Here is a 70,158-nt window from a genome sequence, read left to right as displayed (position 1 = left end):
CACAACTACCTCACAAACCGGCCACAGTACGTGAGAACACAGGACTGTGTGTCTGACGTGCTCCTCTGCAGCACGGGAGCGCCGCAGGGAACTGTGCTGGCTCCCTTCCTGTTCACCCTCTACACCTCGGACTACAAATACAATTCCACAACCTGTCACCTGCAGAAGTTCTCTGATGACTCTGCGATTGTCGGCCTCATCACTGACGATGACGATCGGGAGTACAGAGGGGTTACGCAGGGGTTCGTGGACTGGTGTCAGCAGAACCGCCTCCAAATCAACGCTGGGAAATCCAAAGAGCTGGTGGTGGATTTCCGCAAGCGTCGGCACTCTCCACCTGCACCAGTGAATATCCAGGGAACAGACGTTGAGAGGGTCTCAACTTACAAGTACCTGGGTGTTCATCTGAACAATAAACTGGACTGGAGCGACAACACAGACGCTCTCTATAGGAAGGGTCAGAGCAGACTCTTCCTACTCAGGCGGCTGAGGTCCTTTGGCGTTCGGGGAACACTCCTCAGGAACTTCTATGACTCGGTGGTTTCATCAGTCATCTTCTATGGAGTGGTCTCCTGGGCAGGAGGCATCTCGGGCCGAGACAAAAAGAGACTGGACAAACTGGTGAGGAGGGCCAGCTCTGTCCTGGGCTGCTCCCTGGACTCTGTGGACTCAGTGGGGGGCAGAAGGATGACGGCAAAACTGTCATCAATGCTGGACAAACCAGCCCACCCATTCAATGACACTCTGAGAACACTTTACAGCTCCTTCAGTGATAGACTTTTACACCCTCGCTGTACCAAAGAGAGATTTCGCCGCTCCTTCCTGCCTACTGCTGTCAGACTTTTTAACAAGAACATTGGGTCAGGCCTACAAACAGGAGGGCATTTGTGCAATTGTGCAGTTCTAGAATGCAATATACACTACTACTGTACTTTCAGCCAAGGGTGTACTTTAACATCGACCAATGATGTATTTTGTTTACCATTACAGTATTCTTATTACAATACTTCTATCACTGTAGTATTTCTACCACTGCAGGATGTTCACTATTACAGTACTTTTATCATTGCAGTACTTTTATAATTACGGTATTTCCTATCATTGTGCTACTTTTACTATTACAATACTTCATCATTGCAGTATTTTTCCATCGTTGCAGTACTTCTACCATTATAGTACTTTTATCATTGCAGTATATTTTATCATTGCAGTACTTTTACCATTACAGTACTTTTATCATTGCAGTATTTTCTATCATTGCAGTACTTTCCTGTCATTTCAGTACTCTCACCATTACAGTACTTTTATCAGTGTAATATCTTTATCATTGCAGTATTTTCAATCATTCAGTAGTTTTCATCATTACAGTGTTTCCCCCTCTGTATAATGGACAGGCATTAGGAGTGTTTCCTTACACTTAGATACGTTTATACTGTGTATATTTGCATGCTTTTTATGAATGTCTGCTGCTAATGTTACACATTAACGGCTACATTACGCCGCCGACTCTGTGTGATCTATATCTTTGCTGCTGTAACACTTCAAATTTCCCCATTGTGGGACTAATAAAGGACATCTTTATCTTTATCTTTATCTTTAAAATTCTGCAAACTGTGACATGAGTGGATTTTTTCTCCTTCTTTTGAATGAAATAAAATGAGCAAAATGTTGACCTCAGAAGCTGGGACACCTCACATTTGGATTCATTCATCAAGGAGGGACGAGCAGCCTACCTTCTATGAACGTCTGTTCGTGCGAGTCAGTGATACTGAGCAGGTCGCCTCCGCGGCGGACACAGTCATCATGCGCCTCCTGCCACGTCTTGGTGGACTTGCGGTTGATCAGGTAGCAGAAGTCGTTGGAAGGGTTGTCTTGCCACCAGCCGCACTTTGCACTCCAGCCTGCAAGCGAGACTCAAGTCACTTTGGGACAAACTCACAACGAGACCACATGTCAACTGCAGGGTGGGACGCCCACTTGGTATTGATGTTGACGGCTGAAGAACCGGTCGAGTCTTGGCTGGAAGGACACAAGAGGGATCAAATATGAGAGCATGCATGAGAGTGCAAAGTGGGCTGTCGTGACTTTCGCACCTTTTTTGCAGAGGGATGGCAGATTGGCGGAGCAATCCACATTCCAAACCTTCCCAGCCCAGAGATGATATCCGCATTCACCTGAACCCACTGACGCGCCGCGACCGCACAGGATGTCAGCCTGCAACAACATGTCCGGACGTGACTTGAGCGTGTTTGGTGCTGCAGTCGCTGGTGATGGCTTCCCACCGCATTTCCTCCCAAATTTTTCCTCACATAATTTTTTTCACACAATAGAAATTGTTGCAACATTCCAACTTTTGTCCAGCAAAAACACAACATTGAGTTTCACACTGAAACTTTTCAAATGGTTTCTTTTTATTCTGTAAAATGTTTCCTCGTGAAATAAATTTAGTGTACTGCTTACCTTTTCCATGTAAATTCTAATCCTCAAAGAGGTTTTTCTCTTCTCGTAACATGATGACCATTCTTATCAAAGCATTTCCTCCTAATTCAATAAAACTGCTCGAGTTTTGTCCTCACTTTTAACTTTTGCCGTTAAATACGACAGCTTCAACTGACAGCTTTTGCTGTAAACGTGTCACTTACTGTACTTGTTCCGTCACTCCACATCCAAGATTCGGTCGTGATCTTCTTGAATCCCAACCAACTACCAAGACATGTACGGCGTAAATCTTGAGGAAAGCAGAACAAGCACTTCAGCACAAGAACGGCATCCAAACTTGTCCGATGTTGTGAGGCATTGCGGCATCGTCAGTTGGTCTTGTTTCTTACCCCACAAGAATTTGCCATCTTCCTCTGAGTGGACGCTGGGCAGATGGCCTTTCTGTTTTACTTAGGATGCTTCGGCTGCCTGCCAAGCCATCGTCGTCGCCTCGTAGTGATAGCAAGAGTCCTTGTAACTGAACTCTCCAGGGTCGCAGTAGGAAGCTGAAACCCAAAAGAAACTGATTAGAAACCAACAACGGAGCCAAGACCACCTATCCCAACGGTGCTTGAGCCCAGGAGCCTCCGGCACCCAAAGGTCGATCAGAATTTTGAAAATTATAATTAAAAAAGCCACGAAATTGATTTTTCTGTCAATCACACAATGGCATCACACAACAGTACATGTTGCCATCGAAGTCTTTAGCGCCCAAATTTTCAACCCGTTTTCCTGCTATGAATTTGGAATTAAACGGCATCCATTTTAATGGTCCAATTTCCATTCCTGTTTTCAGTTGCATCACCAAATGGTACCATTTCTCTAACGTCTAAGTTATAATTAAATTGACATCAGAATTTTCTTTTTATGTAATCAGGGGTCTCCGTTTGTCCCAATGAAAAAACAAATCTAATATTTGACCCTTTAGATGCATATCTGACGTCACACCAATGGACAAGATAACGCGGCATGGAAATATTGTTGGAAATTATTGTCGTTTTTAAGTTGTAAAGTGGCGTATCTAATTCTTGGACGTTTGCCTTCCCATATAAATCGAGACCCGCGCCTATCCCATTTCGGAAATTGGTCACTCTGAATAATCACGGGCAAGGCTGAAAAGGAAAAAAAACACGCCAGACAAGATATTCATTTGGACCACGCTTATCCTTCTGCGTATTCCCATTGGGTGCGTGAGCCACTTTTCCATATCGCCCCTTATGGCTCGGTCAATTTGTTTTTGTTTTCTATTTATTTTTTCCAAAATACTTTATTCATTTGGCATGCCACTTTTACTTGCCATTTTTCTCATTCTTTAGTCCGTACACAATTCAACATAATGTCACTTTGTAGAGCAAGACACTTGACCCTTTTTGTGCCGGTCAGTCCGCTGCCCTCCGGCCGCCATCTGTGGACCGTTCCGGCCTCGACCCACCAGCGTTATTCAGAAATATTGTTGGCCCCCGCCCTCCCCACAAAAAAGAGGAGCGATGCTAACGGCAGAGCTTTATTTAAAGATCATTGAATGGATGTATGGATGTTTGTGTCAGAAGAGCTGTGAAACAGCAGCGTGCCTGTATTTCCTGATTTTGACAACACGGAACCAGCGCCACCCACCTGCTACTGGGGCATACCATCACAAGATGGGGCGGTGGTGGGGGTCAAGACCACAATCGCTTTAACAATCATAAGTTGGCTAATTTACTATTCAAATCCGCTTACTTGATAAGGTGCTCATTATGGTGGTAAGTGTTTTGTCAAACGGTTTGACTTCCCCTCTGATGTTTGTTTGTGTCCTGGCTCCTCCTCCTCCTTATTCGTCTCCTTTCTTCTTCTCCACGAGCGTGCCCAATGCAGGAAAGTACGCGCAGTTTGTTTTATCGGGATTGTGGTGTTTTGCCTTGGCCTCGCTGCAAAACGGGCCAGGCAGCGGATGGGGCGCTCGCTCGCTGGGCGGCAACTCAGACGTGCGAGAGCGTGAGTAGAGCTTCTTGGTTATGGGGAGGGGGGACTCAATTTGGTGGTCGGGGGTGGGTCAAGGCGGCCCTAAACAGGTCGGTGCGGGTGTATTTATAAAAAAAAAATAAAAATAGTGTCACTGCAACTCACTCTCCACTCGACGGTACTCGAAACCTTTGTCTTTGCCGAAACACGGCTGTCCTTCCGCGCAGTCTGCAGGAAGACGACGTGATTGCGCTTTTCTTCTTTCAACGTCAACATGACGACTGACTTACCACCAAGTGAGCGCTCGCACATGTACACCAACGAGGATCCGCACGAGCCGCGTCTCCACTTGCCAGGCTGGTTGGGTTTGTACTCACCTTGGTTGACGTACGCGCAGGACTCAACATCGGCGCTGTCAAGAGAAGCCATGAAAAGTGAGACACATCTTGGAGTTTTTTGGGACAAATTGAAGGTTTTTCCCTCTTTTCTGATGACAACTTTTTTTTCCTCGTCACGTGCGCTCTCTCACAATTTTAAAACATGCTCCAATATCTCAAGATGTGTCGTGCCTCACAATCAAAGGACGCAAAGACGTGACTGTCTTACCTTCTGTGATGACCATCGGCCCAGTTGGAGTGGGTCGCCGTCACACGGGCGTCGGACCAAGTCAGCTTCTTTGTCACCGCGTCATACTGACACCAGACCGCGTCGCATTTCTGCAAAGACCAATCCCGGTTGTCAATCGAGTACTTGTAGAAAAGCGACCGCCGCTTGCGCTTCCGTCTCACCAGATTGGAGAGTCCGATCCAGAACGGGTCCACGCCCATTTGCTCCTTCACGAAGGCTTCCTCGTGTGACGAGGCGATGGAGACCAGGTCGCCGCCCTCCCAGACGCAGTCGTAACGGGCCCCCAGCCAACCGTTGGGGGTCGCCATCTTGTAGCAGCTGGAGCCAAAACGGAGCCACCCGTCCTGACATGTTGACTCCTGAGCATCTAAGGACACATTTTGGGATCATTCTGACACAACAGCACATTTGCCTTGGTCATTTTTCATCATTTTGTGAGAACAGCAAATTCAGCTAACAAGCAGTCAAGGATGCAGTCGCCTTTTTTAAAAAAATTTTTTACAAACAGCTACAACATCAATCTTGCTGTTTTAGTTTGCCTTTTGCACTGAATGGGACGCCAGGCGGTGTACAAGAAAGATTTTGTTTGCATTTTCACGTTCGAGGCGCATCTTCATTTCTAATTCGTATGCATCAGCATTTCATGATAGTCGTGCAGTTGCAGACCAAAAAAAAGCAAAAGCTTCATCTTATTATTTATATTTTGACTGATTCAATTCTAGCAGACAATTTCGTTTTTGACCTGACATGAAGTCTTTGAAAGACTCGCTGAAACAGGTAAAAATGAACCTGAAAGGAAATTGTCTGCTTTAAATGAATCAGTCAAAATATAAGCAAAAGCTTCAATTGTGCTCCCATTTTAGTATCTTCAACGTTTTTGCACTTCCTTTGTACGAGTGACATGCATGTTTTGGGTCATTTTTTTATTTTTTATTGTGGTCGTTGTTTCGGCATCTTGTGAATTGCTATCATGATGTTTTAGTACTCGAAATGGAAAAAAAAAAAAAAAAAAAAACAGACGGTCAGATTTCACACTGCCAGGATTTTAAAAAATGTGTGTGTTTTCTTTTTTTTAAACAGGTGACGACAAAGACAAGTTATTCGATGAGAACATCCGCACTGCCACAATGACAAAAACAAATCCTTTTTTGCTGCCCATGACAAAGATCAATGGAATTTTACGCTAATTAAAACTGTGTTTCTGTTACTACTTGCTCTGCGGCAATTGACCTTTTTTTATTGACCTCATTTTTGCTCGTTTTCTTAAAATCCTAAATGGTATTCAAATGCACTGAATAGCCATTCTTGACAGTGACAACGACATTAAACTTTGTTTAAAACTGCCAAACTATTGAATGTTAAAACTCAAGAAATGTGCCGTTTGATCACTGACCAAAATTTGTGCGGATGAAATGAATCTCGCGACCCGACGCCTGCGTTTTGTGTCGTTGAAACAGGAAAAGTGGGAAAGTTGCAGCGCGTGGAGCAACTTTCCAAGCCCGTTGCTCGCTGCATTTTCGGGACGAGTCACGGAAGCCAAGAAGGTATACTGACGGCCGAGGAGGGAGACGACATCAAGAAGTCGCTGGATTTTCTTGTCTGCTATCAAAATGCAGCAGAAAGAGATGGAGGAGGGAGTTGAAGCGGTGAAGATCCAAAACGCTGAGAAAGATTTTGCGGCGCAGGGAGTAGGAGATGGAGCAACACTCCAGGATCAATGATTTGACCGTGACCGTGACCGGACTCCGAATCAAACCCCCATCATACGCCCGTGCGGTGACCCGACGAGTTCCATGGGATGGCAGCTGCACTCAGCAGCAGGTGGCTGCGTTTCTTCTGCCTAAAGGTGTTGAATTGGATGTTGACAACAGAGGGCCATGTAACCCACAGAAGCGCAAAAAAGACTATCCCAGCAATCTTTGGGCAGTAGGCGGGGCTAACACCATGAACGGGTTGCCAGCCAATCGCAGGGCACACATAGACGAACAACCATCCGCACTCACACTCATACCTCGGGGCAATTTCGAGTGTTCAATCGACCTGCTGTGCATGTTTTTTGGAATGTGGGAGGAAAGCGGAGTACCCAGAGGAAACCCACGCAGGCACAGGGAGAACATGCAAACTCCACACAGGAAGGCCGCAGCCGGGATCGAACCGACGCCCGATGCTGTCTCTCACTGTGAGGCCATTGTGCCGCCCCGACAGAGAGAACAATATGTACAAAAATGTCCAGTGTGTTGGTACTTTGTGGGCGCCAGTTAATAAAGACGTCAAGTTATTCGGCCACGACACAACACAAAGTGAGGCCATGCACGTAATGTGTAAATGTTGATTTGTTGTCAATCTGTCATCATGGATTCAGCTGAAGACATAATTGGCGGATTGATTTCTCAAAAGAATGTCAAAAGCATTGGCCCAGTGACGTTTCTTTGTGGTGATTGGCGAATGCAACACGTTATGGACCAAAAAAAGCAGAGAACTCATTAAGTACCGTAAACCACCAGACACATTTGCTCAGTTCAAAGCACTTTCTCTTTTTCACATATTCGCAAGTTTGTGCCTTTGATGGGCTTCAAGACATGTACTGACCGAAACGTTGCGGGTCAGCAGGGAAATAATTGTGTTCTTTCCCTCTCAAAATCGGGTTAAAAAAATCCAAATGATTTCAAGACCACACTAAACGAGAAGACGACCGCTCCGGTACCACCAATGTCAATCAAGCTACTAACAACTGGTAGTTTTTGGAGAACCCAAACAGAGCTATCAAGGGAATATGAATGTGCTCACCTGCAAAAAAGACCCACGCAGCGTTCAAGGCGAGGACGAGCGCCAGGAGAGTGGCTTGCGGCGTCCGCATCGCCCGCGACGTGCCAGATTTCACGCAGAGTGCGTGGCCGTCGGGGACGCAGGCAAAAGTTCAGCTCAAACCAAGTAATGGACTGACTAATGCCCATTTGTTGTTTTGCCGCTCAACCTCCCTCCACTTGACGTAACAAAGCGTATGCTTAATTCCTAAGTCAACGTGCACGCCTTTGACGTGGCGAAGGGGCCGTAACGTCAATTGGCCGCTTTGTACAGTTGTTTTTGATATATTATATATTTCTTCACAGCTGGCGCTGCAACAATGCACTTTCCATACGGTGTAATATCAATGAGCAGGATAATCAAACGCACATTAAAACACATATTCAGTACATACACGAAGAACAGCAGAGCAGCGACAGTCTCATGTTGAGTCGCATGCTAAAGAATCAAAAAGAAAAAAAAAATTCTAAATCTTCAGACGACTTTGAAAAGTGAACAGGAGGGGGGGGGGCTTGCCGAACATTGAATGGAAGGTCATTCCAGAGGGTTGGCGGGAGGTAGCGTTCCTTCCACTCACGCCCTATCACACAGGTGTCAAACTCAAGGCCCGGGGGGCCAGATCTGGCCCGTGACCTCATTTAATGTGGCCCGCGAAGGGCAAATCACGTGCGTCAACTTCCCGTTTCTAGCACATTTTCTTCACTTTTAACAAGCTCGAGATATGAGATATTGCCATTTATTTGTCACCAATCCTCCTTTTTAAAATAAATGGCTTTCCATCAATTTGTTGTGTGTACGTGATAACGTAAGGTGATTGTACATTTCTATGGGTTCGCAGTCGTAACGGCCCTCTGAGGCAAACCAGAACTATGTCGTGGCCCATCCACAAAAATGAGTTTGCCACCCCTGCCCTATCAGGTCTCACTGTCATTACCCACGTGAGCATTGAAGTCCCCCAGCAGAACGAGGGAGTCTCCAGGGGGAGCGCTCCCCAGCACACCCTCTAAAGTAGTTGTGGGCAAACTATGGCCCGGGGGCCACATGTGGCCCGTTAAACGTTTTAATCTGGCCCGCCGAACTTGAGAAAAATTAAATGAATAAACCTTGTTAATGTTTTATTTTCTAAATACCGTGGTTTTTTTAAAGGCATATATATTGTTGTAATTCTTTTGTTCACTTTCTTTTAAAATTAAATGTATTTTTTTTAACCGATCAGATGAGGTTCCCAAAACACTCCATCCATCTGCTCCTGGTCCGGCCCCTCTGTCAAATTTTAGAACCCATTGTGGCCCGCCAATCAAAACGTTTGCCCACCCCTGCTCTAAAGACTCCAAAAAGGGTGGGTACTTTGAACTGCTGTTTGCTGCATAAGCACAAACAAGTGCTGACCTTAAGGCGGAGGGAGGCTACCCTCTCGTCCACCGGGGTGAACCGCAACGTACAGGCGTTTTCGATTCAATTTTTTTAAAAATGTATAGTTTATTCAACTACTTTCATTTGTTTCAACTCAGAAGTACACATTTAACATTTAATTAAATCTATTTTAGCAATCCCTGACTCCTTTTCTGCTACGCAAACTTAGCAACATGTGAAAAAAAACAGCACCATGAAAAATGAATGTTGTGCTAGTATAAAATAAATGATCTGAGAAGTAACCTATTTTCTGTGGTGCATTCTAAGCAACAGATTACAGCATATTTGACAAATAAACAGCTCCTTAGGAAATAACAGTTAGACGACCAACGTTTCTTTATGTCACATTCCTTCAACATGATTTGTCTGTTGGCCGCCTTGTTTTTGTTTTTTTTTTCTTGTAAAGTATATTTTCAGCATCAGCAACTTGTTAAGGAAAAACAGGACCTTAAACTTAAACTCTTGGGTTAAAGTTAAGTTGGAACGATATAGGCTATATACGGTATGTAAAAAAAAAAAATTAAAATATTTTTTATATTTATTTTATACATGAAATTTATTTTTCTGTCGTGCATCTTCAGCAGTCGAGGATACATAAAAAAGACAATTATCTTCCTTAATAGTGTGTTATTTGAAACATCGTTCTTTTTCAAAAGGGAGTAATTGTAACACAAACTCATCCAAATACAGCGTGTATCATCTTGGGTGCTTGACTGTATTTTCAGTATCGGCAGAAAATAAACATTTTATCCCTGAAATATTTTTTTTAAACCACTGTACTTTGTGTTCAAATAAAGATGTTTTGGAGTGTATTTTACAACTCAAAATATTTTAAAATAAATAAATCAAATCCAAAAAACAAAACAGGTATAGTGGCGTTTGGGCACTAATTTCCATCCTCCGCAACTTCTTTCAGACTTTTCTGCTTAAATCACCAGTCGTGTGACTTTCGAGCACCCGTGTCTGAATAACGTCGCATTTCATGTCCCACTCGGCAATGATGTCAAGTGCCGTAACGGTCAGCTGGCGCAGTGGGGGTTGCTGACAAAGACCTTGCTAATTTGACAAATCAGGAATTGCACTATTGGTGAAACGTTCCACTCCTTTTCCCATTGAAGTGATGTCGGCGTAAATGTGTCACCAGTTAGCATCGTGTGACACTCGCGACATACTGTTCAAGTTGTAGTCCACGACACGCTTTCCATCTGGTGCATACTTAATAAGGAAAAAAATACTTCCAAACGCTAGATGTCAAGTTTGGTGGAGCTTCTTCCACTTCAGGTATATGTTTCGTTGTGGCGCTTCGCAATGTTGCGACGCTTTCGGAGCATATGATGCACACTGGGTTTGAATCGACAGCAGCCAGAACGAAACTAAATTTCTCCGTCCATTCATTTAAAACAACACGCATCGACCTTGCTAACTGTGCCACAATTATTGACCACGACCTTGCTAACTGTGCCACAATTATTGACCAATCAGGAGTCGGACACTGTCACGTCATGGTGCTGAATTTGTGTTTGCGACTGTGTTGCAACTTTACGGTAACTGAGTGTCACAATTGTCTCGCGAGATTGTTCATGCGAGTGAGGGGAGTTGTTCGACAAGAGCCTCTTTGTCATCATTTACAGACACGAGGGCTGATTCTGATTGGCTCTTTACTGTCCAATCGCGTTTTACAACAGTACGCCGTCCAGGACTCAAACACAAACTGTCATGATCCGTCCTGTCATGCCGTGTCTCCTTGTTGTTGTTTTTCCAGCTGAGTGGGCGTTTCCCTCCAGCCACTCACCTCCTCGATTCATGCCGCCCTAGCGGAACAGACGCGCCCACCGGTCGCGCACCAGACTCACATCAACGCCATGATTACCGGTCTACATAAGCCGAGGGAACGGACTCCTCGGCGTCGGAATATTGCTTCATCGCTCACGATTCATGATCCCACGCCTCGATCTCGTACCTTGTCCTCGCTCTGCATTTGCAGTAGACGCTTTATGTTCTCTCGTTTTTGTCAAGCTAAGGCTACTCTCGTTTTGGTTCTCGTTTGCTCCTTTGGCTACCTCTTGACCTTCAGCGGTAAGCAATTTATGTTCTTCGTTCCTTGCCTTTTGCAAGCACTTTCTGTTCCGCCGTCAGTTCTTTCTTTCCTGGCGCGACCTTTCCGCCAGCGTGTTTCGTTCACTAGTTGTCGGCACTCTGAATGTATTGATTGGAAGATATATCCTATTTGTAATAATAAATACCCTTGATAAATCACATCTTGCTGTGTCTGCGATTTTGGAGTCCACTTCGCAACTCCCAGCGTTCGCTGGGAGGCGCGCACAACGCAGTCGATTGAAGGGTCTTCTGGATTCGAACGGCTGTTCTTTTTTGTTTTCAAAAATTGTTTTTTTTGTTTTTTTTTTCAAATATTGTCTGGTTCAACAATATTGTCCCTTTAGTTCTAGATGCTTCTATAAACGTTTTTTATTTTTAATAATCAAACATCAGCAGGGCAGCAGCAGACCCGAGTGCATCGCTGGCTTAACTGCTTCTTCGCTCGCTTTGACTCGCCCCAACCATCACACCCCCGCACTTCATGCCTCAACTCCCACCCACTCACCGTCGAGGAACACGATGTGAGGCGCGCGCTCCTGGCCATTAACCCCAGGAAAACTACCAGACCCGATGGAATACCAGGCAAGGTCCTCAGAGCATGTGCCCACCAACTGTCACATGTTTTCTGCAGGGTCTTCGACCGCTCCCTGGCTCAAGCAGTCATCCCCTCCTGCTTGAAAACTTCCACCATTATTCCCGTCCCCAAAAATTCAACCACAATCCACCTGAACGACTACCGTCCTGTTGCTCTCACGCCAGTCATCATGAAGTGCTTTGAGAGACTGGTTCTCCAGCACATCAGAAACTGCCTTCCTCCCACCCTGGACCTCTACCAGTTTGCATACCGGGCTAACAGATCCACTGAGGACGCCATCGACACTGCTCTGCATGTCGTGCTGGGCCACCTGGAACAACAGCAGAGCTATGCCAGGATGCTCTTTGTGGACTACAGCTCGGCATTCAACACAATCGTCCCGGACATCCTCGTCGCCAAACTGGACATTCTCAGCCTCCCCGCCCTCACACGCACCTGGATTAAGGACTTCCTGACCAACAGACCCCAGACTGTGATGCTCGGCCCCTACACGTCCTCCACCCGTACGCTGAGCACCGGTTCCCCTCAAGGATGCGTGCTGAGGCCTCTCCTATACGCTCTCCTCACCGACAACTGCAGCCCTAGCCACGGTAACAACACCATCGTCAAGTTTGCTGACGACACGACAGTGGTCGGTCTGATCTCGGAAGGCGACGGGACAGCCTAAAGAGACGAGGTCCAGAGACTGACGGCTTGGTGCGAGGACAACAGACTGCAACTCAACATTGCAAAAACAAAGGAGATCGTCATCGACTTCAGGAGGAACAAGACGGTGCCGCCCCTCCTCTGCATCAAAGGAGTGTGTGTGGAGAGGGTCCACACGTTCAAGTTCCTGGGAGCGCAGATCTCCGATGACCTTTCTTGAGCACACAACACCACAGCAGTGGTAAAGAAGGTCCACCAGCGTCTGCACTTCCTGAGAGTCCTCAGGAAATTCAACCTGGACAGGAAGCCGCTGCTGGCCTTCTCCCACTCGTCCATCGAGAGCCTGCTGACATCCTGTGTCTCCACCTGGTACGGCGGCTGCACTGAGGCGGACAGAGTGAGGCTCCAGAGGACGGTCAAAACAGCGCAAAGGATTATTGGCTGCTCTCCCCCCTCCCTGTCGGACATCTATACCACCCGGTGCCTCAGCAGGGCTCTCAATATCGTCAAAGACGATACTCACACCTGTTCGACGTGATGCCCTCTGGCAGGCGCTACAGGTGCATCAAATCAAGGACTAATAGACTGAGAAACAGTTTCTTTCCAAGAGCCATCTCCATTCTAAACTCTCACACACACACACACAACCACCCTTACCTTGCAGAACAGCAACGTGATGTGTTTTTATATATCCTATCCAGTATTAGTTTCCATTGCACTAACTATTCTCTTATTTATCTAATTTATAGATTTATCTGAATTATTGTTGTGTTGCACTGGAGAGGGGAGCTCTCTAATCTCGTTGCACACTTGAGTACAATGACAATAAAGGGATTTCTGATTCTGATTTCTGATTCAGCGTAGGGCCAGCAAGAAGGCCTTACTGTCATCAAGTTGTGATCTGATTGGGTACTGCAACTGTCTATCAAATCTGAAATCTCATTGACTTTGACAGAAGAGATGCCCGCACGATTGTATCCGAAGGCCTCGGAAAGAATAGTGCGTGCTACTGCTACTGTGAAACCTGCCTGGCAACATGAGCTAGCGGAATTCTGATTGGAAAAAAATTTCACCTAAAAATACAACACAAGGATATAATATGACATCAATGTGAAGAATATGATCAATTTTTTTCTTAATGTTACGCCAGCAGGGAAGGCCTTGATGGCTCGCCACTGAAATCAAGTAGAAATTAAAGTAGAAACATGAGCCAAGACTCAAAAACATGACACAATCTATCTAATGGAGATACACATGGAAGCAGACACGACGATGACCACATCGGACTGAAGCATAAATACTTTTATAACGTTACAATTCTTTTTTTTTGTTTTTTGTGAAAACTACAAAGCACTGACGGGAAAGTGAACGAGTTCCTCCAAAGTTGGCACCTGGAAGTAGAAGAAAAAAATATAGAGTTAATGATAGTGTCGCGGGGATTTCTGCGACAACACAATCCAGGAAAACATGTGTGAGATAGCGTGGGAACACGGCACAGTGACGGGTGACGTCGGCGTTACCGTCTTGCCCGGCCCGACGCTGAGGTCGTTGATCCTGTAGAAGTTCACTTGTCCGCTGGAGTCCCCGACCAAGATGCAGTCGGAGCCCCTGGCGAACAGCATGGACGTCAACTTAGTGCCCCGTGCGGCCGGCGCCACGATCACGGGGTCCAGCCTGAGAGAAAAAATTTTAACATACATCAAGACCACTGAAAAATCAAACGAAAATAAGATCAAACGGCTCACTCGCTGAGACAAAATGGAGGAGGGAACGTTGTCTGCAGAGCGAGCACCATCACTTTGTAACGTTACATAACTATATGGCTTCAATCAGAAAGTCTTTTGTCATAAATACTGAGTGTTATTCTTCGCGTAAGTTCATTTCATCACCTGAGACGAAACTCAAATAGAAACGCAAAAACATGAATGCAGTCCAAACAAGACTTATGTAGAAACACTGCACACGCGAATCAAATAGAAACATGACTCTGGAAACACCGAAGGACTCAAGTCGTAACATGAAACATCGACTTAGTAAGTTGAATCATGACTTACGTACAAAATAAAACTTGACTTGTTATATGACTAAACATAGTTGTCAAAATTAGGTCGGTGCATATTGAAAGTGTGCATGAGAGAGCGAGCGAGAGAGAGAGATGACAGCATGCCACACATGAGACCCGTCTCCATGACGATGCATTTGCTTTTGTCCGAGACGCAATCAGAATCAAAATAACTCCAAACTTTTGATTAATTTTTTTATCCCCATGAGCGCTAGTTGTCACTTTGCACGTCGAGGTGCCATACGGCTGTCACAAATCCGCCTGCGCCATATTTTACATTTTAAATGATCACAAAAAGCTTACAAAGATGAAAACGGAGGATATTTTGTAAACAAATATTATCGTTCGTTTTAGTTAGTTTTGTGAGCCGACTATGTTGTTCTCTTTTTCTTTTTTTTAATTATAATTTTCGTTATTTTGTTTGTTTTCATTTACGATAATAACCTTGGACTCAACCAACGCCATGAAACACACAACTAACCTTACCTTTTAGAACTGCAACACAATGTGTTTTATATATTATTTATTCAATTTCATATGTATTTTTATTTAATTATTCAATCTTTAATTCATTTAATTGATATATTTAATTATATTATTAGTTTTATTGCACTGAAGAGGGGAGCTCTCCGATCTCGTTCTACACTGAGTACAATGACAATAAAGCGCATTCAGATTCTGATTCTGAAAGTTATGCAAGTGGAAATCTGACTCAAGAAGACATAAAAGTATGTCATGTAGACTCACAAGGAAGCGTTCAGGTCCCAAATCTCCAGCTGTTTGCTTTTGACGGCGGAAAACACAGAAGGCCAGAGCGGGGACCACCTGACGGACAGCACGGGACTCTGGATGGTGATGAAGCCCATTGCCGGCGTCAGGCAGTCCTCCTTCCACAGCTGGACGGTCCAGTCGGCAGAGCCACTCAGGAAGACGTCGTGGCTGAACGGGGACCATTCCACTTGGTTGACGGGGCACTGCAGCGACACGAGAAGGAACTGAGACGTCGCGTAACCGTCGTCGGCGACGTGGTGATGAAGATGATGGTGACGGGTGCTTGACTTACAAGGTGTTTCTGATAAAGGGCCAGGTAATGATGATGGTTGGACAAGGAGCACTTGTGGATGACGCCCTCTGACGTGCCGGCCAAGTAGATACTGGGATCCTAAAGACAGGATTTATGACATTTTGTCATCAGATCAAAAAGCATGACGGGATAAAATTTCAACGTACTGTGGGATGAAAATCCAAGCAAAGACCAGGCGTAGCCGTGGAAACCAGAATGCCCTCTCTCTTGGTTTTGTTGCCTTCGGCCTTCTTGATGCCGTCTTGGATTCGCCTGAGCTCTAGCATGCCTGATGATTGACGGGGAAAAATGTGTGTGAACAGTGACAAATAGAGATCCTGTCTGCCAGTTCAAATCATCAATACTTGCTTCAAGCTAATTATTTCCACTGCTTTGACATTTACTGTCAAACTAACATAAAACAAAAACAATTAAAACATTGTGTATTTTAAAACAAGCCCATAATTTGCCTTGATAATACACAATGCGAAACACCGGAAGTGTGCCAACATTTAGCGTTGGTGTTACGGTGTTATAATGTCTGGCCCAGTGCTTCTCAAATAGTGGGGCGGGCGCCCCCTGGGGGCGCGATGTGAAGCTGTGGGGCGTGTGACCATGGGGAACATGCTTTTTTTCCCCCTCCATATTACAATAACGTGTAATTGCACATCCACTCCAGTAGATGGCAGTGGCGCTCTTCTTGCCCATTGCACGCAGCGAGTATTAACTCGACGGAGTAGGGGTTTTTTTCGCAACGAAAATGCTATTATTTATAGTTGTGGCGGAGAGTGGGTGGTGGTGGTGGTGGGGGCGCGAATTGTTTTCTTCATGCTCAGGGGGCGGGGCGTAACAGAAAATAATCGAGAAGCACTGGTATAACCCAACAGATACTGTATCACAAATGGAGCTGCAACACATGAATACAAACAATACAAAACTTATATGGATTCTTTATCCTCTATGAAGAGAATATAAGATTACTGCAGCTGACTTGTGAAACTATTCTTTGTGCGTGTATGTCTGCATTATACTGCCCCCTGATGGCCAAGGCGTTTAGGAACACAACATGGGGCCCCATCAAATACAATTACAATGTGTTTAAAAAGTGTGGATGAATCAGCTTATAACGCAAAAGGGGTAAACGGTTTTTTTTTAAATTGAATTTGGTCATGCTTTATTGCAGATTAGCAGCTATTTAGCATTGTCTCCTACCTACACCCTCCAGGCCATGGCTGCACAGCAGCCACTTGAGGACATGTCCATCCTCCGACACAGACATGACAGATTCAACCATGTCCTCCTCGGAAAGGGACATCTCCTGCCTGGCCCAGGTGACGTGCCACACGGGGTGAACGTGCCTCCTTCTGGAATTCCTACACAGGAGCAAAGAAGTTGCCAAATGGATGTTTTGAGATTGTCACAAGTGTTGGTAATTATCCAATTTCATTTAATTTTCTACAAAAATGTCACTGTGCGGTAGAAACTGGCGTTGGTGACAAGCCTCACATGCTGCTGGCGAGGAAGGTGCAGCTTTCTCGATTGTGCACGCTGAAGATGGCGACCGTGCCGTCGTGCATCCCCACCGCTAACTTGTCGGGGTTGGTGGAGGAGAAATCCAGCGATGTGATGCCGCAGTGACAGTGGTAGAGACGCTCTGGCCACTGCACACAGAACAACGGATTGGAATCAGTCATCCTGGGTTGAGTGCAATCTTGTAAATGTCTATGTGAAGACTTCAGAATCAGAATCCGAATCAGAAATCCCTTTATTGTCATTGTACAGTGTGCAACGAGATTAGAGAGCTCCCCTGTCCAGTGCAATACAACAATAATCAAATATATAAATTAGATTAGGGAAAAAAAAGTCTAAAGTAGAAGCACAACTTGAAAAATGACACAAGGAGGGAAAAAAACTCAAGTAGAAAGAAGAGTCAAATAGAAACAAAAACATATGACTCTTGAAACATGACTCAGATAGAAACATGATTCTACTAACATGACTCAAGATTCAAATAGAAACATGACTCAAGCAAAACAAGACTCACATAGAAACACAACTCAAGGGGATGCATGAGACTAGAAAAGACTCTGGTAGGAACTTCGAAACACTGAGTCGAAATGTGACTCCAGAAATGTGACTTAGCTAGAAAAATGACGACTCAGGAAGAAACATAACTCTAGAAAAATGAATCAAGAATAAAAACAACATGAAAAATAACCCAAGTAAAACAAGAAACATGACTTCAAGTCAAAAACAACTCTGAAAAAAAATCAATCAAGTAGAAATAAGAAAGATGATTCAGGTAAAAAAATGAAACAAAAAAAAAAGAAACAAAATGAAAGCCCAAACATGACTCTAGAATCATAACTCAAGTCGAACGACTCCAGAAACGGGACTGAATCAGAAACACGACTCAAGCAAAAATATGAAACAAGACTCACAGAAACATAAAACATACCTTGTGTTTTGGAAATATGAATCAAGTACCCAAGTAGAAACACAACCAAAGTAGAAATATGACTCAATTTAAACATTATTTAAGATTTGAGAGTATACAAACATAAGTGATGCAGAAACCTGATTGGAGTAGAAACATGCCTGAGCAAGGCATCACAAAATGGAATATGAATGACATACGCTCAGGTTCTTTATGGACCAGCAGCAGATCAGGCCTTTTTTCCCAGGGCTGAAGGCACCATAGCCCACTGCCAGCAGATCCTGACACGGCGAGAACACACACACACACACAATGAACCGCGGTATAGCTGGGCATAAAGTGAAGTTTTCATGGATGTGTCTACAAAACCAGTACCAAAAGATGGAGAATCAAAACAGATTTGTCAGCAGAAATCTTACAAACCCCAATTCCAATAAAGTCAGGATGTTGTGCAAAATGTAAAGTAAAAAAAACAATTTAATGCACTTCAAAGACAAGATATTGAATGTTCAAACTGTTCAGTGGCGGGCCGTGCATTTCACACGTTGGCCTTCAGTGAAGTCCTACTTAGTCCGACTTGAAGAAATACTCCTCATAATACCATCATTTATGACACAATGGCTGGAGAAATAACAAACAGAAACACATTTTTGCGAGTGTTGGACGACCTAGCTTCTCTTGAAAAGTCAGACTTGAAAATGGTCTGGACTGCTGGCATGTTCAACTGTGGAATGTTCCAAATAGCTATTCATCAGTTTGAACATTAAATATCTTGTCTTTGTAGTGTATTTGATTAAATACATGTTAGGTGTGAAAGGATTTGCATATCATTGCATTCTGTTTTTATTTCCATTTTACACAATGTCCAAACTTCATTTGTAGTTCCTGACGTCTTTCCTACCTGGTTCTGTTTGTTCCAAGCCATGCAGGTGATGTTCCATCCTTTGGTGAGCTCGCAACTGAAGGTCCAAAGAAGTTCCAGAGATGGACTGGCCTCTTTCTCTTCCTTCTCTTCTTCTTCTTCTACCTTTTCCTCCTCCTCCTCCTCTTTAACCTGCTCCTCCTCCTTTACCTCCTGCACCTCGGCCCCCATCTCACCAACTTCCTCCTCCTTCTCCTCCTCTTCCTCGTTGAGCTTCTCAGAGTTAGGCATGGTGACGGAGGGGAGTTCTGAAAACAATGTTGACTGGTCATTAATCTGAAACAAACATCTCCATTCGTCGGGGACGCCAGAAAGCGTGCGCCACCTTTTATCTCGGGGAGGTTTCTGTACGCGGCCAGCTTGGGTTGAAAGATATTGGCGACGAGGCAGCGTTCCATGATGAGCAAGTTGCGCTTGAACGTGTCCGACTGTAAGATCAGTTGAAGCTCTGGCTCGTCGCTCAGATCGCCTCCTTGGAGCTTGATAGCGAACAGGGAGCTACCGGTACTGGCTGAGCACACGTGAGACAAAATCAACAGAAGCTTCTTTCACTTAGTGTCCATTCATTCATTCACCTGTGCCTTTTGTATGGAGCCCAACACAGCGATATTGTTGTGCCGTGTTAAATCACAGGTGTCAAACTCAAGGCCCAGGGACCGGATCTGGCCAGCGACCTCATTTCATGTGGCCTGTTTCGGGAACAATTTCTTCATTTTTATCAACATTGAGCGCTGAGATATTGCAATTTATTTTTTACCTATCATCCCCTTTTAAAATTAATTGAAAGATTGCTGAACAAATAATTACTTACCGGCTTCTGATTTCAAAACTGACTTTCCATCAATTTGTAACATACGGTGATCATACATTTATATGGTTTGACAGTCATAACGGCACTCGGAGGGAAACCAGAACGACGATGTGGCCAGTCCACAAAAAGCAGTTTGACACCCCTGATCTAGATACTGAATGACGGCCATGAAATGAAGCAGAAACATGACTAAAGAAGAAACAGAATTCAAGTTGGACGTGAAAATTAAATTAATTCATTTTGTGGGTCAGTGACAATGAAAATAAAACAAGCTGTTTTATTTATTTATTTATTTATTTATTCCTTCATTTATTTATTTATTTATTTTTTTACCGGTGCCAACTGTGCTGATACTACTGAAGCTTCCCATCCGCTTCGGAACTTTGGTAATGCCCAGCGTGCTTTCCGCACTGCCGGCCTGCTCCGCTTTCAAAGCTTCGTTTTGGAACGAGTCATAAATTTCCCAGATGGTGGCGATGGTGCCTGTCAAAGAATTCCATCTTGAACAAACTGAGCGGACAGCAGATCTCGTGTCGATCTTACCTTGATCGTGCATGACAATCTTTTCGCTCTGGACTTTTTTGTGTTTGGCCGCGCCGACAAATGTCTGCATGGCTCGCTCGACGTACTTGTCGTTGCCCAATCTGTTGTTGCACAGCTCAATATAGAGGACGTTACTCTCTCTGAAAATACATACAACATTACACGTTGATATAGCAGTGCTTCTCAACTAGTGGAGTGCCCCCCCGCCCTTGGAGGGGGGGGGGTGCAGTGCGATGAGGAGCCTTGACCCTGGGAAACATGCTTTTTTTCCCATTGTACTACAATAAAGTGTAATTGCACATCCACTCCAGTAGTTGGCAGTGGCGCTCTCCTTGCCCATTGTGTGTCAGACAATGAATGGATGAATGAATGAATAATTAGTGGCAGAGTATCAAGCGGTAGAACTTTGCAGCCATGTGAAAATGAAAATGGCGGAATAGTCACATGGACAAAAATCTTTTTCTCAAGGGTGGAGCTGGCCAGAGAGTGAAAAGTGGTGGACATGGCCACCACATAGTACTCCTTTAAAAGAACTCAACCTCAAGTGACATTAGACGGGTGTAAGACTGACAATATTTTTCAGGTCAAAGTCCTTTGCTTACTTAATGGCCTGAGCATTTTCAGCCTCCTCGGACATGCAAGTGCTGGGCACATCCAGAAGAGTGATGGTGTCCGTCTCAGTCAGGTAGATGTTCAACACCTCATCCAAAGGAATCTCCTCCACTGTCTGTTGACTCCCAGCTTGTCTCGCGGAATCTAGGAAGGGAGCAAAGAACGTAACATGCAGATATAGACACGTTTGCCATCCGGGGAAGGCGTCAAATTGGGAGGAACTAGCAACCGAGTGACTGGCTGGTGTCCAACTTGCTAAAGCCCATGTCACTTTGAGAGGCCAAAGAGGCTCTGGTCGACATGCTGGGCAGGCTGCTGCTCCACCGACATGACCTGGAAAGCAAGAAAATATGTTACGCATGAGCACAGATGATATATATTTTTTAGTTCAAAATACTGGCATTATAGAATGTTTATTTCATGAAATAAAATGTGACCATTTTCATAGGATAGCAGCCTTTTTTTCCCATTGAATCAAATAATGTGGTGGTAGATTTGGATTTGATGAAATATTTTAAATATTTGCTATTCTGTGGAATCATGTAACCTTGTTTTTTATTTCATGTAATAAAGGTTTTTCATTTCCCCAAATAATGTGATGTTAGCTGTATTTATTTTCTCAAATAATTATGCAGTAAACTTGTATTTCCTTGTATGATCAAGTCGAAAATCTTTTATTTCCTCAAGTAATTATGTAATGCAACTTTTTAAGTTTTCTCAAATTATGCCATAGTAATTTATATAATAATTTGGTCGTATATTATTTTCCTCAATTATGTAAAAGTACTTTTACTTTTTCAAATTACACCATGATAGTTTTTTATTTCCACAAATGAATTAGTATAACTTTTGCCTTGAAATATCAAAGTTATTCTACTTTTTAGTAGCTCAAATGAAAAGTGATATTTTTAATGACATTAAATAAAGATGATTTATATTTCCTCAAATAACAATGTTATAGTAATTTTTTTTCTATTAATTTGACTGTAGACTTTTATTTGGTCAAATGATAAAGCAAACTTTTTCATTTCTTTAAAACATTACATGGGAGTATATTTTCCTCTCAAATAATATGAATAATATAATTGCAATTTTTTTTTATTCAATCAGAAAGACTATTCTATTCGAATTAGCAGGCAAGTGAGACCCCTTTTTACCCGGAAGAGGGTAAAAGAGAGAATGAGGAGGATTTGGAAGTGTCCCATCTGGAGTAATAGTCATCAAAGAAGGATCTCTGAGGTTTGGAGTGTGGGTCCTTGGGCTCGGGTTCATAAAGGGGTCGAGGTGTGACATCATTGCCATCATCATCCAGCACCTGCAGAGACAAAGACATAAAATGAGCCACTAGCCGGGGAGAAACGTGCTCTGGTGGGCCTCAAACGCATTGTAACTTGTGAGCAACGTTATGCCTGACTCTTGTTTATTGTACTTAGAACAATTGTGAACTTCTTTTTACACTTGTTGGACAATTGAGAATGTTAAAGTTGCGTAATAACAATGTGATAGTAGTTACTTTTTATTTCTTCAAATAAAATGTGATAGTATATTTTAACTGGGCTATTCATGTCAACATACATTAGTTCCTCAAATAATAAACGTGACAGCAGTTTTTGGGGGAGCCAACTGCAACCACGCTAATAAACAAATTGCTACACTAATATAGTTAGTAAAATTGAAAATTGCAGTATTATCGTTTTCAAATGTATTGGACCTCGATAGTGAATGTGTACCTAATAATGAGTCCAATGAAGTTACCCGGATGGCTTTCCTCGGCGCGAAGCTTCGACCCATTTTGCTGTCCGAAAGCATCCTGGAGCCTTTCCGGCTATGGAAACCCGTGAAGCTCCCTGTGTATCTCGAACTGTGGAGGACTCGTTGCATCCCCGAAGTGGATCTTTTCATCGCCCGAGAGGAGCTAGGAGACAAAAAGAAACAGAAACGGCCAGGTTGGCATTAGCATTAGCATTAGCCGCAAGTTTGTTAAGACCAAAACAGATGGTCGCCACTCAAGACTATCTATGTACATACGCGGTTAGTGTTGAACTATTTCGCTTCATCTTTTCGCCTTTTGGTATTTATAACAAACACCTTCAACCTGGATTTCAGATGTCTCGTAACTTGACGCTCAGTATTTTTGCTGCGTTTTTAAAACGCATGTTACTCTTGTTACCATGACAACAAAACGAATGCGCATGCGTACTACGTGCAGCAGAAATACATAATTGTGATTGTTTTTATTTTAATTTTATTTTTTTAGCAAACGCAAAAATTCGCTCTGCTGTGATTGGATACTAATGCTATGATAATAAAACAAATAAATAAATAATACATATTTAATAAATAACGTGTTTCTTTTTTTTCAGCGGGAGACAGACCAAAAGTGTCATTTAAAAAATCATTCTCAAAAGTTATTATGTAGGGGTTGAATCTTTCTTCGATAAATAGTCTAGAGTCCAGATTATATACATAAATATGTGGATAATTTAACATGTTACAATTTATATATGTGTAATATTCCTGGCTGGCAGGATGAATGGACACTCTAAATCGGATGTGTTATATTATATTTTTATTTTGGGATAAGATATTTAAAAATCACATGTAGGTCGAAAACAACTAATATTTTGTCCTTGTATTTTTGTTTGTAGCTGTACAAAAAAACACAGCCACATTCGAGACGTTTACAAAATGGCATTTGCGGTACAAAAGCAATTTTGTCACAATGGTTCGACCTAAAATTGACGAGCCAATCTGTATCGAGCACTTCCGGGTTCTTCACCTTCCTCCCTCACGTGATGTGCGCATCACCACCCCCCTCTATCCTCTTCCAACTATTATCCCCATCCTCCCAGGGATTACACGGTGCCTGCCGTCTGTAAAGACCGTGGAACAGCTGCTATACCCGCACCAATAATCTCGGTCGACTCGGCGTGGAGGTCGAAGACACTTAAACGCCAGCACCATGTCCGCCAGCTCGGCTTTCAACGACGAGAAAGGGGGCTCCTCCAGCGTCGGGGAGCCCGAATATGGCCACGACCCGGCGAGTGGTGGGATTTTCTCCTCGGACTATAAAAGGTACACCTGAGCTCGCTTCGGAGGGAAAACACTGCTGACGTCCATTTTATGCGTCATTTCAATGTCAACATCTGGCCCGAATTGCGCTAGCATCAATTGAATGCCCTCCACCATCTTCGGGTTAGCTGAGTGATTGGTTAGTGGTCGTGATTTGGTTCGCTCGAACGTTGTTCCTGTGCCAATGTGACCTTATGGATTAGTTTAAAAAAATAATAATCAGAAGAAAATATCTTGAATTGCTGTACTATTAAGTGGACGTGTTAAATATGTGACGTAATCAAAGTTTAAAACGCTTCACCAAGCAGGCCTCAACTCCTTTTTATTCAGCACCATCCAGAGTGGACAGCGTCCCCCTTTTCCAAAACACTCATACAGTGAACCTCCCATATTCATGGTTTGGCTTTCGCGATAATTTTTTTTAGAGGGGGGGAGGGTCTGTCCTTCATTGTAATAATGTTTTCATGACGCCACGCACCTCTAAAGTCACCCACAACCGCCTAATTAGAGATCAACACATGTTGTTTGTTCCAGTGCTTATTGAGTTCTTGAATAGATAAATTTGATATCAAACATCAAAACATGTTTTGTCTGATTAAGCAACAACATAGTAGACAGATTGAATGTTAAAATAATCGTTAGTTGCAGCTCTATTTATGGTCAATAAATGTCATAAACTGAGGCGTGAGTACAGTCGGAATGAAATAACTTTTAATTGTCATACAAGTGTAAGGAGAAGTTAAGTACTCTATAATAAAAGCAAAATGAAATGCAAACAAATTCACACTGTCAGACAGGTATTAGCTCAGGAACAGGTCAGTGTTTGTAGCGCAATACTGTTACCTAGTTGCATTTGTACAGCTATGCATTATAATATATATATATATATATATATATATATGTGTATATGTATATATATATGTATATATATATGTATATATATATACATATATATATATATATATATATATATATGTATATATATATGTATGTATGTATGTATGTATATGTTGTCTGGTCATTCCAGCTTTATGTTGGACTGTTGCTCAGTGGATACGTGAGTAGCACATCTGACTCGTGGTTGTTGGGGTTGCAGGTTCAAGCCCGTGCTGGGGCCTTCCTGTTTGTTCATTGAAGGTTCTAAGATGTCCATATGAAGGAGTGTGTGTGTGAATTGGATGGATGATTAAGATGCGCTAATTATTTCTTCCAGTAGAGAAAACTGATTCCCTGTTGAGGTCTGAACTTGAGGTTGTGAAATCTGACCTTAGTCTGTTTGAGTAGTGGTTTGGATCGTGTTGGTGGAATCAAATTCAAAATTAGAGAAATGAAAAATAGTGTAAACATTATATATCTCGTCTTTGGTCAGTATTCAATGGAATTGGTTGAAAAGGATTTGCAAATAATTGTATTCAAATTAAGGTTTGTATATTTTCTGTGGAGTGTCTGGGGGCTCACCAGTTTTGATTCTGATTCTTTTTGTTAGTTTTTTTTTTGTACACATAAACGACATCTTAACATTTTACTAGAAAGCAATGTTCTGTTTGGCCAAACTTTCGGGTGTTTGGGAGCGTTTTCCAGGACAATCGAAAACTGTCTGTGAGGCATTCACTGGTCCAGCGCATTGTATGTTCTGTAGGTAGGTATTCTATTTGTGGGTTTTGTGCAGTGGCGGGCGGTCAAGGCCTTCAAGGCCTTCTCTGCTGGCCTAACATAATCAATAAATCATGATCATATTCTTCACATTGATGTCATATTATATGCTAGTGTTGAATTATTAGCATAGAGTTTTTATCCAATCAGAATTCAGATAGCTCATGTTGCCAGGCAGACTTCATGATACCAGTGGCACGCACTATTCTTTCAGAGGCCTTCAGATATAATCGTGCGGGCGTCTCTTCTGCGTGAGTGTGGGGGCTCATACAGTTGATAGGCAGTTGCGATAGCCAATCAGATCACGAGTTGGTTACAGTGAGCCTTCTCGCTGGCCTTACATTGAAGGTGATGAACGTGTCTTGTGATTGGATACTCACTCGTGAGGGGGCAGCATTATGTGGAATCAACATACCCAACAACAGCCAACAAATAACAATGGCCGAAGGAGGGAAAAGTGTGGATTTAATTGCGGATACACTTGCGACGCCATTTTCAAGATGGTACTTTTGAGAGAAGCTAGGTCGTCCAACACTCACTTAGTACCGTGTAAGTGTGTTTCTGGATATTATTTCTCCAGCCGTGGTGTCATAAATGATGTTATTATGATCGGGATTTATCCTTCACTGAAGGCCTACGTGTGAAGTGCACGGCCCTCCATTGGTTTTGTCAAACCCTTACATCTAACTCAACACATTAACAGCAATGTATTTTGGTTGTGCATACATGATGAGCTTGTCCCTCCGCTTTTGTGTCTGCTGACTCACCTAAAGTTTATGCTATGAGTTCTATACGGCACTAAGCATAAAGGTTGTTATCCGTCTGTGTCTGTGAGTGAGCTGTTGAGAATTATCACCGAGTTTCTCCGTCCAGGACTTGGCAGCGAGACTGGTCAAAGATCTGCCACTTTCAAACCAACGGCAATTCAACGGAAACACGGTCATACCTAAGACAAAGAAGATCTGCAGAGTGCAGTGTTAGCACACTTTAATATTCTGCAAATTTGTTGACATAGGATTCATATTCATTTTGGTGACATCCGACGGCATGTGCCGCAACTCCGACTCCCACGTCACTCACCAGTCCAGGCTCACTCTCACATTTTGTTGTTTAAGCATCTATTTTTATTCAATGTACTTGATTAACCAATAGGAGAATCGCTACAGTCTGTATTCAGTGTACTGGAAAATAATATATTCAATTGGTACAGTCGTAATTAAGGCGCCCGAAAAATGAATTATATCTCCTTTGAAAATTGTGCTTGCAGCGAAAGCTGACTGAGCTTTGGCACATCATCACAGGAGGAATCATTTTTATCTTGGTTGGGGAATTGGGCGAGGCTGCCGAGAACGCTGCTGAGTCACGTTAGATGAAGAAAACGGAATGTTTAAAAAAGAAAAAAAGAAAGATTTGATGGTGAAAATGAATGAGGGGATTCAGGATTTAAAATAAAGCTGTCGATGTTTGAGGGAGGCAGTGCTAAAGTAGTGACGTGTCATTATGCGAGAGCTTCTCCATGCATGCGTGTGTGGGGGTGTGTGTGCGTGTGCGTGGGGGTGGGGGTGTGTGTGTGTGTGTGTGTGTGTGTGCAATGACTGAGCGACAGAGAGAGGCTCTGCAACAGCGAGCACGTGAACAGCGGGGAGGGGTCGCCATGGACTCCACGCCCCTCCGTGACGAGCATCCTTTTTACAGAGCGGCTGATGGCAGCTTGGCCAGACGCAGCGACAACAGCGGCACGAGTCGCAGCAGGAACGCGAAGAATCCCCCCGGCAATCAGATTTGGATTACCGTTGTTCCCGTCGCCACGGAGACGTCTTTCTTTGCAGGAAGTGGAGCACTTCTGGAGAGGCTTGTTGCATCATCCCTGCGTGAGATGTCCACATTGCACCAGAAAATAGGACTTGTGACATTCTAGCCGTTTTGGAAACAACACAAGAGCAGATTCCAGCCTTTTCCCACTTCACTGTTGCCTCTGGGATCCTGCAAAGTTTTCTGAAAAAGAGATGACCACCATGCAGAAGCTCCTGCAGCTGCCTGTGAACGCGGTAAACATGGTGAAGACGGTGCAGAGTCAGGTGCAGGGCCACGAGGAGGACAAGAGCCCGGTGCTGACCCCCGATGGTGGGCAACAGACCTGGTACAGCGCCCTGAGGCCCGACGAGTTGCGCCACCTCCGCTCAGGGAGCAGCGGAGGAGGAGGAGGTGGTGGCGGCGACGGAGGAAGAGACCAGGAGGAACGAGCACCACTGGAGGAAGGTGGTGGTGGTAACGGGAATTCCCAAAGTCAACCTTTGCGGTAGGATGGTCGCTTGAATGCCACATGTGCCGGACTATCAATAAGCTCCAATCAGAGGAAGTGGCAAAGAGTTGTCGATTAATTTGGTCATCAATTAGATGCCGATTGTGGCGCCATTTCAAATAAGTGAATGACTGCAAGGTTCAAAATGATTTTGCTTCTTTGCGGAGCAATTTTGCGAATGAATGATTTACCGTATTTTCCAGATTATAAAACGCTACTTTTTTCCTTGATTTTGAACCATGCGGCTAATACAACGGTGCGGCTTTTCTGTAGATTTTTTTCCCACCAGTAGGGGCGCTCTATAGTTCAGAAAAGACGCTATATAAATCTCGATTTTTTTTTCTCTCTTGGGTCTGTTCTGTTTTAATGAGCAAAGTTGTTGCCGTGTTAAAAGGCACTTTTTGAACAATCTGTTTTTGTACCTTTATGTGCATTCACAGTACAAAATCGTTCTGTGTATGCAGTAAACAACTCATATTTTTTTTTCAACATAAAAACTGGCCTGGTGCGAATTGTATATCGCTTTTTTTCCCTCCCAAAAAAGAGTTGCCGCGGCTTACACGCGGGTGCGCCTTGGAGTCCAACAATTTGTTAATTTTTGTGGAGTTTTTTTTTTCCTGCGAATTAGCTGTTCCAATTTGGATGTACTCAGCCAGACATGTGAAAAGTAGCCTTGATCACCTGAGCACTTAATTGCAAGTGTTAAACACTTTGAGCCATAACATTTTTCCCAGGGGTCTTCAATCCTGTTCCTTAAGGGCCAGTTTCCTGGATGTTTTCCATCCCTCCTTGCTGCAACGCACCTGATTCCAATAATCAGGATCTTTATCCAGCTTCTGCATACGTTGCTGATGAGCTGATTGTTTGAATCAGGTGTCTTGCAGCAGGGAGTGATGGGAAAACCTCCTGGAAAGCAGCCCTTCAGGAACAGGATTTTACAGGATATTTTTTTTTCTTTTAGCTGGTGCTTCTTACAAGTTATTATATGTTTGGACAGTTGAGAGCTGCTCGAGTCATTAAGAATGCGCGCAAATAATCGGTTAGCTTGGACGTCCTGCGTGATAGCCTCAATGCAATTAGCAAACCAATGAAAGCAAGATTTCCGAGCCTCATTTGAGTATATTGTAAATCTAGAAACTTTGAATGTTTCAGCGGTGTCATGCAAATACATTTTCATATTTGCTGGTTTTCGTGCAAAAAAAAACAAAACAAAAACGTCCCAGCATCGCCCTACTGTCGTGCAGACATTCCAGGTGGAGAGTGCCTTTTTCAGGTAACCAGAGACCCAGTGTGCTGCTGTGGTTAAATAATTCAGATCCACAATTCAAAAGGCAAGAGTTGGTGTCGAATTATTGCCAGCGCTTTGGGAAGAAGGAAACCCAACCTGTCATTTTCTTCCCTAAAGTGAGATTCATATTAGCAAAACAAAACTTCTGAAATTGTGTTCGCCCAACAAAAAAATCAGCAGCTTGCTTAAGGACTGCTGTGGGATGGCAGTTCAGTTGCGTAGAAAAGGTCACTAAAAAAAAAAAAAACGCCTGAGCCAATTTCAGTTTTTCGACTTCCATCCGTCGTCATCTTGGCACACGGATTTCGGTTTGAGGTTTTAAAAAGTCAAGGTTTCCAAAACTGCTCATATTTTCTGTCACCGGTCATGATCTAAGCGGACTTATAAGCGAGGCACAATATAAATGGCTGCTTGCGAAGTTGAGTGAACAAACTGTTTCTTCCTTTTTCTTTTTCTTTTTTTTTTCTTTTTCTTGGGGGGGTGAGCAGAGAAGGGAGGGGTGAGCAGCTCCGTACAGCAAAGGAGGGAGGGAGCGAACTGAAGGAGGATGTGCAAACACAGAAACATTTCTGATCTCTATATTCATGTGTATTGTCTTTAAAAAAAAAAAAACGGTGCCAGTGGATACAAGTTAGCCCCAAGGACAACATGGGTAGCCTACAGGTCTATCCTAAAAATATCTTAGCAGTGATAGCACACTGCGATTGGCCAAGAATGAAAACAGAAGAATGTTACTGATTGAACTTAACATGTTCCACATTTCTTAATGGAACGTCGCCATCTTGGTGGATTGCGTTCGGTCCCAGACTGTGGCGCTGTGGGATGACCACTGGTTACACAATCTCAAACCAATATGTCTCTTCAATGATGACAAGCCTCATTTTTTTTCCAGTGATGGAAATGCCGCCCAACACAATCACTCTGCCTCCACCGCAATGTGTTACTCCCTTGGTGCAATAATCAGCAATACATTCCCTCTGTCTTCTCCAGCTGTTTTTTTTTTTTTTTGGGTGTGCAACCACCATACAAAACAATATTCATGTGCCACTGCAGCTATCCTTGTTTGAATTAGAACCTGTTTACCCGAGCAAAACAACGATTATATGAAACCCAATCATGGTTGTAAATTAATTAGTAGGAGCCATTATACAAATGAGCTTGAGCTGTTTGGGTGCTTATGATGGTCATATTTTCCATCCACGGATGCCCGCCATTTGAAAATCATTTTGCTGCACATCTGGTTGCCGTGGAAACTGCTTTATGGAAAGCTCTGAATGAGTCTTGTATCTTTTTCCCCCTTAACACCATAATTCACACCATAACACAGTGAAAAACCACAATATTTAGAAAATAAAACATGAACAAGGTTTATTCATTTCATTTTTTCTCAAGTTTGGCGGGCCGGATTAAAACGTTTAACGGGCCGCATGTGTCCCCCGGGCCGTAGGTTGCCCATGCCTGCCTTATTGGAACACAAACGGTGTTGCGACACAAACAGACAATATAACAATTGTCACAGGCTTGTGTTATTTATCTTTTGCAAAAAATGACCATTAGAAAAACTTAGTTGCGTGTGTGGTTTGGACATTAACCCTTGTTAAATAAAGGAAACTAAACTATACCTCAATAATTATGATTCGAATAAAATGTATTGCGTATTAAATTGAATGAGAATTGAATGTTTGAAAAGAAACCATTCTAACAGATTAAATGCGACTGATTTGTACAGTTCTTAAAATTTAAATACAACTGAACTGAACTTAAAAATAGCATTTGGGGCATTTCATTCAATCTTTAAGTACCAAACTTTGAGAATCACCACGCTAGACAAATCAACGACACTCAATTGCGACAATTTGATTTACGGTCATCATGAGGTGGTGGCAGAGTTTGATCACTCATCATAAAACAAAAAAAGAAAACGCTCATAAATCAGCTCCATAAGGTCAGAGCTTGAGCAAACGTCGCATGGTTTCGCTCTCAGGAGATTCATAGCCGAGTGGCAAAAAAGTTTGGCTGCAATCGCGCCGTGCACTCGCGTTGGGTCTTTCCATCCAAACTGCTGCAATTTTCTTCCCTCTCAGACACGACGACCTGAAGGAGATGCTGGACAGCAACAAAGACTCTCTGAAGCTGGAGGCCATGAAACGTATCGTGGCAGTGAGTAATCATTTTTCTCGATGGGATTTTGCTAAAACGCAGCTTGTTTTTTTTTTTTTAATTGCACAAGGGCACGGAAGACGAGCGGCTTGCTTGGCTGCAGTTAATGTCCTGAAACTTTAAGCGACTCACTAAAAGTCTTTTGGAGCATAAACTGCGGCGGCAAAGATATAGTCGGCTGTTAAATATTCATAACGCTTGCCGCTATCTGCTCGGTCTTGTATCCCCGCTGGAGCGAGTTTGCAAAAGCTTTAGAGCGATACTGGAAAAGTCCAAATTCGCTGCGTGTGAAACCCTGACTTGGTGCTTTTGTGTTTCCCCGCAGATGATCGCTCGAGGTAAAAACGCGTCAGACCTCTTCCCTGCGGTGGTGAAAAATGTGGCTTGTAAAAATATTGAGGTATGCCTCACCCACACGTCCTCCTCCTCTGCGTAACTCGTTTTAGGCTTATCATATTTGCACAGCGTCCTTCTGGTGTGGCTTTATCTCACCTGGAGGAAATAGCAATTTTCTTCTCCTCGCCGTGCCTTCTCATCACCGTGTTGCTTTTCGCTCCGCTTAGCAAGCAACTTAATTGCCTTTTATGTTGCTCGCAGGTGAAGAAGCTGGTCTACGTTTACCTTGTGCGCTACGCCGAGGAGCAGCAAGACCTCGCGCTGCTCTCCATCTCCACCTTCCAGAGAGGCTTGAAGGTACGTACAGAACATGAGGTGGTTTTATTGTTTGTCTGTTTGTGGACTACTTCCTGGTTCTTTGAGGATAGTAGAGTCATAATGATTTTTTTTTGGGGGGGGGATTCTTTCTGTTGATGCCAATGATGCTGGTTAACTTCAAAGTTATTCTAATTTAAAAAAAAATATATCAGGGATTTGCTAACCGGTGTGATCTAAGTCACCACATTAGCTACACGTGCAAAATCAAAGTAAAGCACAAAATATAGTTTTTAAATTCTGAGATTAAAATGATCCATGCATCCGTTCTATGAACTGTAATATTAGAAAAATATTTGACAGATAATGTAAAAATGCTAGATGAAATTGACACTAATATAAGAAAAAAAGTAGTTGAAGAAAAAAAAATCTAAGCCTTAAAATATTTTTGACAAAAATGTTAGATGAAAATATTGGGAAAAAAACATAGTGCATTAGAAAAACCGTACACAAATGGAACAAAACTGAGGAAAATATTAAATTATTTGACAAAAAAATAAAAAGTTTTGATGAAAAATATAAATGTAACAAACTATTATCTATGCAAATATTAGACAGACATACAGTATATGGATGGATAGATAAATATAACAATAGTTGTAAAAAAAATAAAAATATTAAATGCAACTCTACAAATTAAAAACTATACAATTTTCGATTAAAAAATGTAATCATTTTGAAAAAATAAAAAGCAAAAATATTATCCAGAGATGCAATGAACAAATTTCGACTTCACCGCCGTGTTTCTTCTTCTTCCTTTACAGTTTGGCGTATTGCGTTGCACGCGGGTTGGGAGAAGCCGCTTGAAGAAGAAAAATCATTTTTTGCCCAATAATAATAACAATCTCAAATGTGATTTTGCTTTATGTATACATTAAGAAATGTTTTTTGTCGCTGCGCAGTCCTGGTTGTCCATCAACGCTTGCCCACAATGAATTAACCCACCACTGCCTGTTCACTTCTAAAGGATCCCAACCAGCTGATTAGAGCCAGCGCGCTGCGAGTCCTCTCCAGCATCCGAGTCACCATCATTGTTCCCATCATGATGCTGGCCATTAAAGAAGCCGCTTCTGACATGTCGCCGTACGTCCGCAAAACCGCCGCCCACGCCATTCCCAAGCTCTACAGGTGCGCTTCCTCGAAGCGGCCCTCTTTTTGCTCACGAAGCTTGAGTCCAAATTGTGTCTGCCATTGATCCTTGTGTGTCCTCAGTCTGGATCCGGAACAGAAGGACCAGCTGATTGAAGTTATCGAGAAGCTCCTCGCTGACAAAACCACGGTGAGTGATATTTTCTACTCTCAGCAAGCCGAGTGTATTTTTTTTTTTGTTTTTTTATTTCATCTGCGTTTAAGATGTCTTGTTTTGTTGGAGGACCTTGAATGCATATATGTATGGATAATACTATTGATGAGCCCAGTGGCGGGCCGTGCATTTAACACGCAAGCCTTCCGTGAAGTCCTACTTAGTCTGACTTGAATCAATCCCCCTCATAATACAATAATTTATGACACCACGGCCGGACAAATAATATACAGAGACACATTTACACAGTACTGAATGAGTGTTGGATGACCTAGCTTCTCTCGAAAGCATTAAACATCTGCAAAAGGGGCTTGAAAACACGCCTTTGTGACATAAACATGTTGCATCACAGCTGGTGGCAGGCAGCGTGGTCATGGCCTTCGAGGAGGTGTGTCCGGAGCGAATCGACTTGATCCACAAGAACTACAGGAAACTGTGCAACCTCCTGATCGACGTGGAGGAGTGGGGCCAAGTGGTCATCATCAACATGCTGACGCGCTATGCCAGGACGCAGTTCCTCAACCCCAACATCAATGTGAGCTCCTCATCATCTCATTATCTACCATTATGAGTTTTAGCCACACAAGCACTGTATTTTTCCAAAAGGAATAGCTGCTACGTCATCACATTGTTGTACCCCACTCCTTATTTTCCAATATAGTCACACATTAGCGCGTTTAAATCAAGTCTAAATTGTGTTACAGGCACACGCAATGACACATTTTTATTCTTTAGCTTTAGATTCAACATGAGACTATCGTTGTTTCTGCTGTTCTTCTGGTTTCTATTGTATATGTGTTTTAATTTGTGTTGTAATTCCCCGGTAATTTATATTACACTATATGGTAAGCGCTTTGTTACAGCTCCAGCTGGTGTGAAATAAATATTGTATTTTTCACATCGACTCTAATACTGAGTCTGAGTCTGATGTAGTAACAAGACTGGCCTGTGTGAGGCAGTATATTGCCACAGGGAATCCAGGCTGCTTAACATTACAAAGATATAGTAGTAGAGGAAGAAATGGAAGCGGCTATGCTAACTGTTAGCTTATTTGGTGTATACATTGCAGTCGCAAACTCTACTCCTTGGCATTTTATGTATTTTTATTGTAGTGAGTGATACAGGAAACACAAATGTGATTACTCAACACAACCTGCAGCTCCTCTGTTCGTGTCCGGCAGCAGCGCGAGCTTCCGAATTAGCTCTTGTTTCATTTCACGTCCAGTTACGCATGACTCATCCCAAACGATGATTGACCAAACTGTTTTCCTAGCAAATCTATCTGTCCTTGTGATAAATATTTAATACTGTAATTGTGTGGTTTCCAATGAAAAGTATTCCATTTCCCATTGTAAGATACTTGTAATTTCAGAGTTTTGGTGCTGATTACACCTAAAGTTGACATCCTAGAATTGATTATTTCAAATCCATTCTAACTATATTTATAGCCTACCATCTATTAAAGAATTCAAATCCAAACTGCCCCTGGCTCAAACCAACCTTATTTATTTTTCCCTTTTCCATTTTTTTTTTTCAACATAGGAGTCCCTGCTGGAGGAGGGCGGTGGCGGTGACAAGACTTTCTACGGCTCCGATGGAAATGATGACGATGACGAAGATGAGGAGGACAGGGAGAAGAAGGCAGAGGCCGCCTCCCTGGCCAAGAGGAAGCCTTACGTGATGGATCCCGACCACCGGCTGCTGCTGAGGAACACCAAGCCGCTTCTGCAGAGCCGCAACGCAGCTGTTCGTAAACCGCCCACAACCTGCGTCATTAGCGCACACCATTCAATGTGGAGTCGCAGCACATTAACAAGATGTTGGAGTGCCCTCCTGCATCATCACTCTTGGATGAGGATACTTTCTCAAAGGAAATGAAGGCCTTACTGTCATCAACTCGTGATCTGATTGGCTATCGCAACCGTCTATCAACTGTAAACACCCCTCACACACACAGAATAGACGCCCGCACGATTGTATCTGAAGGCCTGGGACGAATTGTGCGTGCCACTGGTATTATGAAATCTGGCTGGCAACGCCAGCTAGCTGAATTCTGATTGGGTAAAAACTCCTAAAAATAGAAAAATAATAATTTCACCAATTACATAACATAACATAACAACATAACTACCATGTGCACCCCAAAATACTTGACTTATTTTTTTTTTTACATCTCAATGGAAATATTGATGACCTGTTCAGAAGGAAATAACCTGACCAAATTCAATGGAACTAAATTGACCACTTTTTCCAACGGCTCTTGCCACTTAACAGAAAAAGAGTAAACAAATTGAATTCCAGAATCGTTTTGGCATTGTGTGTGTGTTTTTCCTCTGACCCCCCAATTTCAGCAGACAGTTTGAGAAGCACCGTTTCAGATGCTCAAGTGTTCCATTCCCATCCGTCTGCTTCAGGTGGTGATGGCCGTGGCTCAGCTCTACTTCCATCTCGCCCCCAAAGCAGAGGTCGGGGTGATCGCCAAGTCTCTGGTGCGTCTTCTGCGGAGTCACAGGTGAGCTTGAACGCGTTCGACAGTAATACCACTTCTCCCCCCCACCCCACCCTTCAACCTGTGTTGCTTTTTTCCCAGTGAAGTCCAGTATGTTGTTCTTCAAAATGTGGCCACAATGACCATTAAAAGGAGGGTGAGTCACACGCAGACAATTTGTGTATCTGTTTATGAATGAGTGTGAAAATCGCAATGTTTCCCCCACCTTTCTCACAGGGGATGTTTGAACCTTACCTGAAGAGTTTCTATATCCGCTCCACAGACCCGACGCAGATAAAAATCCTTAAGGTATTTTTTCAATGATATTATTTCAACCTTCAAAAGTTGTTAAAGGTACTAACGTATGTTATCATTTAACTGTTATATTCTTTACAGTAATCTTTGGTTTTATTTTATTTTTTGCAGCTGGAGGTTCTCACCAATCTTGCCAATGAAACCAACATCTCCACAATTCTCAGAGAGTTTCAGGTACAACTTTTTAACAATGTCAATGTCAATGTCGACAATTAAAAATGCACTAAGCAAGTGGGTGTCTTTTTTTTTTTTTTTGCTCCGCCCCTGGCAGACATACATCAAAAGCGTGGATAAAGACTTTGTGGCCGCCACCATCCAAGCCATTGGCCGCTGCGCCACCAACATCGGAGAAGTGAGGGACACATGCCTGAATGGCCTTGTGCAGTTGCTGTCCAACAGAGACGGTGAGTACAGTACGTTGAAGCCTGACATCCACATAAGCAGTAAGTTCCCCCAGTTGCCATGGAAACAGCATAGCGCACGTGAGTAACACCTTATCGACATGTGTCTTGCGCTCGCAGAATTGGTGGTGGCTGAGTCGGTGGTGGTGATCAAGAAGCTGCTGCAGATGCAGCCCGAGAAGCACAGCGACATCATCAAACACATGGCCAAGCTGACGGACAACATCCAGGTGCCGATGGCACGGGCCAGCATTCTCTGGCTGATTGGCGAATACTGCGAGCACGTGCCTAAGATTGCACCGGACGTCCTGAGGAAGATGGCCAAGTCCTTCACCAACGAGGAGGATATTGTCAAGCTGCAGATACTCAACCTGGCCGCTAAGCTGTATCTCACCAACTCCAAACAGGTACAACAGCTACTGTAGGAAAGGTTAATATTGTGGAATGTCCGTGGTCGCACATGCTTTTTCTTTGGCCTTTTGTTCCTTTTTTGCAATGCCTAAAGAAGAAGAATATATAAAGGAAGTTATATAAAATAAGCATCAGTAAGTTGGGCGTAAGATGTCACTTTTTTCAGTTTTTTTTTTATAGGTCTGGGAAAAAAATTGACCAACTTGATCACAAAAATGGTTGGCTCAAATTTTAGCCATCCACATAGACATTTCCAGCCCCCTTAAGTCCAGATAGTATGTTATCGCCCTCTCTTGGTGGAAAGTTGACACTGCAGCTGGTGACATTTCTTCTAGCTTATTCATTAATACAATTGTTTATATATTATTTATGTAACTCATCCAACCATGACATTTTCAAGTATCGGTACATGGTATCAGCAAGTAATAAAATGCAAGTACTCTCTTGTACTCTTACTCGGTACTCGTACTGGTACATAAATAACTTGTGTATCCACTTTTTGTGTGCCAGATTTTTTTTCTCACGTGAATTATGCGCCGTGGCTCCATAATGTTGCAAAACACTGATGTAGACGATTCCAACGTCATATATTTACACATTGCGAATACTCACCTCATGCCTGCCTGCCACAGACCAAACTATTGACGCAGTACGTCCTCAACCTGGCCAAGTACGACCAGAACTACGACATCCGCGATCGGGCGCGCTTCATCCGCCAGCTCATCGTGCCCACCGAGAAGAGCGGAGCCCTCAGCAAGTACGCCAAGAAACTCTTCCTGGCCCTCAAGCCTGCGCCCATCCTGGAATCTCCGTTTAAAGGTACAGCGGCCGTTTGAGAGCAGTAAGTCTAAAGACCTTTCCTATTTGTCCCTCATCCGCTTTCCTCCCTCTGTAGATCGAGACCACTTTCAGTTGGGCTCGCTGTCCCACCTACTGAACGCCAAAGCCGGCGGCTACCAAGAGTTGCCCGACTGGCCGGAAGCCGCCCCAGATCCCTCCGTGCGCAACGTGGAGGTGAAGGAGTCTGTGCGTGCAGTGGCATTCAGTAACATACAGCGTCACACGGAGTCAGGCTGGGAGCGAGTGTGGCTCCTGCGCCGGAACCAACAACATAACACTCATAAGCGCTGCTGCTCACCTCTTCCGGTGCCACTTATGGACTTGATTCACTCGCTGCAGCAGCTCACTCGCTCCCTCGCCTGCTGTCCTGTCACCCATGTTTGAGCCAATAGCACATCGTCTTTCAAGACGTGATATTTTTTTTCATATACAGTGGAACCTCCAAAAATGAACGATGTTCCCAAACATCCAGATTTTTCAAAACATGTTTTAATTGATAACAAAAATAGCATTGTACAGAATTGTACTGAAAACATACAGTCATAGCGTAATTAAATATAGTGTAAAGAATTTTTGTGCATCATGATTTCAAGCTTCAATTGACATTGCTCCGAGGCATCTTATGTGTACGCCGGCCACTGGGGGGCAGTATAACACATTCATGTTTAAAGGAAACACTAAAGACGGGTTAATAAAAATTAGCAGAGCTGCGCACATGAAGTTGTGGGGGTTTACTCTACAACCAAAACAAAACAATAGATGAAACAAATCGCAACCTTATATTATATGGGCCGTGAAGGGTTTCTCGCAGACCATTAATGGCCCACGGACTACTCTTTGAGGAACTCCGGTATCGCATATGGTTGATAATTTGTGTATGTGACTTCCAGTAATTAATTGTATCGACCAATTCCTATTCAAGCTGTAACATTCACGTCCTGGTTCTTCGATTATCACGACACTTTACCATTATTGGTTCTCTTCAGTGATGACTTAAAAAAAAAAAATCAAACCATCATCATATGTGACATGATAAATGCCATCAACCTTTCCCCTTTTCCTTGGCTTTTTTTCCTGAAAATTGGTTAAATTGTATAAAGTTTGGTTTGTCTGACTTTGGAAGTTCCACAGTACACTCTTTTTATTCAGCTATACGATATTACACTGGTGTATTTCCATCTGATATTGTTGAAAACTTAATATAATTTGTAGTTCAGTTCAAAAAGTGAAACTCATACAGATTCACAACACACCACGTGAGATGTTTCATAATTGTCTTTTTGATCATTTTGATGATAGTAGCTTACTGTGAAAAAAAAAACACAATTCAGCATGTCAAGTAATTTTAATGTTACAAATGAAACGATCAAAATAAGCTGGCAACCATTTCAGGGTATCACCTGCCACCCTCGTCCCTCATGAGGACAAAAAAAATTTTCTAAATTGGCCTTCTGAAAATTATTTCATGCTCGAAATAAAACTTGACTTTTTGAATTCAACTACTGAAATGAATAAACTTTTCTAGCCAATTCAACTTTACTGACATGCACCTGTGCGTAATTTTTTTTTTTCCAAATCCAAAAGTTGAAATATCTCAACCTGTTCATGTGCTATTGGTTCCTCATAAACGATAATTTGTGTGCAAATCGAAACTTGAGCGCCACTTCCTGTTGTCAAAATCAAGGCGCAATCTACACAACAACATCCCCGCTTGATTTTGATTTGAAGTAGCGTCATCAAGTTTTGATCCATTTTGTTATTTTTTGTTTTGTTTTGAAAGAACCATTTTTCCAGATTTCTGTTAACCTGTCGTCTACTTGTGATGCAGATCTCAAGATGAGGGAGGGCGGCGGTTTGTCGTGATTAGTTGTGCGCAATCCATTTCAAAGCGCTCCCCGCCCACCACCACCACATCGTTTAGTTCAACATTTCTCAAAATAGCAACTGTCCGCTCGTGCCAGAATTCTTTAAATGGGGTTTGGTCACGTTATCCAAAAGCGAGGATCTTTTCTGAAAGGTTCTCTCACCTCATCCACAGACAGAGGAAGTCATAACTACTGGCGAGGGAAGAATCGGCCTGCTGGGAGACTGGCGAGAGGTTGGCTTTGAGAGTGCGCTGATTGTTTTGCCTTTTTTTTTTGGTTTGACGGCTTTGTTCCTTTTACGCACTTTTCTCTAACGGTGGAGTGAATCAAATGAAGATTTTTACCTTCTTCTACCTTCAGCTGTACTTAAAGCAGTGCTTCTCAATTATTTTCTGTTAGCCCCTCCCTAGCAAGAAGAAAACAATTCGCCCCCCTCACCCACTCTACGCCACAACTATGAATAATAGTATTTTCGTTGCAAAACAAACCTGCACCGACCAGTTAATACTCGCTGCTCAATAGGCAAGGAGAGTGCCACTGCCACCTACTGGAGTGGATGTGCAATTACACTTTATTGGAAGTACGGCGGGGGGAAAAAAGCATGTTCCGCAGGGTCACACGCGCCCTCCTCAGCATCGCAAGGGGGGGCCCGCCCCCCGCCCCACTATTTCAGAAGCACTGACTTAATATTAGATAAAAGGAAATGCTTATCCAAATCAAACATAGTGCAGGTTGACAAACCTCCTTTAATATTTCCTCCTCTGCATCTTATTTCTTTTGCATGAAATTTGTGACGTGACGTTTGAATTTTTTTTTCCCGACACGAGTGGAGTAATGTGATGTGATTTTGCTGCATAAAAAATGAGTAATGTAACTGTTGAACTAATCACAAAATAATATATTTTTTTTTATTATTTTTTAAAATGCATCAACAAAAAAAATTGTAAAAAAAAACCAACTTTTTTTTTTAATTGTATTTTTTATTTTTTTATTTTTACATAAAATAATAAAAAGTGTGTTATCTTGGAATATAATATAATTTGGGCCTGCCATTGACCGGTATAGAAGCCAAAAAGTACATTCATTTTACTTGGGCGGGAAGTGAATGAGATAATGGAAATATAAATGTGCCGCACCAGTATAATTTAAATTGCCAGAGAAACAAAGCTTGGAAAAAGACAGTTTCATGCAATAGCGTTCCAGTTCCATCGGTCAAATCTATTAGCATTTCCCGAACGATAAGAAATGACTTGGGTGGCGCTTGGGTCAACCCTGCTGATATCTCGTCTCCCTCAGGTTTACTTTTTCCAACTTTATAGGCTCCACTGTTTGCTTTGACGTCAAGCGGAGCCATCAGAGAACATTCGCTTCATTTCTGTCTCCGTGTTTAACTGTTGTCACAGTTTCCAGCTTCAAGATCCAGAAACCTTCCTGTGTTTTGCCTTCTGCTGTTTTTATTTTAATTTAATTTGATTTTTTTTTTTTCTCTCAAATCCCCCCCCCATCTCACTTTCATCCCCCATCTTTCTTTTCTCCCCCCTTACCTCCCTCAGTCTTGCCAGGTATTTTCGCTGCTTGAGCGAGTCACAACGTTGACCAGCGTGAGTCAGTTAGTGCCCTCTCGAAGCATTGTAGCGGCTTCTCGATGCCCTCAGCCCCCGCTTCCCCCCCGCACCTTCGCCTGATGTGGTCGCTGTTCTGTGCTTCTAGCTCTCAGCCCCCCTGAAACACTACGCAGCCCACCCTCGCCCGTCTTCTTCCATCCCCTCTTTCCTCAGTGTCTGCCATTAGAGAAGTGATTTTATTTTCTTGAGAGGCTTTCAGTGTGTTTAGCTAATTGCTACTGGTGAGCAGATTGATCCAAACATCAATTATGGCGATACCAACGATGATATTGATATTCATTGACACGAGTGGAATGAGATGGATGATTGAGTCACTGAGAATTGCAGCGAAATAGCATTTTATAGTCTGAAGATATAACGATAGAAATTCTGTTTTTGATGATGACGATGATGATGTTGTGCAAGGATCATGTTGCTTGCACTTTTACCCACAAGTGAAGTATTGTCATCATTTCATTCCCTGTCAGGTGTCATCTAGGTTGCCTGAAAAAAAATAAATGTTTGACTATTTGTCAAATACGTCAATATTTCATGATAAGATAATAGACCCAAGCTAAAGTTTCTCTATTTTTTTAAGCCTGGTTGCACTGGCATGGAGTAAATTGTATTTATGAATGCACCTACAATGCGGCTCACTCGCCATTAGAATACATTGATTTCTCCGTGGCGTTTTCGTGTTTGGTTTTTTTTGTCTGTACGACATAAATGGCGCTGTGGATGACATACGGTTGTACCAAATAAGTCTGGCAAAAGTGCTAGATTGCACATTTCATCGGTAAGAATGTGATTTTAAATGTAAACTCAAGATTTGTGAGCATCATGTTGTCCGAAGCAGCAACAATGAATTGAAAGCAAAGCCCATCAGGACTAAAATCTCTGCAGAATGTTTACTTAACCTCTGACAGTCATACTTTGCGATGATGACAAAAATATATTCTTAGTTCATTAAATTAAAAGGCTTTCAACGTAAGATGGCCGCCCTCTGGCTTCAGGCACCAGGGGCCTAGTGATAGTTCATTCATGTTTAAATCCTTGGAGGAGGCACAGTTTTGCACTGAGGAATCAAGACAAGAGCCATGTGCAATCAAGTACTCCCCCTTTAGTTCAAAATTGGAACTAAAACTCGATTCACACCAGCCTTTTCAACATTAATCTCTGCACTTAACTTGAAAAAAAAAAAAAAGACAAAAATGGTTTGCCCACTCGAGTTCTCAGTGGCTCAATTGTGAATTCTACTTTGTATTTAACTAATTGTTTCCTGTTTTTTTTTTGTTTTATTTCAACGCCAACAAGTCCAAAAGTGCACTGAAGGGGGGACATATTGTAGACGTATTTTCGTATTTCCTCAACACATAGATTTAAATATTGTTTTTGTATTGATTTTGTAAAGTTGAGATTTCTGTCTGACACACTCTCATTGTAGTTTTCTCATACGGCACGAGGCACTCCCCAAAGACATCACTTCTCATAATGGAACCGCTACTTGGGTTTAAAAAAAAAAAAAGTCATGAAGCCATCACCTGGCGCTTGCATCCATCTTGACAAACACTCTGGGTTGACATTTGGCGCCCGACTTGACGGGCGGGGCAGGCTGGCTTCATCCGTCTGCATCGCGTCCCAGGCCGAGGCTCCCATGGCCGTGCCGCTGTTGCCGTTGTCAGCCCGCGTCGCTCGCTGCTTCCGTCTCGGGTGTAGGGGGGGGATTCTGTCGTTCCAGCCTGACGCTTTTCCCCGCTCTTTTGCTCCGCAGGTGCCCGAGTGGACAAAGTGCAGCAGCCGAGAGAAGAGGAAGGAGAAAAAAGTAGAGAAGCCCTTCTACTCGGATTCGGAGGGCGAGTCCGGGCCGACCGAGTCTGCCGACAGCGGTAAGTTCACTTGCAGTGCAGATAAACCACAAAAACAATTCCCTCTTTTTGAGGTGAAAAAACAAGACTCAAGTTAATCAATCCAATGGCTATTTTGATCATCTGCCAAACTTCATTTGAACTTTCTGATGAAGGTGGACGTTCATTTTCAGGAATAAAAACTTGGTTACATCGTTAAAAATATTTTGCGTGTCCGAGTCAAGCCCGAGACAATAACAAACCTTGTCGATTTCCGATCGCCTCCAAATGTCGCCTGTATTTTCTCAGTCGATGGCAGATCGGTTGGTTTGCTCGATGTCTCTGTGAGGTGATCCATTTGACTGACTTGGACTGCCCCCCCCACGAACAGAGTCATACTCTTCCAGCGGCTCCGACAGCGGAAGCGCGAGCGCCGAAAGCGGCTCAGAGAGCGCCGAAAGCGAAGAAGCTTCCGACTCGGAGGAAGAGGAGGAAAAGAAGCAGAAGAAGAAGAGAGAATTCAAGAAGCCGACACAAGGAAGCGAAAGGTGAGATTGCACTTTTTTTTTTTTGGAGCCTTCATATCTTAAATCCAATTGAACGCCTTGAATATTTGGTCCAGTGAGCCGAGCAGTGAAGACGACGAGAGAAAGCGTGCCAGGGAGCGCAAACAACAGAAGAGCGACTGCGAGTCGGAGACGGACGAAGACGAGGAAAGCGATTCCGAAAGCAGCCAATCCGAATCTGACGACTCGGAGTCAGAGGTGGATGTCAAAAACAAGAAGAAGGTACTGTCACATGTCGGAATATTCAAATGTGCAACCGTTGGTCAAATTTGAATTGGATTTGCTTCATTCCTTCGTTTTATTAGTCAGAGGTTATGTTTCGATATGATTGTAAACCACTGTAACAATACGCCGTAATAGAAAGAAAACTGTTATATAAATATTGATGCAATTAAAATGTATCGCATGTAAAAGTTCCATAAAAATTGGCCCGAAGTAAAAACTAACTAGCTTCTTAAAAGTAAAACATAACTGAACACCTTTCCAGTCCGACTTTTGTTTCAGTAACATAAACATCTTTGCCTTTCTCGCAGGCTGTGCAATCAAAAGCTCCTTCCAAGCCCGTCGCAAAAGAGAGCAAGAAAGAAATGTCACTGCTGGACCTTGACGACTGTGAGGTTTTTCTTTTGTTTTGTTTTTACAACCGTGTACTGTCCATCCGAGTTACATTAGCTGCACAGTATTTCCCAGCCATGTGTGACTAACCCAGTGCTTATTAAATAGTGGGGCGGGCCCACCTTGGGAGGGGGGGGGGGTGCGATACTGAGAGGGGTGCGTGTGACCCTGGGGATCTTGCTTTTTTTCCGCCGTACTACAATAAAGTGTAATTGTACCTCCACTCCAGTAGTGGGCAGTAGCGCTCTCCTTGCTCATTGTGCTCTTTGGTGTTGGTTTGTTTTGCAACAAAAATGCTATTATTTATGGTAGCGGCGGAGAGTGGGTGGTGGTGGGGGGGCAGAACTTGTTTTCTTCTTGCTAGGTGGGTGTAACATGAGAAGCACTCACTAACGGCATGTTTCTTTTGTTTCTCACTCCTCAGTCGAACCGGCCCCTTCGCCTCAAGTGACGCCCGTCAACTCCTTCCTGTCCAGCAGCCTCGTGACCGACCTGGAAGGCTTGTCTTTATCCGACTCGGTTCTCTCGCCCACGGTAAGAGCGCGTTTTCATCCATTTTGTTCCATCTTCTCTAAACCTGATAATAAAATATCAACACAATATGTACAATATGTATGGTAAGTATTTGCACAGTGTGAGGAGGATTTTTGTTTCTTAAGATTTTAAATAAAACAACAAAGATGCAAAAATCCTTGAAAAAAACAATTGAATTAAAATATAAGGTCATAAAAATAATTTTTTGTTCGGTAGGTTATTCAATATCATCATTTGAAAAACTCAAAGTCCCCCCCCCCAACCTAGAATGCTTCGACCCAACTTGTCACGTGCCACCTCTTGTTACCTGCCAGTCACTTGGATAGCGAGGTAAAGGGTACTTGGCTTAGCATTTCACAGGGGGTGCATCACTGAAAAAAGTTGAGGCATGCGCTCGCAGTTTTCCCGGTGCTGGATTATGACCCGCGGAACGGAGCAGCCGTCCACCACCATAACCGGCAAACATTAAGTCCAAGTACCCTTACTAACTAACTCTGATTTGGTCAAATTCCCCTGTAGCGGTTCATCAAATATTGTGAATTTGCCCAAAATGGCAACTTGAAACCAAAACGGCCAACTTCCTGTTCAATTTCGAGCATGGGTCCTTCAGACTGTCATTTTTTTTTAGTATAAAATCCTACAACGTTCCAGTGATTGGTTCATGTGTGCTCCCCTCTTGCCGGCAGGCCACGTCGCCGTCGGGCACGCAAAAGAGCTACGAACTGCTGCACCGCATCACTGGCGAGGGCCTGTCGGTGGAGTACTGCTTCAGCCGCCAGCCGTTCGGGCCCGACGCCAACATGGTGGCCGTGCAGATGCAGTTTGCCAACAGCGCCGCCGCAGACGCCAAGAACCTGCACATGGAGGACGTCAAGCTGCAGTCTGGCATGAGGGTCAAAGAGTTCCCGGATATCGGTCAGTCCAGACACAAAGTTTAACAGAATTGTACTCAAGGAAGGCTACTCTTACTTTAGAAAAATAAGTACGGGAAAAGCCAAAAGTGCCCTCCAAATAATTACCTGAGGAAGTTTTCGGAGAGAAGTAGGAACTTGTGAGTCATTTCTGATGGTTTTTTTTTTTTCTATTTTTGAGAGCATGAACGGTAAATGGACAAATATATAAAATAGCACAAGTAAAATATAAGTCTATATTAGTGATATGCAACGTGTCACTTCCCCACACTGACTTGTTTTGCCACTTCCTGTGCACAGAGCTGCTGCCTGCCGGTGAGACGGCCACCGCCGTGATGGGCATCGACTTCTGTGACTCCACACAAGCGGCAAACTTCCAGTTGTGGTGAGACTAATTGAGCCTGATTTTCTTTCAAGCGAGGGTGTCCAACTCCGGTCCTCGAGGGCACCTATCTGACGTGTTTTAGATGTCGCTCTCCTGCAACAGACCTGACTCAAATGATGAGGATTGTTATCAGGCTTCTCAGCACTCGCTGATGAGCTGATCATTGCAACCGGGTGTATTGGGAGGAGGAAGAAATCTAAAACATGCCGGATAGTGGCCCTCGAGGACCAGAGTTGGACACCCCTGCTTGCAAAACAATGGACAGTTCATTCTGGGAGATGACTTTGGCACAAAAAATGTGATTCATCAAACCTGTGAGTTGATTTGAGATAAGAGTGATCCGAGTTAAGAGCATGGCGTCTGCGTTTTTTTTTTTTCTTTTCCAGCACTCACAGCAGGAAGTTCTTCGTGTCCATCCAGCCGCCGGTTGGGGAGCTGTTGAAACCGGTTTTCATGACCGAGAACGAGTTTAAAAAAGAGCAAGGTGAGTAATGACGACAATGACATCATCACCGTTGGCATTGAATGAACAACAAAAACAAAAGTAACTTGAACGTCGCTCAACTGGCAACATTTGGACAACAACCAATAATTGTCTCTGCATGATTTGAATGGAAAATAATTAGAACACGCCATTCCATTTCGTGACATGTGATGAGCACCTTCTTAGCGATTGTGGCATGAACGTCCTTTCGTAACTAACGTGTTGCTCAACATACTGCTCAATTGTGCGCCGTTCCCAAAAGAGACGCTCTCGCAGCGTCTAGGTGAGTTGCCTTCCAAGTACTGCACTTGCGCCACTCCCACCCGAAGCCCCCACCCAAAACCCCCGCCGAGACCACCTACAGTCGTCCCCGTTTCCATCACGTGCAGCTTCCTTCCACCCCTCGTCAGCAGCAAGTTGCGGCCAGCTTGTCGCCAAAGTGGAACCACAATTATTTTTTTTTTTTTTTTTTGGGCACTCGAATGTTCCCTCACAAAAAAAAAAAATGAGGAGTGACTGATTTGGTTATTAATAGGTTAATTACTGTGGATTTTAAGCAAATTATTAAATTACAAATTCGGGAATAAAATACCCTGAAAAAGATTACAAACTTCTAATTTAATAATAAATTTAAAATACATTTATGTTTTCTGATTTTTAATAGATTATTTATGCAAGTGGGATTTTACTTCAAGTGTTTGGGTGGTTAAAAAAAACATTGAAGGTTTGGGTTAATTAAGTTTCTTTTTAATTTTACTTAATATTAGAATTTAAATATTTTTTTTAAATATTATTCTCTCAAACCTCATATTGATTTCAAATAATTGAGTATAATATTATCTCTTGAATGTCCAATCTTTGGAGGCTTTTTGTGCTTTAACAATTTTCGTAGGATTTTTTGATACCAGATATTTGGTTTTTCAATCTTATTCATTTGAGTAGAATTTCTTGATTAAGTTAGTCATTTATTCTAGTAGAGTTTTGCAGAAGTTTTTCTCACTTTATTTCCCAAAAACCTTTCTACCAAATTCCATATCCATTCCAAACGATACTAAAAAAGTCCACTTTGGGATTTAAAAATCAACTTGGGTGACTGCGAGTTTCTTTTGATATTGATGGTCTGAGAGTAAGAGGAAAATCGTTTCTCAACGCGCACAAACGACATTGTGCGTGAGCTCGAAGGTTCTCGCTGATGTTGCGTTGAACGACACGCTTCGTCTTCGTCTCTGATGAGGGGCTGAAGCCAACACTTGGCGGTGCTCATCACAGGACGCCCACGTGCTGCAATCAAATGACGAGCTGTCACTTCCTGCGTCCTCACACACCCTCCTTCTTTGTCTGCTCATTAGATTGGAAAACCCTTTTGGCCATGTTTGCAAACTGTAGGCGCCAAGAGGCTACTTCTGGTGGCCGAGGAGCAAAAACGTCGTTGCGCCACCAGAAGTAGCCCCGAAAGATGGCCAGCTTGCTCTGTGTGGCGTCTGCTGTTGCACGAGTGAAGCCGATGCTGCGTTGTTGTCCCGAAACAGGTCAGCTGATGGGCATGAACGAGATCACGGAGAAGCTGACGCTCGACGCGAAGTGCCCCAACGAGCACGCCGTCGTCCAGAGGGTGACGGCCGCCGCCAACCTCAGCAGAGTGCCCTGCGGCTCCGACAAGGAGTGCAGGTAAGAAAACAAAGAAAAGTTCCCATTTGAATTGGAAATCAGACAAGATAGAAGACAGCAACCACTCTTGTTTAACTTGATGCCGATGGCGTCACTTGAGAGATGCGGTTTAGCGTTAAGTGTGTATTTTTATCTAGAGTGGACTCCCGCAATTTGCATGCGATACGGCATGCGATCATCCACCTAAAATTGACACTTGTTTAAAAACAAAAGCATGCGTAGTATTTCCTGCCCCCCCCCCCAAAGAAAATTATTATAAAATATATTAAAAAAAAATATATACAAATATTTTTGGATCGCGCATTTGGTGAATCAGGTGGTGCCGCCAAACGAAAACTTTTTAAACATATTGGGATTTTTTTTTTTAACTCCCCAAATATGTGTACCCTCGGGTGCCACAATGCCGGGGTTCACTGTATTTTATAAATATTTATTTATATATATATGGGTATTCATGTATAATTTAGCACCAACAATTTGCATTATGACACATATCAGCATCTTTGTTATAATCCGACGACAGATGGACGATCAATATCAAATTGAGTTCATTTGTCTCTTTGTTAAAATACTGAAAAGCTCCTGCATCGTTTGCTTTAGTGTGAGCCCAAAATGACCATTTCTGTTCTAGTTTTATAAATGTTTATTTACAGTAGACAGCTTTGGGGAACTATTTATTTTCTTGAAGTTTTGTGCACTTTTTGAAAGAACTTTGAAACAAAGAAAAAAAACCCAAGTACAATTGCTTCTCAATTACTGTCATATAAATAGTATCAGTTAAAAAAAAACAAAAAATAAATTTAAATCTAATGAATAACTTAAGGTTTATATTTACTCCGCTCACTGAGAGCGCCACTGCCACCTACTGTTGTGGATGTGCAATTACACTTTATTCCAGTACGAAAAAAATAAAGAATGTTTCTTGGGTTTCCAAATGAAGTTTCTTTTGTGTAAGTGCTTCATTACAATAAATAACGCCACACATTTCCTTCACTCTGCCGCCTTTGTCACTTTCACTTTCACTTCTGTTCCGCTTTGACATCAGTCCTGCTCTTGCCGTTTCCGCTTTTGCGCTTCCCGTGCACAGGTTCGCCGGCAGGACGGCGAGCGGCGGCAGCCTGGTGCTGGTCACTGTGGCTACCGAGGAGGACGGTGGCGCCCGGCTGACGCTCAACTGCGACAAGATGGTGATCGGCACCATGCTGGTCAAAGACATCCTGCTCGCTCTCACGCAGTGACGCGCGCTCTCCCGTCCGTCGGGCTCCCAACAATCTTTGTGGGATTTCCTTTGCAATGTCAATCTCATCTGCTCATGGGAACGGCATGACAGCAACTCACAGCTACTTTATTTTTGGCCGAATTATTCTTTTTCCAAACAATTTGACCAATTTCCACATGAAACAACGTTAAAGAGACATTCTTCAAATTTGGTTATGAAATTGAAAAAAAAAACATAAAAATTTCCTTGTCAGATGCTTTTTTTATATTCGAGGATTTTTTTTAAATTTTTTCTCCAAAATGAAAGAGAAACTTTTTTGTTTGTTATTTTGTAGTTTTAGTTGGGATATTTATTAGTTATTTCTAACAAATTCCATATTAAAAAACATTTGAGAAATATTTTTTTTAATGCAACATTATTTTATTTTTTATTTTTTATTATTTTTACTTTTTAAAATAATTTCTAACAAGTTGCATTTGAATTTCTTTTCACAATTGAGGAAAAAAATCGAATTAAAATGTGGTTATCACGTTAGTAATATTAGTGGTATTATTGATATTTAAGTCATTAATAAATTAATATATAATTTAAAATCGGTGTCTACCAAATTACACATCAATTACCACTTTTTAAATGTATTTTTGATTTTGGCTTTTCTTTTTAAATGTCAATTATTTGTTTATTTTTTTAATGATCTGTACTAAAGCTACACCTGGTAATTCCAAATAATTGAGTATAATAAATGCCACCCTGAACTGGTTTATTTATTTTTGGTTTTTGCGCAAGTTAGTCATTGTCTTTTGTTGTTGTTTTGTAAAATTTCTATCAAATTCCATCACTACCTGCCTTATACACAACATAACAGGAACACCATGCCAGTTTCTTCACAAAAAAAAAAAAAAAACACCTTCACGACTATTATTTATTCTGAAATTGTAGATTTTTTCATTTGAATGTGGCATGACAGTTTGAATCCTTTTATTGCAGTTAAAGCACGACATTACCGGAAATAAACTTTTGAATTCCTGCTGTGGATGCTACACTACAACTGGATGTCCACTGCCCGTGTGTGTGAGTGCGTGTGTGTGTGTGTGTGTGTGTGTGTGTGTGTGTGTGTGTGTGTGTGTGTGTGTGTGTGTATATACAGTATGTAGAATACAAAAAGCTCAGCTTGTAATTTTTACTTCTTTTTTTTTTAAACACTGGACTTGTATTGTTCCATGAAGATTGTTTGTTGTTCTCCCTTTTGGCCTTAATAAAAATGTGAACATGTCACTTTTACCCCACAATTTTGGCTTACAATTATTTATCAAGTAGTTTCTCCATTCATTATCAATGTCAGCGAAGATAAGTCAAATTGTTATTTAAAATGATCCAAATGATTGATGAAAATGCTGTGCATTTCCCTCAAAGTTTTTTTTAAAGAAATAATGCATTGTAGAAAAAAAAGCATTTCACTCATTAATTTTGATGAGTAACGGCTTATAATGTTGGCTTAGATTGTAATAAAAAAATACTAATACAATTTCAATTTTATTTCTCAAACAATGTCTTGAAATTTTGTAGATTGTTCAAAATGTTGACACTACGGAGCCCGCCAGGGGACATCGGGAAAATATTTAAGATTGCGTTATAATGCAATACTTTGCAATATATTGCAATAGTTAATGCAAAAAAAAAAAAGGCGCAATACTATTGCGTTATATTGCAATACTAATTGCATTATAACGCAATACTATTACAATATAACGCAATAGCTTTGCGTTATATTGCAATGATTTTTTTTTTAATTGCAAAATAACGCAAATTATTTGTGATGGAATGAGAGATTCCACTTCCGGGTTGCTTACCCCTAGTAACTTAGCTTAGAAAAAAAGGGATCCTGCTCAAATTTGTGACACTTACTCATTATGATCCTAGAAATACACAGAATAAGTCACTTGATGGTTGGGGTTAATAATTTTGTGATTGGAGGGGGGATACTTATTCTGCCAAAATCTGTATCCCCTTTCGCGGGAGCGCGCACGCATTGACTGAAGGCAGCGCGATGTTACTACGTTTGTTTTCATTGAAAGGCACGAAGGGGCTGCCAGAATCGGTCCCCCCTGGTAACTTTGCTTAGAAAAGAGGAATCCTGCTCAAATTTGCCACACATACACAAAATGATCCAATAAGTACACAAAATAAGTCACTTGATGGTTGGGGTTAATATTTTTGTGATTACTTATTGTGGCAGGTGCTGTCAGAGTCAGTCCACCCTGGTAACCTTCCTACTGCGTAAGTGGTCAGTGAATGCACCTCGAGTCCGACGCAGAACGCGAGTGACTTTATTTATTTTTTTATTCTTTTGCTACTCTTGACGCGGCTATCAGTGGTTATAAAAAAATAAACAAATCAGTCAATTTGAATACAATTACGTGTTCTCTAACAGGATACCACCTATCTGTATTTTGCCACTTAATTTGATCTCGCTGGAATCACTCATCCTCTCCCCTTTCCATCGTGTTTTGATCACTGAAATTCCCTTATGGTAGCTTCATTGATTGCAAAATTTCTTTGGTCTAACTAATGCAAATGCAGGGGATTTCCCCCCGATTTCGGCGCAGTCAAACGCTTACTTTACGTGTTAAATTGTAGCGAATGGTGTGCTGAAAACCACACCGACGAAGACTACCACTTTTATGGAAACCCTAGTTTAAATGACAGCACATCAAAAACACAAAATCATACAATCTTCGTGCCTTTCAATGAAAACAAACGTAGTAACATCGCGCTGCCTTCAGTCAATGCGTGCGCGCTCCCGCGACAGGGGATACGGATTTTGGCACGGGGTAAGTACTTTGGCACGACGCCGGCCAATGACAATTCAAAAACACAATTATTCAGAGGGTCTGTTGTCGCAACTATGAGGGCTTAGAATCTGTCTGCCTTTGCTTCAATAAAATTAACAAAGCCACAGAATAATTTACATAACTAAAGAAGGATAGAGTGTAACTAAACTTTTTCACGACATTAGCAGTAGTGCCGATCACAATACTTTATTATCAAGAATTCATCCTATTTGATGAATTTACGTACTGCAATCAATGGACGGTAGCTCTTCCTCCTCCGTCACTTCTTGTCAGGCGAGGAGCACGCCGTCATAGAAGAGTATTCATTTTGATAGATGGGTCATATTTTATTTCCGCCTGCAGAATTCCGGGTAAGGAAGGCAGTTGATTTGCATTCACCGCAGCCTGTTCATTCATCATTCATGACGTCTTAAGCACATCTGCAGCCCATCTAGTCAGCAATACACTTGGGAGAACACAAGTCGCTCTGGACTGTTCGGAGCCCATTTTCAACTATACATTATACATCACTTGTCAAATGCGATGTTTTACATGACAGCTTGTAGTGGAAGGAGCAGGCAATTTGAGCTCTATTGAGTTTTATTGTTTTTTTTTCTCCTACTTCTTAAAGAGGAAGTTAAGTCAGAAAATGTCTTTGCAATAGTATGCTCTATCTGCCCACACGGGTCTAAACACATTATTCTGAATAATATTGTGCTGGTGATGTATTAAGATTTAATAATCCACCCTTTTTTATACATCAAAGGGCATAGCCATTTTTGCATTCTAATGCCATCTGCTGTTGACAGAAATTGACATCAAAGAGTCCTCATCTTACATTGTGTGACCAAACCCAGAAAACAGGTGAACCACTTGACAAGCTAGTTAGCTACTTAGGGACGCTAATAACTTTTTTCTATCAGTAATTCAATCTAAAACCAACTTTTTGTGCCTTTATACGCACCACCTTTTACTAATTAAGCTTCCTTTTATTTTTATTTTGTTTACAGTCAAGTCACACTAGGTTACCACACAAAACATTTAACATTTTAGAAAAATAAATAATGACCCGCCTGAATCCCACATCCTTTCAGAACAATAGCCAAGGTTTGTAGAGCTAAATTCATTAGTGGACTAATAACAAGTAGTTGCAAATAGCAGCTGAAGAAAAATTGTTGTGCATTGTGACATTGCTGACCCAAAAATGTTTTTTCAGGAAGACAACATTACAGTCTCTGGCAAATGATATCATAATTTCAATCAGGTGTGTTATAGGAGGCGACACCTCAAAAATAGGCAAGACAGGGGCTCTCATAAGGCCTGACTTGGTGTCTGAGATACAAAATAAATTGGGAGAGTCCAGCCCTTATTTAGCCAAATTTAACATTCAGTCCTTAATTTATCTTGGAGTTGTGTTTTATTTGCTTAGGGTGTATAGTAGCTCCCATGTATACTTATGGCTCGGAAACCATCTTCGTGTTTTTTTTTTAAATTCAAATGTGTTTTATATTCTTTTAAAAAAAAATAGGGGAAGTTCATCCTCCTTTTTTGGTGAAAAATGCATTTCAATGGGTGCCAATTCTACACAGATTTTCGCTGGCCTCATCCCTAACTGTGAGAGACTATTAATGGCTTGCTGGATATATGTCATGATCCGCGTCGGGCATGACAGCCTTTTGTTATTGTTTTCATATGCATGCGTTTTTTGTTATTGTTTTTGTTGTTATTTTCTCCCCTCCTTCCTGCCATGTGCCTTTTCCTGTCTGTTTTGATCAGCTGAGCAGGGGCGTTTCCCCTCAGCACCTCGCCCTCACCAGCCACGCACCTGCTCCGCATCAACGATCACACACCTGCTCCCCTGATTACCGGACTACTTAAGCCTTCCATGCTCTCAACCCGGTGTCGGGTCATTGCCGAAACTCACGGACAGCCACGACCACCTTTGTTCACGTTCTGCTCCTTGTTCATGTTCATACTCTGGTTCCCCTCTTCGTTCCCGTCTTTCAGTGTTGTTCCTCGCCCTGCCTCCCAGTCTAGTCACGTTAAGTTTGCCGTTTGTTATTTTGCACCCTGCCACATTGTTTGCCCTGGTTTGTCCATTCAATAAATCCCCTTTACGCTACCCACCTCCTTGCCTCCTTCCCCTTGGGTCCATCTCCTCATCGCCGACCGGCGAGTCCTGACAGAATGACCCGACCAAAGAAGGACCCAGCGAGAGGCTCACGGCGGCGTCATGGACGCCGCCGGACGGACAACCCCCCTCAGCCTGCCGACCAACCCCGTGTCCTTCAAGTAGGTTCCATTTTCCACTCGACGTCTGTTTCTCCCCTTTCGCCCCCCGATTACAGCACTGATTACCAGCCTGTCATACCCCCTCACCTGATCATAGATTCGGATTACGAGGACGATTTTGAGCACCAAGCCCTTTCACCCCCTCACGATTCGAGTAAGTCCGGTCACGAGTTTGATTTTGAGCACCTTGCACCTCACATTTTTTCCGATCCAGATCACGACTATGATTTTGAATATATTGCCACTCTCTTAGTTGCTCAGCGCAACGCGGAGTTATTTTTGAGCCGTCACCTTCCTCCCCCCGAGCCATTTGAGTTTTTCGCGACCACCTCCCACTCCCCCTCGCGCGCTTCACGTCCCAAATCCCGGAAGTCTCGGTCACGTCGCGCACATCGTTCACCATCAGTTTCAGCACCGGATCACGCTCCCCTGGCGTCTCCTAGCTCGCGTTCACCAGCCCCCGCAGTCACGGTCCCTCAGGTCTCCCGTTTTCCTGATTCCCTATGGCGGCAGGCTGACAGGGATCAGGGCCCCCGGTTCGGCTGTGCCCGGATGGACTGCTGCGCCCGGCCCGCTGTCGCCTCCACGCCTGCAGCAGTGACCAATGCAGCTCCCGCTGCACGGACCCCGCCGCCTCCATGCGAGCCGCAGCCTCCAGAGTCCCGTGCCGACTCCTCGAAGGCGGCCGAGCCCCGTTCCGGCTCCCCGCCAGCTGCTGAGCCCTGTCCCGGCTCCCCGCCAGCTGCTAAGCCCTGTCCCGGCTCCCCGCCAGCTGCTGAGCCCTGTCCCGGCTCCCCGCCAGCTGCTGAGCCCAGTCCCGGCTCCCCGCCAGCTGCTGAGCCCAGTCCCGGCTCCCCGCCAGCTGCTGAGCCCAGTCCCGGCTCCCCGCCAGCTGCTGAGCCGTGTCCTGGCTCCCCGTCAGCGGCCGAGCCCCGTCCCGGGGCCCCAATGGCGATCCCAGCTCCCGATCCAGCGGAGCACGCTGTGCGTCCGCCCCAAGTTCTCGAGCCAGCGGAGCACGGGGTGCGCCCGAACCAAGTTCACGTTCAGGCGGAGCACATCCTGCCCCCGACCCAAGTTCACGTTCACGCGGAGCCCGTCCGCCGTCCGTCCCTAGTTCACGTTCAGGCGGAGCACGCTGTGCGTCCGTCCCAAGCTCACGTTCAGGCGGAGCACGCTGTGCGTCCGTCCCAAGCTCACGTTCAGGCGGAGCACGTTGTGCGTCCGTCCCAAGTCCACGTTCATGGGGAGCACACCCTGCTTCCGACCCAGGTTCACGTTCAGGCGGAGCACGCTGCGCGTCCGTCCCAAGCTCACGTTCCGGCGGAGCACGTTGTGCGTCCGTCCCAAGCCCATGTTCCGGTGGGGCACGCCTTGCCTCCGCCCCAAGCTCACGTTTTGGCAGAACACGGCCCGCAGCCGTCACTCCCGGTCCCTGCACCCGTGGTGGACGACGAGCAGTCGCCTGCCGTATCGGTCCCAGCGGCGCCTGATGAAGCGCCGCCGCTCCCGGTTCCGGTGCCCGCGATGGACGACGGTCCGCCGCCGCGTCACGCCTCAGTCTCGGCGGCGCACGAGGACCCACCACCGCGACCCGCTCTGGCCGCGGCAGCATCCGACGACCCGTCGCCACTGCTCGCCTTGGCCCCGGCGGCGCTCGACGGCCCGCGGCCGCTCCTGGTTCCTGTGTCGGCGGGGTTCAACGATGGGCCGCCGCCCCACGTTCCGGTCTCGGCGGTGTTCGACGACCAGCCGCCGCTCCGCGTTCCTGTCTCGGCGGGGCTCGACGACCAGCCGCCGTTCCACGTTCCTGTCTCGGCGGGGCTCGACGACCAGCCGCCGCTCCACGTTCCTGTCTCGGCGGGGCTCGACGACCAGCCGCCGCTCCACGTTCCTGTCTCGGCAGGGTTCAACGACCAGCCGCCGCGCCACGTTCCTGACTCGGCGACGTTCCATGGCCCGCCGCCGCTCCTCGCCCCAGCTCCATCAGCGGACTTCATGTGGCGTTCGGGTCGTTCCGGACGTCCGCCTGAATGGCCCCAATGGGACGCACTGGTCTGGCCACCCTCACGGCCCCCTGAAGGGTCACGAAAAGACTCGCTGGTCTGGCCTCCCGGGAATCCGCCAGACCGGTCTCGATCACGGGTCGTTGACCCACCTCCCGACCCCTTCCGCCCACCCTCGTTCTTGGACATGGTTTTCCTTTTCTTTTCTTTTCCTTTTTTTGGGACGTCTGGAATCCGTCCCTTGAGGGGGGGGTACTGTCATGATCCGCGTCGGGCATGACAGCCTTTTGTTATTGTTTTCATATGCATGCGGTTTTTGTTATTGTTTTTGTTGTTATTTTCTCCCCTCCTTCTTGCCATGTGCCTTTTCCTGTCTGTTTTGATCAGCTGAGCAGGGGCGTTTCCCCTCAGCACCTCGCCCTCACCAGCCACGCACCTGCTCCGCATCAACGATCACACACCTGCTCCCCTGATTACCGGACTACTTAAGCCTTCCATGCTCTCAACCCGGTGTCGGGTCATTGCCGAAACTCACGGACAGCCACGACCACCTTTGTTCACGTTCTGCTCCTTGTTCATGTTCATGCTCTGGTTCCCCTCTTCGTTCCCGTCTTTCAGTGTTGTTCCTCGCCCTGCCTCCCAGTCTAGTCACGTTAAGTTTGCCGTTTGTTATTTTGCACCCTGCCACATTGTTTGCCCTGGTTTGTCCATTCAATAAATCCCCTTTACGCTACCCACCTCCTTGCCTCCTTCCCCTTGGGTCCATCTCCTCATCGCCGACCGGCGAGTCCTGACAATATATACGTTCACTATTTATTTTGTTGTAGTTTTGGAGTGTAGTACTTTAACGCAACAGTGGTTGACTGGGATTAATTAAAAACACACAAAATAATTTGGATGTTTGATCACTGCTTCTATCTTAGAGTTGAACTGAGGACATACTGATCAGCACTCGAGCTGGGTCCAACGCTTGGCTAATACCCGCAACCACCTGCGTGAAGTTGGCCCCCCATTTCTTGCAAAAATAGGGGGAAATAGTTTGTTTCGTTTGTGCTGCGTTTGTGCTTGTTTGTGCTGTTAAAATTTTCGTTTGTGCTGCTACGGTTCCAGAGATATTACACTTTGTTTTATTTCGAGTGATGACGTCACCCAGCCCCCCATTTTCATCCAAATGGGTCGGGAATGGTGCCATTCGTTTGTGCTACGTTTGTGCTGTTAAAATTTTCGTTTGTGCTGCTTCGGTTCGATAGATATTACACTTTTTTATTTCGAGTGGTGACGTCACCCAGCCCCCCATTTTCATCCAAATGGGTCGGGAATGGTGCCATTCGTTTGTGCTCGTTTGTGCTGTTAAAATTTTCGTTTGTGCTGCTTCGGTTCGATAGATATTACACTTTTTTATTTCGAGTGGTGACGTCACCCAGCCCCCCATTTTCATCCAAATGGGTCGGGAATGGTGCCATTCGTTTGTGCTCGTTTGTGCTGTTAAAATTTTCGTTTGTGCTGCTTCGGTTCGATAGATATTACAGTTTTTTATTTCGAGTGGTGACGTCACCCAGCCCCCCATTTTCATCCAAATGGGTCGGGAATGGTGCCATTCGTTTGTGCTGCGTTTGTGCTCGTTTGTGCTGTTAAAAGTTTTGTTTGTGCTGCTTCCGTTCGATAGATATTCTACGTTTTAATTCACGCGGTGACGTCACAAACACTAACGCTCCGGCGTCAGTCTATTTTGTTTTGGATGCTGTCGAACAAGGAGCTAGGTATCGAGCTACCGCGTTCAGTTAATCACTTCAATCACTCGTATTTGTTATTAATTCCAGGTTATAAACTAGTTCCTGGAATGAACCGATGTTTTGTATGTTTCTGCGCATTTTACATTCTTCATGATTCTGGAAAGCAACTGTTGCCGGAGGAACTTCAGGTAAACATGTTACACTCACAGTTGTAGCTTTTTTTGCTAGCATACAGTTATCTTAAAATCTTCCTGTTTTACCTGCTGTCAATTACTTTAAATTCGATCTTATTTCTTTTAATATGTTGGTCTACTGCTCACTCATTTATTTCATCAGTAGTCATTAAAGCTATGTGATTATTTCTTAAATTATAGCAGACGTGAGGCCGAAACATATCCATTGAACTATTTTGAAATAAAAACAACATAAACACACCCCTTGATGTAGCATTCCCTCATTTGAGAACAACTGAATTCATGTAAAAACAGTACATGTGTAATTGATGAGAGCCTGCAGAGAAAGCTTGGGTTGAAACAATAGCTTTATGTGTAAAAAAAAAAAAACTGAAACAAAAAAAACACCAAACTATTTACATTGCAACAATTAAGCAATCACTGCTTTGTGAAGAACAAAGCATGTGGGAAGATCTTTGTCTTTTCTGATGCTGCTTTCACTCACCACCACAGGCGATACCCCAGGTCTTTGGCACAAGCGCTGGTGGTACCAAAACCGGCCATGGTGGACTTATCAAAATTGACTTTAGCACCCGAGGCTTGGCAGAAAATGTTGAGCTCGTTAAGAGCTCCACTTAGACTCTCCACGTCTCTGACAAACAGGTTCGTATCGTCCACATACTGTAGAATCTTAACTTCGCGGCCACTCGGTGTCCAAATGCCTTTTATGCTGTTATTTTGTTTGAGGAGGGCCGCTAGTGGTTCTACAACAAGGCTAAACAGTAGTGAGGACAGGGGGCACCCCTGTCTCACTGACCTTCCCAATTTAACAGGTCCTGTCAGTAGTCCATTCACTTTGATTTTACTGGCTGTGTTTGCGTACAGGCGTTTTATCGAATTGGTAAAAGAAGACCCAAATCCAAATTTGTCAAGCACCTTCCATAAAAAAGAGTGCTCCACCCTATCAAAGGCTTTTTCGAAATCGAGGCTCACATGAATTCCGCACGAGGCAGCCACGTGTTTAGTTAAGTACTTTATATTTAAAATAGTTTCTGAAATATCCCTTGTCGGAATGCTATATGACTGCGTTTCGGAGATGATGGTACCTATTACTTTCTTGAGACGAGCTGCTAAAACTTTGGCTAAGATTTTATAGTCAGTGTTCAAAAGACTAATCGGTCTATAGTTGCTCAATTGTTTAGACGCACCTTTTTTGTGAATTAACGTAACGGTACCTTCGCAAAATGATGAAGGGACCAGATCTTTTTTTTCCATGTGATGAAACAAATTAAGCAAAATAGGTGACAGCTTTTTCATAAAAGCCTAAAGAACTCTGGCGTTAGACCATCGCAACCTGGGCTTTTTTTATTATTTACAACAAACAAACAACCCTGTCTTTTCTGATACCTTAGCAAAAAGCGATTGAGAATATAAAGAATCGCTGCTTTAATGACTATTACAACATCCATATCAACCCATCCCTTAGGAGGATCATCCCATGACATATGTTGTACATCACCCTCGGGAATAGATGCAGGGCTGGGGTTTGGTTCGGTCATAGTATGAACCTTAGAGGAGTCATACTCTATGTTTTATAGCGCTTGATCGGACCAACTGGGTCGTTGTACCTCATCGTTTTGTGAAGATTCAGCAGATGATATGGGGGTCATCGGAGGGGTCGAAGGCGGAGTATCAGGACGAATCCATCCTCGATATGACGGCTCGCAGGTGTTGTGCGAGGATGGGACGTTAGTAGGTCAGGTTCCCGGGACGTCAAACCCTGTAGAGTACGATGGCACAGCCTGGTTCGCGTGTGATGGACCAGGCATCTCAACCTGGTCCTCGCCTACATTTGTAGGGGTGTCAGCACGGCTCCTGTCTGAAGTTGTAACGGTCTCTACATCAACAGCTTTTTCAACCATAGTCAGATCATGATCGAGTGTGGGTTCGTCCATACCGCTATCTGCAATACAAAGATACTTTTATGAAATATTATATAGATATGGATTATAGAAATGTAACTCATAATTAGTTGCATCGTTTACCTGAAGAGAGTTCTGCAATGTTGTTTTCGACCCGTTCAGGTGCCCTGATGAGTGACACCCTTCTCGGGGTGGTGGTGCTCAGGGCCATGAGGCGTCTTGTTCTGAGCATCTTTATTTTCATGAGGTGTAGGTATGGCTCTTCAGCTGGAAAAAATTGGCTTGTCTGTCTGGAGCGTGGTTTGGGCTTTAGTTATACTGGATTGAGACAGGGGGCGGGATAAATGACGTCATCCGGCTGTCCAAATATAGGCGGCCCAAGGGGTACATGTCCTGACTTGTATCGTTGGTAACATGCCAAGTCCTGTTTCTACAAAGGAATTCTTTGCCAGGTTTTAATAACCCGTGTGGTTGGTAGCATGTCTAGACTTGTTTCAGCAAAGGAAGGGGATGCTTTGCCACCCGGATGTCCAAATATAGACACGTTTCACAAAGGTAAGTATGTTTACTTTCCTTCCGTTTTAATATGGTTTGTTTAATAACCCGTCCAAATTTATTGGTTCAACGATTATATGATAAATGATTATTTCAGACCCCCATTGGAAAGTAATAACAATGCATTAATGATTTGCAAATGTCGGTACAAATGTCTTAACCTAGCTGGATGCTATATCCTAACCTAGCTGCATACTATTTCTTAACCCAGCTGGATGCAATATCTTAAACTCGGTGCTATATCTTAGCCTAGCTGTATGCTAAATCTAAAACTCTGTGCTATATCTTAGCCTAGCTGGATGTTAAATCTTAGCCTAGGTGCTATATCTTAGCCTAGCTACATGCTATATCTTAGCCTAAGTGCTATATCTTAGCCTAACAGCATGCTATATCTTAGCATAGCTACATGCTATAGCTAACCTAGCCGGATGCTATTTCTTATCAACATGGACTACAATCCAACATGGCGACCACAGATGACTACAAAACAGCATGGCGGATGCTGAGAACTACACACCAAGATGGCAACCGTACATGAAGTGACAGGAAATGGGAGGGGTTATGACATACCAGGAAATGGGAGGGGTTATGACCTACCAGGAAATGGGTGGTGTTATGACGTACCTGACCGTGGGAAAGGCTATGACGTTACCCGGAAGTCGTAAATCATAGGGGCCATAAATCATGGGGTCATTAAGACCTTTTATTGGGGTCATAAACACCTTATATTGGGGTCATAAACACTTTTATTGGGGGTCGTAAATCATAGGGGTCACAAATCATGGGTCATAAATATCTTTTTGACATAAGTAGGACTATGTTCTTTTCCTAGATATTCCATATAGTATTCAATAAATAAGTAAAAGCATCTTTTTGACGCAAACATTTAATATATAAAATATAATATATCTTCAGGCGAGACGGATACTACAGATCCAGATAGGGGGCATCAAACATCATTTAATCAAGGGCAGATGGTTGGCATGAACAGACATTAAGTGAACTTATGGCTGCAGTTGCGGTGTTAGCGGACGGTTTCCTCCTGACTGATCAGATAGTTGCCAGGGCAGCCTGTCTCCCACAGTGCAGCAGCAAGGGCCCAGTTGCACTCAGGGTCCAACATCCATGAGCTCAATTTGTAATGGCCACATGGTTCTGCCACTAATCTAGGGGCACTACACTCCAAACCAAAAAAAAATAATTATAGGCACGTCAAATTCCCACAGACTAGACTACTAAAACCACCATCCAAGCTGTAGGCAACCGCCCTCGGATCTACTTTTAATAAAAACCTCGGTGAATAAAAACTACAAGATAAAATAAACAACCCCTACACTAAAACTAGTAAAACCTACCCCTTATAAATATTAGCTCAGTTGCGCCCCCTACTGCCCAGCTATCACAGTCCACGTAATATGATAGGGGGGAATAATAGGGTCGTCATGCTCGATGGCGCGAATACTTTCGGGGCGGTGGTGTCCTCCGGGATCTGTCCACGTACCGGGGATAGCCTCTCCGGGTACAGTGCAGAGGGGCAGTTTCTTTTGGAGGTGCTGGGAGCATTGTACCCGAACGCTGCATGTCTCGTCCCGTCGGCTGTGGCGTCTGGCTTCCATGCGGCGTTGGAGCGAGAGGTCTGCATGGAGAGAGTCGTGTCGGCTGAGGCCAGTCAAGGACGCTTAGTGGGTCAGCAGGGGACCGAGCTCGCCTCCCTGCGCGAAGCGGTCGGCATGCTGGCCCAACGCTGAGAAAGCTACGACGCTCGTTTAAACCCCCTATTTGCTCCCGGTTCGGACCTGGCCGCTTCTGCGTCCGGAACGGCGTATCCGGGGTTCCCTGTTAGAGAACCCAGCCTGCCCCACCCCGCCCGTTATGGCGGGGAGCCCGGCCTCTGCGGGCCCTTCATACATCACTGCCGGCTGATTTCCGATCAGCAGCCCTTCACCTATTCCCATGATAGCTCTAAGGTCGCGTTCATGATGAGCCTCCTGACTGGTCAAGCCAGCGCGTGGGCCATGGCCGTGAGCACCGCTCGTCCGGAAATTCGGTCGTCGTTTGCCGGTTTCCTCACGGAGTTCCAGCGGGTGTTCCACCACACGGTCAGGGGAAAAGAGGCGGGTGCCGAGCTCTTGGACTGCACCCAGGGTTCCTGATCGGTCGCGGATTATTCCATCGCCTTCCGCATCAAAGCAGCTGAGAGCGGCTTCGATGACTGCGCCCTGCGAACCGTCTTCAGGAGAGGTCTGAGCTCCGCCTTGAAGGATGAGCTGGCCGTGCGAGAGGACGCCCAGTCGTTGGAAGAGCTCATCACCTTGGCGATCCGGCTGGACAACAGTCTTCGAGAGCGTCGTCGAGAGAGGGTAGCCGAGCAGCGTTGGACCGAGCCAGCCGCCTCCTGGGTTCCCGAGCCTCCTTCCGGCGACGAGCCCATGCAGCTGGGAGCGGGTCGCCTGGATCCCCTCGAGCGGGAGCAATGGCGCAGATCGGGAGCCTGTTCCCACTGCGGTCTCCAGGGCCATCGAGTGGATTCATGCCCTAGATGATCCGCCCGTCGCAACTCACCGCCTGGCCGCATCGACCACTGTGAGTCCGCGATCGATTCCCCCGCGGTCACCCCCCCCGAACAGGAGCAGCCCGGCGTCGGGGTGCCAAGACATGAGGACGGTAATCCCCGGGGCGCGTTGAGACTGGACGTCGAGAGGGAGATCTCGGGCCCGACCACTTCCGTCCGTATCCGCGCGTTGATTGACTCAGGGGCGGACGATTGTTTCATCGATGCCGGGGTGGTGGCCAAACTCAGTTGCGCGGTCATGGAGCTGGACAAAGCCGAACCGCTGTACGACCTCGACGGGCGCTATGTAAAGGCCGAGAAGTGCGATTTTCACAAGACCTCAGTCCAGTTTCTCGGATTCGTGGTAGAAAACGGGCAACTCATTGCCGATCCGGCCAAGACGCGTGCTGTGATAGAATGGCCGACGGCTACGACGCGTAAACAGCTGCAGCATTTTCTCGGGTTTGCCAATTTCTACCGCTTTATTCTACCGGAGCTTTATCAAGGACTATAGCCGTCAGGCACTGCCCCTCACTCGCCTTACGTCCACCAAGACCGCTTTACGTGGGATAGCCTCGCAGAAGCCGCGTTCAAGAACCTAAAGAGAGCCTTCACTAACCCCCCGGTTCTGCACCATCCTAATCCCGATCTGTCTTTCGTTGTAGAGGTGGACGCATCAGATTCAGGAGTGGGGGCCGTCTTGTCCCAGCGTTCCCCGGTCGACCGGAAGCTCCACCCCTGCGCCTTCTTCTCCCGCCGGCTCTCTCCGGCGGAAGCTAACTACGACGTGGGCAATCGGGAACTTTTGGCCGTGGTCTTGGCGCTCTAGGAGTGGCGCCACTGGCTGGAGGGCACCCCGGAGCCATTCACGGTTTTCACAGACCACAAGAACCTTTCCTTCATTCGATCCATGAAAAGACTAAATCCGCGGCAGGCGCGTTGGTTGCTCCTGCTAAGCCGCTTCAACTACACCTTGACTTATCGCCCAGGTTCACGAAACACCAAGCCCGATGCCTTGTCACGTATCCACGACTCCTGGGAGGGGGAGGAGGAAGGCCCGGCAAGCGTGGTGCCAAGTCATCGCGTGGTGGGGGGCCTGCAGTGGAGGATCGAGCAACAGATCCGGGAAGCGCAGGAGGAGACCGATGCTCCGGCCGGATGTCCCGAGGGACGACTGTACGTCCTGACCCAACATCGCGCGGAGGTGATTAAATGGGGACATGCATCCAAGCTGGCCTGCCACCCGGGCATTCACCGCACCCTGGGACTGATCGGGCAACGCTTCTGGTGGCCATCCTTAAAGACTGACGTAACAAACTATATTCGGGCATGCTCCGCTTGCGCCACCAGCAAATCCTCTCACCAACCGCCGGCGGGACTCCTGCAGCCCCTACCGATTCCTGCACGTCCATGGTCCAATATTGCCTTGGATTTTGTCACCGGCCTACCCGCATCATGAGGAAAGACAGTCATCCTGACCATCGTGGACCGGTTCTCCAAATCAGCGCACTTCATCCCCTTGTCCAAGCTTCCTTCCGCTCTGGAAACGGCCAACCTCCTGGTACAACACGTGTTGAGACTGCACGGGATTCCGGACGACCTGGTGTCCGACCGTGGGCCGCAATTCATCTCACGGGTCTGGAAACGGTTTTGCCAGTCGCTGGGAGCTACGCCGAGCCTGTCTTCCGGGTACCATCCGCAGTCCAACGGTCAGTCGGAGAGGGCCAACCAGGACCTCGAAGCGGCTCTTCGGTGCGTTTGCAACAACCAGCCTTCGTCCTGGGTCGACCACCTACCTTGGGTAGAATACGTCCATAACACCCTGGTCTCATCTGCCACCGGGCGGTCCCCCTTCATGACCGCCTATGGCTACCAACCAGCGCTGTTCCCTACCCAGGCAGGCGCGGAGGAGGTGCCGTCGGTCCAGCGACACCTCAAGAGGGCCCACCAGGTATGGAGGGAGGCCAGGGCGGCTCTCTCCCGAACCGCGCAGCGCAACCAGCGGATCGTCGTCGATGACCAGCACCCGCTTACAAGACCGGGGACCAAGTCTGGCTGTCCACTCGGGACCTCAACCTAGCGGCGTCATCCCGGAAACTGGGCCCGAGATTCGTGGGACCCTTTGAAGTGGAAGCTATCGTCAACCCCGTCTCCGTCCGCCTGAAGTTGCCCCCCACCATGAAAATACACCCGGTCTTCCACGTCTCCTTGATCAAGCCGGCTCCTACCTGCCACATGGTTCCTCCTTCCACCCCACCACCACCTCCGGAGATCATCGACGGGGGCCCAGCGTACAAGGTACGAGAGATTTTGGACTCCAAGCGCAGGGGAAGGGGTTTCCAGTACCTGGTCGACTGGGAAGGCTATGGTCCGGAGGAGCGTCAGTGGGTTCCCCGCTCCTGGATCCTGTGTCCATCTCTGATCCGCGACTATCACAACGCTCACCCCTCCAAACCAGGTGGTCCGCCGAGAGGCATCCGTTAAGGGGGGTACTGTCACGATCCGTGTCTGTTTGTTTTTCAGCGAGTGGGCGTTCCCTCCGCGCTCGTCCCGTCGCACGTCATCGGGCAGGGAGAGACGCGCCTCAAGCCGCGCAGCTGAAACTGATCAAGTCATGATTAAAGACTACTTAAGCCACCGCCGAGGATCAGTCGGCGTCGGATGATTATCCTGCGATGCTCACGTTCATGCTTCACGTTCTTGATTTTGCCTTTCTTGTTCCGTGTATTGATTGTTGCGTTATCTGTATTTTCTGCCTCAGCTACTTTTCGGCTCGCTTTATGTTCTCGTGTTCGCTATTTGGATTTTCCTTATCCTTTCAAGGTAAGCCATTCTCGTTTTCTTGTATTCCTTGCTATGCAAGCGCTTTAAGTTTAATCATCGTTTTTCTTTCCTGGTGTGAATGCGTCCACCAGCGTTTTCCGTTATCGTTCCCCGCGACGGTTGTAACTATTGATATGTTTTCCCCCCTAATTCATACTCCAGTATTTGTCTGGATTGATGACTCTTTGACGGTCCCAATAAACACCTTGTCGGAACCTCTTTCCGCCGTTTTGAGAGTCCACCCTCCGCTTAAGGCCTCGGCCGGACAGCGACCTTGTCACTTATCCACCCACACACTTCCTTAATTCCCCTAATTAACAATAAGGGAGTAATCTCATCACCATTGTCTATGTCCAGAAATACCGCAAGGTCTTAATAAAAAATTATGCTCTCAGCCACAACATTGCTCACCATTCCATCGCCGTCCAAACCTTGTCTCTTGGTAGCCGCCAGCATGTCATCAGGCACTCGATTCAATGGCTGCTCCATGATTTGTCCTAATGAGTCCATTAAACCTGGATCCGGGAGAAAAAAAGGGGGGAATGGGATAGGGGAGAAGAAACAACAAAAAACCCCCTCCACAGCACGGAGGCTGGGAGGAGAAAAAAAAAAGAAACAAAAACTCCCAAAAATTCAGAAAAGATCAACCAAGATTTACCACAAAAAAAAGACATAAACCAGGAGCATTGAGCTCTAACTGTCAGCTCTGCACACTCACGCAGAGTGACAATCAGGCACACCTGCAACCACTCAACCAACCACACCTGGGCGTTCTCAGGGTAGTATGGCCGTAAGCAACAATTGCTTTCAAAATTTTGCATTTTATACATGTGGTCTTTATTGTGGCAAATACTTCAAAAATACGTAACAAGAATCTGTAACTATAATCACAGTCACAAAGGTGTAACAACAATCTACAAATGCATGATTGAAGTCTCAAATATATTACAAATATCAGCAAATGTGTACAATTTTTTTGTTGGCACATACACATGGTTAAATGCGGACAAAAATCCGTAGATGGGCGACCTGTAAAAACGGGACCTTTTGATTGGCTGTGTTCTTACATGTGACGTTTGCAACAGTCCTGCTGCGGACGACTTGCAAATGTGTGTGCTGATTTACAAATGCGTGTCAGGAGACTTGTGTGTGGCTCCGTAGCTACACGATCGGACCACATGGGGGCACTAATATTATACCAGCCCAGTACCACCAATATATGTGGTGGTTCGGGTTTGGGGGGGGCCTGGCGAAGTTATTATTGTTTGCAGGTCTCCGGCAGTTTCCAGCCAGGCACGCCTCCGGCTTGAGAGGGCGTCGGCTCCTGCGCACCTGCCGCTCATCAGCAGCAATCACCACCGGGATAAAACCCAGCCTCGCCAGGAGCCAGACGCCGGATTGTCCCGTTACCTTACGTGGTATTGGCTCATGTCCCTGCACGCTGCATGCTCGCCCGATTGTGTCGATGCTCGTGCCTGTCTGACTCCCGTGTCTTCTTGTCTCCCCTCCAGCCGTCCTGTGCCCGTCCGAACTCGAGCTTCCCGTGCCCATCTCCGAGTTCCTGACCAGCGTTCACCTCGCCTGCGCTCCCCCCGCCACGCCGCTCACCTGCCTCTTCCGCGCCGTTCCCGCTGCTTCTCCGCCAGCCCGCCTCCCACTTCCAGCGCTTGCGGCCTCGCCGCCTGCCAGCCGATCCTCGCTCCCGTAGCCGCGCCCGACCCGCCGCGTCGCTCCACGCCCAGCTCCCCAGTCCCGGTTCCCGATCGTGCTGCTCCCTTGCCTCCTCATTCAATAAACCCTTTTCCCACCACCTTGATCGCTCTTGGGTCCTACTTTCCCAACTCACGGTTCTCCGAACCGCAACAAATATATACACCAATAACATGGGGGGGCTTTCACTGCTATCCACCCATGGTCGCGTACCATTTATTTGACATTATTTAAATTAAATTGGAATAAATGGAAGAATAAAGTGGAACTAATAAAATAAGAACCAATGATATAACCAGTGAAGCTAAAAAAAAATGAATGAAGCTTCTCCACACCTGCTAATTGCCACATTAACTATACTTCCCTTTATTGCATTCAGTAAACACCATTTTTTTAAATTGATTCATGTTAAAGAAATTTAAGTTTTGTCTTTCTCATCTGTATGTTTTGTCTGTTTGGTTTTGTCATTTTATCAAGTTTCAAACGATGGCTATGCTTACAGGTGTGGTAAATTTTGTTAATATCCAATTCTCCCTTTTTTTATGTGCATTCTTATCCTGCTGGCCTTTAACTGAACTTTCCGACAGCCTCCAATGGGTGCCAGGTACGGCTCCATCGCAGATGTGACTCCCCAACGCCAGATCCCTTTTCTGTAAACGACTCCCTTGGAGCGTTGATGACCCCTGTTCAAGTCCTTGACCCTTAACAGATAAAGTGAGACTCGCTCGCTTTTAAGGCCGTAACTTATGAATTAGGGAGGTCCAGCATAAGGCTTGGTATTTCTAAAGTAACAATATCGTCATGGCCGTAAGATAACTTGTATGTGTCAGGCCTTGTGAAAGTACACCATACACTAAAAGATGTCTTGTAATCTGAAACCATTAGAATAGGCAGAAAGGGTGTGGTAGAGTCAAATGTCAAGTTTCCTATGTATTGCATATTCAAATTGCTTATGCTGATGCAAATAAAAACCATGTGTGCAGTCGGAAGCGCCGGCTTCGCCTCGGAGTACGAGGGCTGCCCCGCGCGTAATGACAAAAGACAATCTTGGCTGGTTGATTCATTTGTTCAGGCTTGTTTTGATAGAAACATCCCTAACAATTCATTAACTTTTTATTTAGTAAACACTCACTGCACCGACCCAACCGGACTGCATCGGGTCATCTGTCTACTACACCTGTGGACTCCGAGAGTCCCCTTTTGGTCTTAATGTGTAGCTCCGGAGCCACACTCACGTCTCCAGACACGCATTTGCAAATTACCACACGCATTTGCGAGTCGTCCACGGCGAGACTGTAGCAACACCCAAAGGCAAGGGACGCTGAATGTTGGCATTTTGTGCTCTCTGCCTGTCTGGCGAATATGTGGAAATTTATTAAAAAGCAGCTCGCATACTTGCTGAGATTTGTCAAAGTTTTGGGTTTTTTTGTGGTGCAAAAGCTTACAGCATCCAAGTACTAACCAGGACCGACCCTGCTTAGCTTCCGAGATCGGACAAGATCGGGCGTTCTCAAGGTAGTATGGCCATAAGCAGGAATTGCTTTCAAAATTTTGCATTTTATACATGTGGTCTTTATTGTGGCAAATACTTCAATCCAAAAATACGTAACAAGAATCTGAAACTATAACCACAGTCACCAATGTGTAACAACAATCTACAAATGCATGATTGAATTCACAGATATATTGCAAATATCAGCAAATGTGTACAACGATTTGTTGGCACATACACATGGTTAAATGCGGACAAAAATCTGTAGATGGGCGACCTGTAAAAACGGGACCTTTTGATTGGCTGTGTTCTAACATGTGACGTTTGCTACAGTCCTGCCGCGGACGACTCGCAAATGCGTGTGCTGATTTGCAAATGCG

General features: G+C 44.6%; 4 protein-coding genes across 18 annotated transcripts in view; 1 reads left to right on the top strand and 3 right to left on the bottom strand.

The window, feature by feature from the left end:
- The window catches only part of LOC148331755 (lymphocyte antigen 75-like), an 8,028-nt gene extending 5,299 nt beyond the window's left edge, over nucleotides 1-2,729 (bottom strand). The window contains exons 1-4 of the mRNA XM_088301947.1: nucleotides 2,643-2,729; nucleotides 2,094-2,214; nucleotides 1,978-2,019; nucleotides 1,734-1,901 (exon numbers count right to left, since the gene is read on the bottom strand). The gene's annotated coding sequence lies outside the window, so the exon portion shown is untranslated. The remainder of the gene's footprint in view (nucleotides 1-1,733; nucleotides 1,902-1,977; nucleotides 2,020-2,093; nucleotides 2,215-2,642) is intronic.
- Nucleotides 2,730-2,852: 123 nt separating this feature from the next.
- LOC148331754 (C-type lectin domain family 4 member F-like) lies at nucleotides 2,853-5,384 on the bottom strand. Of its 3 annotated transcripts, XM_088301946.1 has the most exons (5): nucleotides 5,208-5,384; nucleotides 5,026-5,135; nucleotides 4,710-4,831; nucleotides 4,585-4,647; nucleotides 2,853-2,984 (listed from the first exon to the last, which is right to left on the bottom strand). In XM_088301946.1, the coding sequence occupies exons 1-5, from the start codon at nucleotides 5,352-5,354 to the stop codon at nucleotides 2,890-2,892; spliced, it is 537 nt and encodes a 178-aa protein (XP_088158072.1). In that variant the 5' UTR covers nucleotides 5,355-5,384; the 3' UTR covers nucleotides 2,853-2,889. The 3 variants fall into 3 exon arrangements, with proteins under 3 accessions (XP_088158072.1, XP_088158071.1, XP_088158070.1); XM_088301945.1 differs by having other exon boundaries at nucleotides 4,585-4,831; nucleotides 5,208-5,354; XM_088301944.1 differs by having other exon boundaries at nucleotides 4,585-4,831; nucleotides 5,026-5,354.
- Nucleotides 5,385-13,921: 8,537 nt separating this feature from the next.
- LOC148331753 (dynein axonemal intermediate chain 4-like) lies at nucleotides 13,922-23,209 on the bottom strand. Of its 2 annotated transcripts, XM_088302088.1 has the most exons (17): nucleotides 23,080-23,209; nucleotides 22,807-22,966; nucleotides 22,209-22,366; nucleotides 21,281-21,384; nucleotides 21,042-21,195; nucleotides 20,440-20,579; nucleotides 20,230-20,379; nucleotides 19,411-19,596; nucleotides 19,065-19,333; nucleotides 18,364-18,444; nucleotides 17,233-17,387; nucleotides 16,939-17,099; nucleotides 15,894-16,015; nucleotides 15,727-15,825; nucleotides 15,411-15,637; nucleotides 14,122-14,275; nucleotides 13,922-13,992 (listed from the first exon to the last, which is right to left on the bottom strand). In XM_088302088.1, the coding sequence occupies exons 1-17, from the start codon at nucleotides 23,106-23,108 to the stop codon at nucleotides 13,945-13,947; spliced, it is 2,397 nt and encodes a 798-aa protein (XP_088158214.1). In that variant the 5' UTR covers nucleotides 23,109-23,209; the 3' UTR covers nucleotides 13,922-13,944. The 2 variants fall into 2 exon arrangements, with proteins under 2 accessions (XP_088158214.1, XP_088158215.1); XM_088302089.1 differs by lacking the exon at nucleotides 23,080-23,209 and having other exon boundaries at nucleotides 21,042-21,384; nucleotides 22,782-22,925.
- On the top strand, nucleotides 22,845-50,971 carry ap3b2 (adaptor related protein complex 3 subunit beta 2). 12 transcript variants are annotated; one of them, XM_088302082.1, is made up of 29 exons: nucleotides 22,845-22,997; nucleotides 23,904-24,126; nucleotides 31,451-31,526; nucleotides 31,852-31,926; nucleotides 32,124-32,219; nucleotides 33,205-33,365; nucleotides 33,450-33,516; nucleotides 33,893-34,075; nucleotides 35,083-35,286; nucleotides 35,955-36,052; nucleotides 36,131-36,185; nucleotides 36,266-36,337; nucleotides 36,455-36,517; nucleotides 36,615-36,747; nucleotides 36,865-37,151; nucleotides 37,788-37,974; nucleotides 38,051-38,181; nucleotides 41,414-41,461; nucleotides 43,236-43,350; nucleotides 43,700-43,856; nucleotides 43,931-44,096; nucleotides 44,408-44,486; nucleotides 44,914-45,023; nucleotides 45,710-45,938; nucleotides 46,235-46,319; nucleotides 46,706-46,803; nucleotides 47,066-47,086; nucleotides 48,333-48,471; nucleotides 49,517-50,971. In XM_088302082.1, the coding sequence occupies exons 2-29, from the start codon at nucleotides 24,014-24,016 to the stop codon at nucleotides 49,707-49,709; spliced, it is 3,441 nt and encodes a 1,146-aa protein (XP_088158208.1). In that variant the 5' UTR covers nucleotides 22,845-22,997; nucleotides 23,904-24,013; the 3' UTR covers nucleotides 49,710-50,971. The 12 variants fall into 12 exon arrangements, with proteins under 12 accessions (XP_088158208.1, XP_088158210.1, XP_088158209.1 ...); XM_088302076.1 differs by lacking the exons at nucleotides 22,845-22,997; nucleotides 23,904-24,126 and adding an exon at nucleotides 27,355-28,075 and having other exon boundaries at nucleotides 38,051-38,169; XM_088302078.1 differs by lacking the exons at nucleotides 22,845-22,997; nucleotides 23,904-24,126 and adding an exon at nucleotides 27,355-28,075 and having other exon boundaries at nucleotides 49,559-50,971.
- Nucleotides 50,972-70,158: the final 19,187 nt, after the last annotated feature.

This window comes from Idiotropiscis lumnitzeri, chromosome 8 (assembly GCF_059441095.1).
Source record: "Idiotropiscis lumnitzeri isolate Australia: NSW breed Sydney's pygmy pipehorse chromosome 8, RoL_Ilum_1.0, whole genome shotgun sequence".
Lineage (NCBI taxonomy): Eukaryota > Metazoa > Chordata > Actinopteri > Syngnathiformes > Syngnathidae > Idiotropiscis > Idiotropiscis lumnitzeri.
The sequence above is the reverse complement of the archived record's forward strand: the minus strand, read 5'-3'. Positions and strand labels throughout refer to the sequence as shown.

Excerpts from the sequence above, each read along its gene's own strand:
- LOC148331753 (XM_088302088.1), bottom strand. The coding sequence starts at position 23,108 with ATGAAGCGAAATAGTTCAACACTAACCGC. Across the intron at positions 22,367-22,806 it reads CGCCGAGGAAAGCCATCCGG|GTGCTGGATGATGATGGCAA; the intron begins GTAACTTCATTG and ends TTGTCTCTGCAG. Across the intron at positions 15,638-15,726 it reads CCCTTTATCAGAAACACCTT|TGCCCCGTCAACCAAGTGGA; the intron begins GTAAGTCAAGCA and ends GTGTCGCTGCAG.
- LOC148331754 (XM_088301944.1), bottom strand. The coding sequence starts at position 5,354 with ATGGCGACCCCCAACGGTTGGCTGGGGGCCCGTTACGACTGCGTCTGG. Across the intron at positions 4,832-5,025 it reads GCCGATGGTCATCACAGAAG|CGCCGATGTTGAGTCCTGCG; the intron begins GTAAGACAGTCA and ends TTCTCTTGACAG. Across the intron at positions 2,985-4,584 it reads CGAGTACCGTCGAGTGGAGA|CTTCCTACTGCGACCCTGGA; the intron begins GTGAGTTGCAGT and ends TTTGGGTTTCAG.
- ap3b2 (XM_088302075.1), top strand. The coding sequence starts at position 27,783 with ATGACCACCATGCAGAAGCTCCTGCAGCTGCCTGTGAACGCGGTAAAC. Across the intron at positions 31,527-31,851 it reads CCATGAAACGTATCGTGGCA|ATGATCGCTCGAGGTAAAAA; the intron begins GTGAGTAATCAT and ends GTTTCCCCGCAG. Across the intron at positions 43,351-43,699 it reads GACCGAGTCTGCCGACAGCG|AGTCATACTCTTCCAGCGGC; the intron begins GTAAGTTCACTT and ends CCCCACGAACAG.